The 72,089-nt window shown below is 33.7% G+C and overlaps 1 protein-coding gene across 1 annotated transcript; it reads right to left on the bottom strand.

The window, feature by feature from the left end:
• Positions 1–13,543: 13,543 nt before the first annotated feature.
• On the bottom strand, positions 13,544–42,178 carry LOC128233040 (equilibrative nucleobase transporter 1-like). The gene is made up of 9 exons (XM_052946907.1): positions 42,077–42,178; positions 17,978–18,024; positions 17,482–17,651; positions 16,926–17,112; positions 16,107–16,265; positions 15,824–15,919; positions 15,458–15,644; positions 15,077–15,203; positions 13,544–14,530 (listed from the first exon to the last, which is right to left on the bottom strand). The coding sequence occupies exons 1-9, from the start codon at positions 42,169–42,171 to the stop codon at positions 14,285–14,287; spliced, it is 1,314 nt and encodes a 437-aa protein (XP_052802867.1). The 5' UTR covers positions 42,172–42,178; the 3' UTR covers positions 13,544–14,284.
• Positions 42,179–72,089: the final 29,911 nt, after the last annotated feature.

Consider the following 72,089-nt stretch of genomic DNA (forward strand, 5'->3'; position numbering starts at 1 on the left):
AACGAAACATCTAAACGATTTTACCTCGGAAAGCCTTATGGGTGAATAATAGAAGCTTGATAAATGTTATGGTTGTAGAAAACGATAAACCATGACACAAAATTGCATTTACTCCTACACAATACTTATGGCAGCCTCATACAGATATTGAATAAGGAATGCTACGTAAGAGTTAAATATATATAAAGTGTATCAAACGAGGCTAGGCAACAAAAACATCAGCCTAAGCAATTGCTTAGCACGATAAACTATTCTGAATTCACTAATTACAAAGTATTTAATTCATCCTAGTATCCGATTTCTTTTCAAAAGGATAAAGCAAAATCTTTCAACTTATTAAACCATTTAAGAGCGTTGATTAAAAGTTATTTTAAGACCATGCATAACTAAGCACGTATACGAGAACAAGTTCTGAAAATCTTCAATTCGTCAATGTTGAATTCTTCAACAGCAGTGGGTATTTTTCTCGGGTATTAATGATCGGTTTCATATCATTAATTCAAAATCCATTTAGACAATACTCAACTAAATTGAATACGCTGAGCACCCCGTCATTATTTTCTTAACGGCATAAAACACGAGTTAGATACAACAAGTTCAGGCATATGGCTACGTCCTTTTGAGGAAGCTCAACATTTGCACTTTTGCGTTTTTTGTGTAATAGATAAAGATTAGTTTTATGATGATTTTTGTTGATTCTAAGGACGACTAGAAGCAGTGTAGCATCGTGAAGATCGTTAACAAAATGTGAATGGTTTGGGGTTGATTATTTGACTGTAAACAAGTTGGTATTTCAAAACCTCATACCTGTGTAACCTCTACTGTCAAATTGAAAGCAAAATAATTTTGCTAAAAAAACAAAAACGATTTTGCAGTACGGCGTTTTGAAAGGAAGAAGTACTGAAACACAATGTTGATAATTCTTTTATTGCTGAAAGCTTCAATCTCACAAATTGATCTTTTTGACAACTTTTTCTGTCTCGGAACGAGCAATTATTTTGCGAAAATGCATAAAAACCAGTAATATAAGACTGCTGATAAAACATGAGATCGCAGGTTTTATATTTATGTTCAAAAATTGATGTTTTATCGAATATTCAGCCATACAGAATTTCTTTCCAAACGGGGATATGGAAATCTGCGATTAATTGTTTATCTTTTGTCAGCAGTCTTATATCACTGGCTGCTAGACGTAAACAAAAACATTGGCCAATTCAACCTAAAACAATAAAACATTTGTCAAACGCTAAACCCTGTGAGATTGCAGCTTCAAGATTTTTTTTTTTCAAATAAGACCATGTATTGCATGTTTTGAAAACTAAATTTAATGTCGCACAAATGAGGCTAGAGCGATCGTTTATATTGAAAATGAATGCAGAAATAACGCATCATAGATAAAGTTTTTGATCCTTAGACGAAACAGTGGACTTTTAGCAATCGGGACACTCAAAACAGACAATATAATTGCAGTCAAAATAAGTCGGGATGAAACCGCTGTGGCTTTGGAAAATGAGTGAAGAGATTGTCATCAATATTCAAGAAAATGATTAGCCACTAAATCAAATCTTCTTAAGGAAATAAAATTGGAAGAAATAAAAACATATTGAAAACATTATTTAAGCAATATTTTATTTCCGATGATTTCATTGAAATAATTATGACGAAAGGTCCTAAAAATCACGATGCGGTAAAATAGTTTCATTTATTATTGATTATTTAGTGGGTTTTCTATCACGAGCAAATGAAACGGATACAGGCGGCAGACAATCAATAACTTCGAGCCACATTCTTCATTCTATTAACATAAAAATAATCGAGCAAAAATCATGTGCTCGTTTAATTTGGTAATGTTTTCTCTTTCGGGAGTTTATTTGTTTAATTATGAAATACGTGTTAATGTAATGTTGCATTGAATATCGTCTCAACCAATTTGAGGGCATTCCCCATACGCCGATATTACCAAACGCAATATTTATCACCATTAATTCACACCACAACGACAAAACAAAACAGAAATCTTACCCACAGGAAATATGTTTGAGAAATCGTCTACGCTCGTACACGCGTCATCTCAAATTGTCAAATCAAACTGTTTACTCTTTACTCATTGTTAAATTTCAGGCAAGAACATACGTCTTGTATTCAGTACTGTATAACTAATTATTAGAGTCTGATAAATACAATGGCTGAGTGATTGTAACCATTTAAAACGACAAATGGTTTGAAATCCTAAGCGGACAGTAATGACCATATACTTTCTTCAGTCCGTAATTAGACAGTGGTAAGTTAACATAATTATATTAATAATGTGCATTTCCATTTACAGCATCATTATACATGACATCGTTTTTTTAAGCTTAGTGTCATTTGTATGCGATATTTCTGAGAAATAAATGACGCTGTCTTGATCATTCAGTACGAATGACAATAACGATGTAAACAAATGGCCTTTGGACGGATAATCAATTCATTTCATCAGCCCAAGTGAATGAAAAAGATTACTGCGTGTTTCGTCGCACAGCGTGGTTTCATGTCACTTTTATCCAATTAGTGACCGGCCCTGAATTCAGTAAATGCAAGATAAAGGTGCGATTTGGTTCCCCGCTTGCAGAGAACTGAAAATAATTGAAGATAACCTGTGCACCCTAAAATATATTAGGATCGTGTAGACAAATCGGTATAAGATCAAATAAATGAACAATGAAACGTGCAACTCGGTCCTTTTTATGTTCATTTCGTTTTTACTATTATACACATTACTATTTCCGAACTGCTACGTGTAACTTACTTTCCAACCACTACCTATCATCTGACGACGCTGTTTACCGATAAGCTCGTTTTTATGACGTTTGACTGTTCTGCGTCAAACGAGTTTTTATCTGTCCAATGTATGCTCTTTCGGAGCTATGTTTTGTGAGCATAAAGCCTTTATACAAAAACAAAAAAAGGTTGCTTCTTTCATATCAAGTATGTAATTTAATCTTAAAAATAGCTTTTATAAAAACCTAATCAAATTCTCACACACTTAACGAAAAACTAGGTTTTTATTGAAATGCCGGTCATACGGGTAACGAAATTTAAAGAAGGGATTTTTGAGGAAAAACACCGCCTCAGCTGTGACAGCGGTGCACCATTACTGTCAATAAATATTCTCAATAAAATAACAGATTTCCGTTGTCTTATATAAGTGTTGATGTATGATGTGTTGACACTCACGGTAGATATATTTCTTTTTCTACAGCTGTCGTTGCATACTAGATGGGGGCTTAAAATGTCACCGTTTGAAGTGATTCATTGTCTTACCGTTCACGAGTAAGTGCTTCTTAAAAATAAAACCTACATTAGCCGGTTATTGCGTTGAGAACTTGTCACTGTACGTGTGTATGTTGATTATGTAGTTTGTGATTCCGAGTGATCACTCTTCCATAATGTAGATGTTAGCTGAAATGAAAACAATATAAAAGCAGAATGGCAAGTGCATTTCCCAATGCGCAACTTATTTTTTTCTAAGACATTGGGGTTAATGAAAAAAATAACTTAGGTTTTTACGCTTAAATCGTCTAGATATCAGATTGTTTCAAAATCGCCAAATACAATATTTCCTGATAACAAACCTAGAATTGTCATTGTGAGCTAGTAGGAGGCCGATAATACATCACTTGACATGATAAAAATAATACGCGTAACATATTATGTCGCTGTCCTAGCTGAGTTTCCCCTTTTAAAAAATATCGCGTTACGGAATTTTACGTGGTAGACAAATCCAGTAAATTTCGAATTAGAAAAATGCGCACAAACTGGGAAAGATGCTCTTGTCCTAAGCGATGTGATACATCAAAAGTAACATTCAATGCGTAATACATTACGATATCAATCTTATGTTTACGTGTTTGACTATTGTCTAATTTTTATTTCCAACTGTATCATCGGGTGTCTAGTCTTTCAAAACTTTCAAGAACTTGTGCCTGGAGTTAAAACACAATAGTATCTTATGGGCCTGTCAAACAACATGAAACCTTGACAAACGGCAGACAACAGACAAATTAAATAAGATGAAGAACATAATATACCTGAAAAATTCGTGTCGAAGCTACAAAACATATATTAAAAATAGTAATTCATTACTCTGTTCACTGTTTTCTGGGTAAAATTGCAGCACAAGAGACAAGAGAGCCTACACACTGCAAAACATGCCAAATTTTAGCATTTTACGAGTATTAAAAATGTTGTGGGGTCTTATCATTAAAATTAATAATTCATGTTTTTTTCGCATTTATGTTAAACAAATTTTAGTGTGTATCAACCAGTAGCGTGGAAAGTATTGCCTAAACTCACTAATACGTCGGAATCCAACAAACAATAGTTGAAATGTAATTTGTCCGTACGACCCACCAACCAAAAAGAAATATCGGGAGTTGAACCATTATATCTTTTGTAGAGGTTACCCACTTTTACAAGTACCAACGTTTTAAGCGGACTCCTGATTTTGCATTGCACTTATCAAATCACCAGTAAGCAATAGCACAAACTGTGGTAACCATTTATGGAATAAAGACGTATCACACTTGTATCAAGGCAAAATGAAGAGTTTCACAGTAATGATAACTCCGGAAATAATTTTGAACAGATGTACGTCGCTTTTCATCGCTTAGTGAAACACTTAGAGGTAACGGATTACCGGTTTTTGAAGGATCTTGTCCATTGGGTATCAACGAAACTCGGAAACCGATGCCTTGTGTTTGGTTGTATATGTTTGAATTAAGTATATGATGTGTTCAAAGAATTTAAGCGGGCCTCGAAATATGTCTTTTGCAACCAGGGTAAGTCGACACATGAACAACAACGCATCATGTCGAAAAAGCTCTTAATAATTTATGCTACGCGTTTAAACGTAAGGTGACTGAGAAGGACACTTCATGTGTATATTTCGAGAGGGTATTTAAACTATTTATTAAAAACTTTTAAACGGGAACGTTTATCTGGTACTAAATGCCACTGAATTCAAATTACTGCGCTATCATAAGCTTTGACTTCAGTAAAAAGCTAAGCATTGCGTTTATTATTGAAATTGGCAAACACAACATTTACTACGTCATTATTTATTCTAAAAATAAAACTTTTCACATGCAGGAAAGCGTTTCATTCAAATGCCACGTACATACGGGCGGATATAATAAATGCACGCTGTGAATACTTCGATAACTTTCACTGCAAGATACTTGAAGTCAACGTCAGTATGTTATCAAAAGTTGACATTTTTTAAAAGTACAAGTATTACAAGCCCAACTAAACCTTAAAATTGAAGTCGTCGACATAAATCTGCTTTACTAACGCGATTAATAGATGTGTAATACATTGTATATTGTGTTTGTGTTTTGCTTGTGATTTCGATATATGAAAATGCAATTTGTTTGCTTATGTCGCCATTTTGTACCATATTTGGTGACAGGGGTCAATGTCCTGCTGGTCAATTAATGTTCTGTTCCGCGAAGGTGTGGCTGAAATCGTCGTTAATACTATTTTACACTCACGCGTGACTTTATTGCACATGCTCGCGCTAAATTTGGAACCTGATCATCGATCAATGCTCAAATGCTAAAAACACTCTGAAGTAGAAAGAAAAAAGGGTTTATCACTTAAGATGTTGATTTAAAAAATATGATTTAAAAGTCAATTTATACTGATGCTTTTTTGCAACTGTTTATTATTTGAACTGAACAACATGTGCAATAGCCGATGTTCTTTGTGAAACAGAATATCGTGAAACCGACACCGACTAGTTCCAATTTAAATGCAGTAAGGCAATTCAATGAGAAAATGTCGATAAATTTAAATTTATATACCAAGACAAATTATACGTTGTAAAGTGTATACTCTCAAGTCATACGGTCGACCATTAACACACTTGGAACTATGTATTTATTTTACTAATTTATATCTATTATGATTAATGAAAGGTACATATATCACATGTTATCGCAAATAAACATACGTCGTACAATCACACTCTAGCTAGAACTGCATAACATACTAATATGCGTATTGCTAGACGCTCGTATACACGGATGCGAAACATTGGCTCCAGCTCTTTTATGATTTGTATTTAAATAAGATTCAATGACACTTCCGAGCTAAAGCAAAAGAGCGGACATCATTATTTAAAGAAAGTATGACCCCTTTTTTACCTAATATCACGATTATGAGGGGGTTATTTGAGAAATAGGGGAATGCAGTGCCATTTTAATATGTTTAATATGCACATATGTTTGGGTTGTTTTATTTTAAACATACTGTTTATGGAGTATAAAGAACGATTCCCCCATCAAATATGCCTGTTTTAGAAACACATTGACGTTAGGTTTAAACTACATTTATTTTACAACGATTGTGAAAGAAGTTATAAACATTTGTGATAAGTCACCCTCTTTGGCCCGACGCGTCGCGAGACTGTGGTCCTGTTCCTTGTGGGAAACCAGAGTACCCCGTGGAAAACCCACATGCCAGGATTGGAGACCGCAGACAAAACTCACAGACACCTGCTCCGGGAATCGAATCCGGGCGCACTGGTGATGAGCGAGTGCGAACACCACTGCCCTAATATGAGAAAGATGTACATTTGAATGCCACAAATCGTTTTGAACAAATGGTTTTTATTTAATCCTTTATACAACCGCTCATCTCACAGAAACTCCTTTACTTTAGAACATATACAAAATGATACATGTTAAGTATACTTTACACTGGGCGAACCTCACAATTACAGTTTTGAAAGTATACTCAATCTGACCTTTCAGTTACCAGTTGCTTTGTGCAGATCCGAAAACATTCTAAACAGCTCTTTGTGCTGCTTATAACAATTATGTTTTCGTCTCTGTATAATGTCATTATAGTATTTCAGTCATTAATCTCAACGTGTGTAACACGTTTGCTATTAACCTTTGTCCTAGCAGGCTCCATTCGCTTTCTCTCTCTCTCTCTTTAAAATGAAGGCAACGGAACATTGCCTTTTGAATAATTATTTGTATCCTTTTTTTATTGAAAGCTAAAAATTTGTTAAAAGCTCTTGAGACATCTTAAAATATTTATGATGTTATCTGTGCGTGCAATGTGATTTGTCTTTGTGATGTGGTAATTTAGGAGACTTATATCAATTTTCCAATTTTAATAACATTTACGCACAAACGCTTCAATACACTTTTGTACATGATAAAAATGATATAAAATGACAGTTTATTGTATTGTTTTAGAAAGGCGCTTATGTGTATGCGAACTGTTTTAAACAGAAAAATACACTTTTCCACTGACACATATCTATGGATCACCGGGTAACAAATAATAAAGATTATTTATTGGCACAACATAATAGTTTTATCTGCTTCCTTACTTCTCATTTAGAGATTTTAATATCTTCTCTTATCATGCACTATTGGCATTTTCGTTCAAAATAACAGTGTTTATAAACCCAAGTGATGTAAATCATAAGATTCATTTTTTTATAGGAATAACAATCTATATATATAATTTAATAGATGTTTTAAGATCCGAAATCAAGGGAAATTGTTATATAGATAATCTAATTTCACATATCAGTAATTAAAGAATGTAATATAAAAACGAAGAAAGTCCCAAGAGGGTTCTGGAAACAGTTTGAATCGGGGAAATTAAGAAGTGCTTGTGTTAGTATTTTTAGTTGCATTTGATTCATTAGATGTACCTATTTCAAATGATGCAGTTGGTCAGGAAGTTAGGTTAAAATAAGGCATCATCCATACAGTCATATTGAATATACTTCCTGACCAATTGCATCATTTGAAAAAGGTACATCTAATGAATCAAATGCAACAATATTATTGAACTCTAAATTGTTTCCCTTGTCCTGTCATTCTGGGTAAGTAGTCATATTGATAACAAAGGAAAGCAATCAGATCCTTACTATTACAACGGGATCACACTTACAAGCAATTCAGCAAATTTATTTACAAATCTAATTTTACAAAAATGGGCTGAAGAAAATGCAGTCTACCAGATGCTCAGTTTGGATTCCAAAAACAGATAAGGTACTGAAGATGCTCTTCTTAATGTCCATTCAAATATAAAAGCGGCTTGAGAGAAAAATAAATTGTAGTGATTAAAAATAAATTCATTAATAAAGGCAGATTTGGTATAAATGCATTCAATAAGGAATCGACAGTAACTCAATAAACCTCAAAGGCTATATTTTGAGGCACATTTAAAGCTAAAACTTAAAAGACAGTGTTATGAAAATTAAAATTTGAGTGCAAATTTCGGATAGAAAGTTCTTTCATAGCAATTCTGAAAATTTCAATCCAGTAGTATTTAAGAAAATCTTGCTGATTTAGGACAGAGGCAAAGCTTACATGTAGCTTACATGTATATCTTACTAATGTATAAGTTTGGCGAAGACGCTATTGTGTTCACTAGCTCAAATATACCAATTTTGCAAAAAGGGCCTTAATCCAGTTATGCTTGGTCGAATCTGGCTAGTTTTAGAAGGGACCGAGCTATCATAGATATTTTACTACTGTATAAATTGGTAAAGATTTTAAGTGAAGGATAGCATGTGTTCATAAGCTGAATTATTGCAGTTGTGACTATTTCAAGGGCCATGATCCAGTCATGGAACATATAGAACTGCATTAAGAAAGCAATCAAGAACTCAAAGATATCTAATCAGTGTAGAAGTTTGGTTAACATCGGATAATAAATGAAGGCATGAGTGTGTTCAATTAAAGCTGTTTTGCCAGTTTTAAATTTAATAACCACAGTCCGGTCATGCGTGGATGGATGCGGTTGTTTAGTAAGCATCGGATAATAAATGTAAGCGCTATTATGTTCAAAAGTTCAATTATAACATTTTTACCGATTTCGCAGGGCATAATCAAGTCAGGTATGGACTGGGTCTCGAAAGGAACTGTGCTCTCATTGGTATGTTTCTACTTTATATGTTTGGTAAACATCGTTTTTATAGAAGGCTAGAAGGGCTATAATCAAGTCATGCATTGAACGATCTGGCTAGTTTTCGACAGGAACCAAGCTCTTATGGTTATCCAGCTACTATATTAATTTGGTAAATATAATATTATCATAGAAAATGATAATAAATGAGAACTTTATCGTGTTTACAATAACAAAAAAAAAACATCACAAACAAGCAACATGGGTCAACAGCACAAAACTCCACAAACAACAGAGTACATATATACCATATAAAAAAACAGGTAAGTTTTTCAAGGGCAATTATTGAAATTTTGAAAATTCAGTGGCCATAGTCCCGTCATGCATTGCCGGATCTGGCTGGTTTTCGACAGGAACCGAGCTCTTATAGTTATCTTGTTACTAAGGAAGTTGAACGTCGGATAATTAAAAAGACTATATATCGTTGACAATCAATAGTAAAAGATAAATGTGTATTTAAGCATTGACATTTAAATAACTGGCATTGTGCAAATGGCGTTTATATTAGATCAAGACAATAGAATACGCATTTTATCTCATAAAACTATACAAAAGTATTAAGTGTGTGAACGATTTGCCATGGAAAAGATGATTAGTTTCTATTCACGGTGTTCTCAAGGAAGTAGGTCAATTATTTAGACCAAGATATACTCGAAGTAAAGCCATAGAGCTTAGCACATTGGCCGTGACACACTTAAACAAGATATCCTAACGGGGAAAAGAAGGAATGTCCGTGAGTTTTCCAAGCATTAAATCTGTTCGCAAGTATTTCATCTCAACAGTTCTGATAGCCACTAAGCTGACCTTGTCTGTTCAGCACCCGCATTCATCTTTTAAGATTAAAAGTGAAAACCTGATATTGAACATTTTGACGACATTGAGTTAACCTGACCAAGAATTGTCCATTGTATGCGAAATAAATCCGATAAAACCAGCAGTTATATATACATATTATTAAAATATGTCCTTTAAGTCTTCCGGCTTCTCATACCAAAGGGGGATTTAAGCCGACCTATAAACTCATGGTCGTCGGGTTTCTTCTAAACTAACAAGCACTACTTAACTTATTATGAAATTGTAAAATAAAATTGACTAGTTATACCTGAAGAGTACCTGATTAATAGTTCACGGTTCTGTCAGGACATCGATGTGCGTTTAAAACCCTCTGTATTGAGAAAAAAAGAATCGCAGATATTTCTCAGTTGTATTATGTTTTAGAAGTAAGGTGAAGTGAAACGCATTGTTTGGTAATGTAAAACATTCTTGTAAAAACACCTGTTTAAGTCTAAAAAATCATTTTGTCTCTTCTGTACATTTGGATCAAACAAAATCTTGATTTTATTTACATTTTCGGCCAACATCATGTGGCAGCTGATTTACACAAATGAACACCACTGGAAGAAAACTGACTAGAGTGAATTGTGTTCTTTCTATGTTTTAATTGTTCACATATCGTAAGAATTGCTTTGGTTCCGATTTAGATTTCTGCAAACATATACGTCTGTAAAATTATCAAAGGAAATAATACTAATTATGATATCATAAATTCAGTTTTCAAATGGAAAAGCCTTGTAAACAACATTTTTACGATAACGATATACCAGTTGGTCGTTGAAATGGCGTGAGGCAGATGCTAGTTTGACACCTTGGACTCCTCGAACAACACATAGAAACGGAAGAAGGGTTGCCGGCACTGACAAAGTTCGTGTACAATGTTGTTACCAAAAAACGGGCTTGATAAACGACAGCAGTGTGAAAAAGTCAGCATGCTGTATTTTTACCTTTAGATATGGAAAAGGAAATGATATCGATAAGAATATATGTTTTACATATTTACATTAACATATTTCAATCAGTCTTACAAAGATCATGCAATGTCATTGCACTCACATTCATTTTAGTTTCTTCGATTGTATTGGACAATATTCCATGCGGTTTAACTACAGTACTCTGAAATATAACACATGCTCTGCTTGATAGTAACAGCGTTTTAGGCTTTAAAATATTGGAATAAACTTAACGCCTGTTATCCGTGTGCGTTTAAAGAAGCTAATCTGTTTATCTTAATACCCTGATTGCGGGCCTTCCTTGTACTTTCCATATATAAGTTATATCCATTGCCAATGTCGAAGGAATTCTCAAGGGTCTATTGGAATAGTAATTGCCAAAAGATATTACGTGTTAAACAAATTAGCTGGCGGCTTTCCTTATTTAGCGTAATTTGCAGATAACCACATGAAATGTGGCATTACAGCCACGTAATTTTTAGAAAATACACTAGTAATTTGACATTTTCCCACATTTTCTATGATATTGTAATATTCAAGACGTCTTAAATCTTGCTTTGTACAATTATTCAATCATTATCAGACTATATGATTACTTAGTTTTAAACTTTTTTCAGACAAACTTTGGTAGATGGCTGCCTTTGATTAATTGTATCGTGCAGTCGAGGATTCGTATCTGGTCCTTGCGTTTTTTCACTTATTGATATTATTTTTGTGTTTGATAGCTTATTACGGTTACGTTCATGCTGGCTTCGATGAGCCGTACATGTTTAGTATTTTACGTATTAATACATTTTGGAAAAGTGAAAGGCTTAGGGCTTGTGTCCCAAACAAAGCCCCTAAGGAGCACAATGCAATGGCCCAAATGACAATGAACTAGATACACGAACTAATCGAAACTATTTCTATTTGGAAATTAGGGACGCTGACAAATGACGACACAACGATTTCCACAAATTTGCTACCGGCCTAGGTCGCAATGTTTCATTAGATCAGAGTGTACTGGCAATACCGTTATTACAACCAACTGATTATTTGACTTAAGGGCTTGTTCCTGTTAGATTTGACTGTTTTTGAAAATATAAACAGGAATTCATAGCATCATCTTCAGTACTTACATTGTGCAATGGCTATACAAAGAAAGGACAATAAACAGAAAGTGCGCGTCTACTAAAGTTAACTATCAAATTTGATATTTAAAGCATTGTTCGATAAAAAAGTTTACACATACGTTAATTTTATATTCCAATAAATGTTGTTCGTGCAGAGATTCTTTACAAAACATCATGTTGACACAAAGCCGTAATACACTGTGTTCTTTTGCATACAGATAGATGCAGAAGGTAATAATAAAAAAAAACATACATAAGTGGTCAATTTGAGTGTTTGCCAGGAATTGCGATATATCTAAGATAAACAGTCCAGAGACAATTATTTGGTTATATTTACTTCAACATATGTAAAACCAATTAAAAATCAATGCCATACTTAATAAGTTTGAATATATTTTCGTGAAAATGCATTTTCGGCTTACAGGTTGGAAACGTTTTAGGTCCATACGATGATTCCAATAAACATTTTGCCAAAACATAATTATAACAAAACTTCTTGTAATAATGCACTCAAGCCCTGGCTTATGTTATAGCTTGTCGGCATAAATGTACACATCGCAACCTTTAAAGCATAAATGGGACTGCCAAATGTTCACTTCATATCATCATAATTGCTGTATTTAAAATACTGTAATCACAACCATTATTCATATTCTTACACATAAAGTTTATTTCGTACTGTTATGACAGTAAGTACTGCCCTTTTTCTGGATATCATGATAGTTGCTTTATATAGAATAAGCGCACGATGATTTTCTTTTCACAAAACTATATATCAAAATAACCCTTAAACAGGTCTTGTTGGTAGATGAGTAGTGAATATTATATTCAATCCAACTTTCCAGTAGTGTATATAGAAGGAAACTTAATCTGTTAATAACATTGTATGACTTACCGCATTGTCATTTTACAATTTAACGCTGAATGTGCTGCCAGTCACAACCGTTCATATTTTTACACATAAAGTTCATTTCGTACTTTTATGACGGTCAGTACTGCCCTTTTTCTCGAGGCCGCTGATGTTTTAACCAGTTGCAAATGGCAAATATTTAAGAGGGATTGAGAACTTATTTCAAACATCAAGACAATCAATGGTATATTTACTTTTTATTTCAATTTTATTTAAACAACGATGGTACGATTAACATTTCAAGCTACTTAGACAGTCGCAATAACATTGACAAAATAAAGATAATATAACTACGGATTTAATTTTTTATTCATTTATCATATCTACACTTAAACTTTGGATGATGTCTATAAGCATTGTCACTACAAGATATGTATATTAGAAACGCACAGCTACATGAAAACAGGTACTATTAAACTTCGTTTTTAAATAAAATGTATATCGGTAAGCACTTCTAGCGGCTTGGATAGTCTCTTTTCTATGCGAAGGAATACTATTTGAACATCAAGCCAAACGTTTAAAACATGGATGACATTCAGTTTAAGCGATTTCATTTGCACGTCAATATGTACAACATTTTTCAGTCGCAGTATAGAGATACACAAGGTACCCTAATACCTTTCAGCACAATTGATAATAATTGTCAAAATAGGGTGGTCGATGTTGGTGAAGCAGGGTATATCGACAAATAAGGACAAATAAGGACTAAAATTGTAATAGAAATGTTGACAATTTTAACAAGTAAAATGATATTGTTGTGGCTAAGTTTACGGTTAACAATTATCTTATATGTTTTACGTACAGGTTTGAATAAAATCAGTTGTTTGTTTTTTTAAATACCAATCTAAAGAAAAATGTTTTTAAAACCAAAAAATGGTATGACACAATTGTATATGGTAAATATAAATACACAGGCAATTCAGAAATAAAGAAAGGTTTCAAAGCATAAATTAAACTTTAAAAAGATATAAAAAAATGAGTTTTTCCATCGATTGGTAATCAATGTTATGTTTTTGATGAATGCAATACAAACACTTACAGATTATCCATTAACAGGTCTTTATGGGAATGACAATATTCATATCGCAGAAACGACCATCACATCACATGCATCTTTAATTGATTTTATCTCCCACATTATTCCTAGATAAACGCTCTGATCAAGTACGTTCTGCCTAGCTTATATAATAGCCATAACAAACAATATTTCGTTTTTTACTTACTATAATGGAGTATTTGAAAACATATTCCAAATATTCTGATAAACTACTTCAACAATGTCTGATTCTCTGTTTCCTTTCCTACACTTGATAAAAAGTGGAATACGTTTAGTTTTGGCTTGACACTTTGTATGTGAGGCAATGTTATCTACGAAGCAATATGTTTCCGTATCAAAATTTTACCTTTTCAATCCGTGTAACATCACCCGAGATATTGACAGAATTTGAAAAATCGCCGACACATTTTATTTCAAAAATGATAGACTAACAAGGACATGTTCAAAGGTCTGTAATTTGAAGACATTTGGGCTTAGCGGAATCACTTTCTGCTCCAGACGTTGCTACAGCGTTCATATTAGTGGCCTGCTCCTCACTATCTCCCTTGTCTATCATTACCATGTTAACCGCCTTGTCATTTTCGTTATACTCGGTTTGGTTGTGGATTTGACCGGTTCTGATGTGATACCAGACAGAGACGGGGTGACATCCAGATATTAGAATCAGGACTAACAGGATTATCTTCGTCTGAAAAATGTATGTGTCTTATTAAATGTAACACGAGACACTTGGCGGAATGAGGTCTAGAGTCCTTTGTCGTCTACAAGTTTGCCAAATAAGTATTCATGAACGAAACGTGATATCATAAATATGTGGAACTCTTTAACATCGAAAATGAAGGTTTTGTTTGAAAATTGTAAGTGTGTATATTTTTAAAGCATTTGAATTCAGAAACACTACGTTATACTTCATGTTATTTGAATAGGTTTGGTGTAATTGTCATTTATTTGTTTGTTAATAATTACACAGTACCTTTAAGTGAATCAAGTACTCTTATGAAGGCATAGATAACTATTAACTATTAGTGTACCTCTCTGTGTCTGCATAATTATGAATTTATTATTACCAATTCTTTTTTTCATTCTTTTTTGCATAAAATCTGTATATTGTGTTATTGTTGCTTTTGTCGCCAATGTATATGTTCATGTTTTGCCCGATTGGTCTATGACTTTCATGGAAATAACATATCTGTTCTGATCTGTTCTTTTCATAAACTATATCTTTAACACTTACATAAAACATATTTGTTGATAGACCGCTGTTCACCAATATCCTCAAAGGATACTGAAAAACGAGTACCACACCGGAGACTGATATTGCAACCCCAGTCAACTTTCCAAAATGTTCGGCAGGAAAGTGCCTGAAAATGATAAATCATATTAGTAAAGCCTGCAATCAATATACAATTTTAAAATAAATATGCCTTGTAACCTTAGTATTTCTGCTTAAATATTACAAAAGCCGGCTCACACCATATAAGTAAAGCAAGGTAACTAAGCAAATGTTATTTGTTGTTTTTTCTTGTTGTTGCTTTTATTTTTGAAAACAATAACCTGACAGAAAAACTATAAAGTTGATATTATTTTAACAAATAATTGAGAAAAAAAAACTTACACGTGTGTTAAAAACGCAAACAGCGTTGCATACAATGTGACTTTTTCCGCAGCTACTAAAATGTATGCTATCGTCTGTAACCCAAAGCTCGGAAAAAGGGAAGTGACACTGCTGGCAAGTGATATGATGTAATTCACACATATTGCGTTTAGAATGTTTCGCATTTGCTGTACGTGGTTTTGTTGTACTGAAATGTAAATCAATGAAAAAACCTTAACTCATCTTAATGTCAGATAGTTTTGTTATGTAGCTCTTGTGTTATAAAATATCTCGTTGAAGACAAGTAAGCCGATTTAACACGTGGGTAAAAGCTCATAGCATCCTTACTTAGAATAAAATATTTTAGATAGTCCATGAAAAACTCACCTCTATTACTATGACAATCCATGAGAATGCCAATCATAAATGACAATGGAAGACAGAGTAACATGCACATTGCAAACATGCTTAAGTATTGTTCCGCTGCAACGTAAGAAATCATGATTATCAACATTATCATTTTCTTCTTTTATAACAAGTTCTTTATCATTTAAATGAAAGAATTTATCTATTATATCAAGTTTCTTAATATAGGGAAACTGAAACTCTTAATTTCATGACATATCAAAAGACACAATAATTGAAGTAGACACATAGAAATAAAACTTACTTTCGACAATACCAAGTTTCTCCAAATGGACATCGATGTTAAGGTCAAAAGCAAGCGATTTAAAGCTCAACAAAGATAGCCAGATAATCATGAACAGAAACAGCTTCGTGCGAATAAAGGGCAATATGTCAGTTATATCTCCTTTCCTCTTGGCGCCAACTGCAACAATAGTAAAACATATTTGTAATTACTGTTCGAGACAAGCAATTTATGTTAGGGAGCAAGTGTCATTACCAATGGGCCAGTTTTAAGTAACTTTACTTATGTAAGTAAACTCATTGAACACTCTTTCCTTTAAATGTCTACTGCAAAAATATGATAGCAGATTCGGCATTGCTTTACTTCACCTACGATTACACAACTAATTATTTCAACCTTTTAAACAAAGTAAGGCGTATAAGTGGCTTTGAATATGATAATTTGGTTTTTAAGAATACACCAAAGATCAAAGAAGAAATGTAGCCTATTTTATTCAAGCGATTTAGGGTAAACGTGATGCACCTGACGCGGTTAGCTGAAACTAAATGGATAAGCCAAATGGCAAAACAATGACAAATGGATCAACTACCAAACAGACAGACAAGCAAGAACCACAGCAAAAACCGCACTCATTAAGTACTAGAGTTAACCATTGGGTTAACCAATTTCAACTTTCGCGGATGTTTAAAACTTCGCCCACTGCCATTCATCCGATACACAACCTCGACGTCATATTTTGCGTTGACAATGTGTCAGCAATGAGGTACGCTCACTCCGCTCTTTTTAAATCCATGTCATCTAAGTATTATTTCACATTTCAAGGCGTCAAGTTTCACACACCAGATATCCTCCTTCTCCAGGCCTTCGGGTCTGATTCCATCCCCTTGCTTTTGCCGTAGTTTGCTGGTAGTGGCCAGGGTATTCGCGACCGAGGTAGCATGGCAATTGTAGAAATTAGAACCGGAACGAAACCGATACTTATGAACATGAATGAGGTTTGCAACGTAACATCCGTCTCACGAGTGAGCTGCAAAGATGACAATATAATGTTATAATGTTTAGAATTTTTGTCAGGACAAATGTCGAGCAAAATATTCATTTCGATGTTTTATAAATATGAAATTGTATTCAATATTCATTCAGCTAGTATCCGGTTAATGGTTATGGTAGTTTACCATAAAGATAAATGTATATCGCATGCAAATTTTACCGAGAAATAGTTTCAAAATGAACGTGCGTGCTTTCTTTATATCCCATACAAGGAACGTTAGTCGAAAACGAAAATGTTGTTGACTTATTAAAAAGCCTATGGACATTTTGGTAAAACATAAAGAAAATATTTCATGGCGGTATTTAAGGCACGGCAATATATATCTAAAAGGCACTCAACACGTACCTTCATAAACAATATCACAAGTCCTCCAGATTGTGAAGAACCAACTAAAATGGACATAACGGTCAAACGACGGGCACCAAACAGGTTGGCGACCTGGAGGTCTGTGATGAGAACAATCATTCCAGAAACGCCAATCATTAACAGAGCGGGAAATATCAACCATGGATGCACTGAAAACAGTGAATGCTAGAAAGGTTAAAACAAAGGGCAGAACATAGCAAATTCTATGAATGCACTTAAAACAATGTGTGTCAATAGACGATTAACACACAACTTGAGACTCTTTGTATAATGTGTGTAACATGCTGTTATGTATTAATCAGGATTGTGGTTGCAATTTAAAATAATAAGTCTAATACGGGCGTCACAGGTTATCAACACCAACCTGTAGCTAGGGGGTAATTAAGTATTTTAAAAGTGATTATTGTTATCGCGTTGAGATAAACTGCATATTAGAAGAACATTAAACGTTATTACTTGGACTTTGTGTACTTACCGTTACTTGAAAATAACATCGTCAGAGACCCTAGCGCGATCAGACACCTGCAAGTAGAAATAAACGTACGTTTATTGCGTGATGCCTTTATTCTATTGATTTGTCCAGTGTTGCTGCCATATAACTCCTATACTTCGACATAAATCCTGCGCTAATTATGTCGATATAATTTATAAAAGTGGTAATCCATCATAAAGTCGAACGGACAAAAATGCAATTGAGACTAACACAACGTCTGTTAAGAAAGCTCGTCGGCATTCCGTACACTATAATACGGTGTGATATTGTGGAAATTGTAATAGTCAATGTTGTTGTTATTACCGCTACCGGATTATCACATCGATTCCCAACTTGAACAATTTAAGAAACCGTTGTATATATTTCTAGATATCATAGGACATTACACATTATACAAGCACATATTCCTCTTTTACAGCATCGCACGTTGAAAGCTGTATATCCGATATATTTCGATAACAATGTACGATCAATATTGGAAGCATATATATTTATTATTGAGGACAGTAAGTCTTGAGATGACGAACATTTAATCCTTAAAACGGTCTGACGTCTATAAAGATCTTATCGTTCTGTCGTTCTATTCTTTTTGTGAGAAACACTAATTATATTAAGTGTTTTTATTTATTAGTAATTCATGATTTTATGATTTTTGGTAGTTCATAAAAAATATTAAAGGTATCACATTAATGTCTCTGTAAAATACTTTTTCAATGTTTCTGACATTTTAGCCGGTGTTAACTTGAGAAACGAGCGTCCAGGACCACAGTGCTGGGAAGAAAAAAAGACATTATTCCCGGTATGACGTTTTTGGCTTACACTTTGCGAAATTGCCATTTAGAGCTGAAATAAATATCAGTTTTTATTTATTATAAGGATTAAAAGGAGTAAAATGTTGGATTCGATGTAAGATACAATATATTAATGAACAACAATTATACTAAATATTATAAAAACACTTGTCCGTTTAGTTTCATTTCTAGTATATCATTGTAGATGGTCAGGATTATTATTCGATTTTTCTTTCATTTCAACATATCAGTCAGCTGTCATCGAATTCTGCTCGGAAACTATTTGTGTGTGCTTTCTAATTAAGTATTCAAACAATCAAGCAATATTCCTTATCACCTTTACCTATCCGTTTAGACGTTGCTACCTTAATTTGTTTGTTCTTCAGAAAAAAGAGAAACGAGAATAATGCAAATACTTTATGCATCGAGTGTTGAGGCGCATTTGGTTATTGGACAAAAAGTATACTACCTTATCTTATGTGAGCTTAAATGCAAATTAGCTGGCTATCGGGCGTGTTCCTGAAGTATTATTTGTATATTAAATCGCGGTTTTATAATTTCCTTGGTTTTGAATGATTGCTTTTCGTCTGATACGATTCCGATGTGTTAAGCTGATGAACAAGTCCTAGTATTGATGTTAAATGTAGTGGTCGCCCTAAATCAACCTTTTGTGTCCTCATCTTTAGCTTCCATCATACAATTCTAAGGTTGGTTATATCCTTATAACGTTCTTGCTTCAGCAATACATTTGTATCAAAGCAGTCGTTGAAAACTGATCAATGCAACATTTTACTCAGTAATGGAGTCATTTTATCGGATATTAGAATTATTTTCATGTCAGAGATCGACTGTCCGTATAAAACAAACAACATGGGTGTCCCTGGAAGGAACCATTGACTTCCGCGACTTTCACGACTTCTGCAGTCTTACTGGGTAGCTTCTTTACACGCGATGCCGAAATGGAGCTCGAACTTTGGTTTTAATTTCCGTCAATTGATGTATATCAATCCACCCATCTTGGATTTAGATAACGCATCCCGATTTCAGAGACACCACTGTTTCTTTTGTATGCATTATACCAATGGTATAAAAATACCTTAGTTTTTTACAATTAAAGTAGTATCTTAGTATATCCCTTTTCTATTTTACTCATTAAAGTTGTAGATCCGAAGTGCGAATGTCGTTTCTACGCGCTATCGTTTCCATGGAATTTGGCCTGTGCTCTACCCATTCTATGTTTGCTAGATAGATAACCCACATCTTAAATGATTGGAAACAGTTGTACCGCCCTTTGTTAGGAGTGCGCATGCCCATCAAATACAAAAATGCATCGTTTTATAAACTACAATGCATTGTTTAAATGTCGAGAAACGTTTGATATTTCTATATCGTCAACATATTCATATACGAATAAACACCTACACACTTTAGGAGGTCGGTTTGAATGATGATCAGAGTTGTCTTACTGTCTGTGTCCATGCGCTAATTTTGCACGTGTTACTTACCTTTACTTACCTTCGGGGATGGAAAAAGAAAGGTCTTGATTACAATTCTATCACAAACCAATCGACCACGGATTTGCTCTTAATACAAATACTTAAGTAAGAAATACTAACTATTCACAACTGATGCCATTTAAAAAAAAATGCAAAGCCCCCTTTTCTTCACTTCGGAAACTTCATTAGCTCTGCACGTCTTTGTGAGAGTAGAGAAGGTCGCGTGTGTACTGAAAATATTCTCCGGAAAATTATCATTGCAACGTATATCTAAATTGGCGCAAATAGTACTAGATGCCCCCATCCGGCTCTGCTTTATTTTTAGTTATATCTCTGAGAACATTTAGCCACCGATTAATTGTGCTCGGGTATACTAAGGAATAGGCAAATCATGTTTACCTTTCGTAAGCCAATTAATTACTATTAACACATAGTACACATCAACAGTGTGTTATGTCATTGGATTATACTGATTATTTAATTTAACAAAGAATGACGGTTAAATTGCCTGTTTTACTTATGAGCTACAGCCAAAAGATACACGATTAAAATACAAAAACACCGCTACTACTATAACTCACGGTCTATCGTTATATATACCAACAGTTCCCAAGCCATATTATTCAACATGAAATTAAACTTAAACAGCATTACCATTTTCCCAAATGATTCTAATCGATCGAAATTGTACTGCATGGTTATAATGAACTTGCACGCCATTAATAATATCAGATTTCAATGATGAAAATTTACTACAATTGCTTTGGTCTTCAGTATTGGCCATAGTTTGATCCAATACTTATGTGAAAAACTACAGAAACAAACTCAGTAGCTAAAAGTTTCTACATAAACCCCGTTTGATGACACAGGGTACACGCCAAAGACACTGAACACAAAAACATCACAAACAAGAAACATGAAACAACAGCACAAAACTCCACAAACGACACCGTGAATATGTACTATTAAAAATACTAGGTATGTTAATCAAGGATGTTGAGGTACCGCCTTGGAACGATCAGTAAAATGTAAATTTACGGCGGGTTTAAACCAGTTTGCGTGCACAAACCACACTCTTATCCAAACAATCCTGAATAAAGAACAAACGTAAAAGGTAAATCATATCAAAGGATGCATTCACTTGAGAAAATTAAATAATAGAACAAATAATAATAAACTAATCCCAAGTACTAATGATAAGGTATCACAACTCTATCTGCAGACTAAGGAATACAATTCAGTGAGCCTAATGCAAAAACTTTTCAAAGATTCGATGCAGTTATTGTATGAAATTATGAGCATCACACACAGCCTGCCTTAGAAAGTAAAAGGTTTAAGACTGTGGTAATAGAGTTTTATAATAAAAAGCATCATTGTACTAAAACTGGGAATAAATATAGAAAACATTATTAAAAGCAAAAGCGACATATATAAGCTTTTCTTTTCTTCCTAGCTTTAAAAATGGAAACATATTTCTAAATTAACAGGGCAAATATATTGTTTCAAACTATACTTTTGATTGTAATTTAGAAGATTAATAAAAATCCTAGTAATGATTACTACGGTTAAACGCTGTAATATGCTTTTCGAATAAAATAATAGAATATTACTTTAAGGAGTTGGTCAGCTCACAGAAATACGTTAACATGTTCAAAATAATAATAATGTTTTGTTTCGATTGATTTTTTTGTGACTTTTATTTTCGTTTTGGGAGTTCTTGAACGTTTCATTCATCATTACTGTTGCCGTTGTGTTATTTTGACCTAATAGCATTGTGATTTTGACATTTAGAAAGACATTTTTCAAGCGGGAATGTCCCTTAAGCTCAATTTGAGCATTTGAGCGCAATTTAAATTCAAAGTAGTTCAATATCATGCAATTTAGACACATTATATTTGTTGAAAACAGATCATTTATTGTACCCAAATCGTTTTCTAGGAATAATTCTCGGACATGTTATCAACTTCTCAAGAGAAATTGCATTAATTGTGTTTTCCCAGAAGATTGTGTTGTCAGTTCTTATGTCAAGTGCATGTGTTTGTCCAGTTAATTACTACCAAGAAGAATGCGCTGTTCCCAAATTAGTTGAGCATGCAGAACAAGACAGCATTCAAAAAGGTTTGTTTAATTAGTTTAGGACAAAGTGATCAAAACCCAGTGCTAAACAGGCGTTCTATAAGAGACGTTCCCGACGATACACAGATATAACATAAATATTGATATACCGTCAAACTGATGAAATAAGAGATACCGTCAGCTACTTATGTCAGTAAGACAAACATTTGGTATTTCTGTATAGAAAAATGTTTCCTCTATTATTTGTTAATATATTCGTACCTTTTTAGACTAAATGATTTATTAGCCGCTAAACATACACTAAATGACCAGTTTCTGTATTTAGAGAGGTCTTTATACATATTTTTATAATAATTTATCAGTAGTGGAACATTGTTGGTGTCGTTTCAAAATTTGCATTTTTGACTTAAACCAAATCTCTTGAGAAAGGCTCTTGAGATGAAATGTTATTGATGTTGAGAGCGCGTGCAACGCGAGGTGCAAAACATCGTTTCCAATTGTCACTCACATGAGCATTAGTTTGAACTTCTCTGAGAGATTCCAGTAAAGTAATATCTTTGTTAATCAAGTGTCTTAAATATTCCCGAATGAAATCTTAAGAAAAAAAGATGATGAGTTCAATATTTCTTTAAACATCGCTCAATGTTTGATTTTTGTTTTGTATGATAGCACATTCTTGAACTTGGAAGTTACTGCGTTATGTGTAAATGCAATTTGTGTTTTCGAAATATCCACACACACACGAATTTATAAAAGCTCCTAGACCTCTTTTGTCTAAAGTATATGAGCGAAAAGTTAACCGCTACATTAACAACATGTAACGAAAGTAATAATGCAAGTCGCATTAGACATCGGTTTATTCAAAGATCAATCAGTTGCAATATTTGGTGTCAGCTTCAGGCGAGACACAATAAATGAATTTAACAACATACACTGGCCTAGAGAAATCACTGTTATAGGTAAACAACAATACAAGCGATACAAGATACATAAATCTTTATTTGAAGTCTTGAATATGATATCAAGAAACATTAGCTCAATGAGGTTGTTTTTCCGACATGATTAATAAAAATATTTAATACATCAAAACATAACATTTAACTGGTGCCTTGGAAATAAAAAGCATCTGGTTTTAAAAAGGTAATATATTGGAAACAGTTTTTACAAATGCGGTTTTTAATTAAGTTCATGCAGACAATTACAAAACGTATAATGGATTCGAGCATTGTATACAATGATAACATCAAGTAGTTTTCCCGGTTGCACGGCCAATCAACACGCGCACGGTATAATCAAACGAATGAAACAGTATACGATTTTAAAATACTTAGGAAACCATAATGGTGGATATTTCAAGCTTGATAAATGTATGGAATGGTTGTAGAAGACGCTAAACCATGAGAAAAACTCGGCTCTCTCGCCATTCTTTGCTTGACGTCATAGAGCACGAGGTAAGATACAACAAGGTCTGGAAAATAGCTACGTCTTTGTCAGCAAACTCAACATTAGCAGTTTTTCGATTTTCTGTTTAAAGAATTGAAATAAGATTTATGATGTTTGTATAAAGTTGTAAACGTTATTTGATTTATTATTTAATTTGTGTTCTGTGGAAATAAGGACGACTAGAATATAATGTGATTGTAAACAAGTTAGGATGTTCAAAACCTCATTCCTGTGTAACCTCTACTGTCAAATTGAAAGCAAAACAATTTTGCTTAAATAAAGAAAACTTTTCCGAGTTTATAGTACGGCGTTTTGTAAGGAAACAGTACCGAAACATTAACGATGGTATCTTTAGATATTGCTAAGATAAGTGTTAATAAGACTTGTATTGTCTGTTTTGTAAACATGATTTGACGTCGCACACATGAGTTAAGAACAAACATGTTTATTTAAATAGGCCTCAGAACAAAACGTTTCAATAATCCAACCAGCTTATTATTTCAAATTTTGATACTATGACGGAACATATATGACTTTTGGCAATCGGACCCTCTAAAAAGATATTATAAATGCAGTCGAAATAAGTCGAGAAGAAAGCCGTAGTTGCTTTGGAAATTAAGCAAAGTGATTGTCATAAATTCTCAAGAAAATGCTGAGCCACTTAAAATCCTTTTAAAGAAATATTACTGGAAATAAAACACGCTGAAAAAAAATATCACAATAAGGCTGAAAGCTTTAACGGATACAGACGGTAGATATTGAATACCCTTAAAGCTATATTCTTTATTCTGTTCACATCAATAATATAGAGCAAAAAATGTGCTCGTTAAGTTTGATATTGCTTCCACTTCGGGAATATAAAGTGATGCATAATTGTGAAATTATGAAACACTTGTAAATGTTATCCTGCATTGATTATCGTCTTAACCAGTTTGAAAGCATTCCCCATACGCCAATATTACCAAACGCAATATATATCACCATTAAATCACACCGCAAAGACGAAACAAAAAGAAATCTAATCCACAGGAAATGTTTGTGAGAAATCGTCTACGCTCGTATACGCGTCATCTCAAATTGTCAAATGAAAGTGTTTACCCTTGACTATTTGTTTTAGTTCAGGCAAGTACAAACGTTTGAAATTAAGTACCTTAGAACTTATTATTACTGTTATATGAGTGAAACGTGTATTACCTTGAAGACAATTATTGAAATGATGTTACGTTTTTTTTCATATTGGAAAAAAATACTGAGATTTTCTTTGTCTTGTCAAACTAGTGAATTCAATGGCCATATGATGGAAAAAGAAATGTCATAAGTATGCTGAACGACAACAAAAAATCAAGTATTTAATAAAAGTGCGATGTCGAGACAAATATTGAAATAGAGATTATTTCTCAAAATATGTTTTTCGGCACTTAAGTTAATAAACATATTTTTGCCAATCACACTGCACACACTATTAACATCATAAATATTTCATTATGTCACACGAGCTTTTAACAAAACTTTAAGCTTTCAATTAAAATTGCAAATTTTCAAACGACACGGACAATGTTCCATTATCATCAGAGACCATAATGACCCTATAGAGAGACGACCAAATGATTGTTATAAGCAGCCCAAAAACCAGTTTAAAATGTTTTCGGATCTGCACAAAGTATCTGCGAACTAAATGGTCCAAAGACATATACTTTGGAAAATGTAAAGGTACGCCAAGCAAAACGCAAACTTAACATGTATCCTTATATCCTTAAACATAAATATGTATGTTATTACCGTTTTGTTGTTTTGCTTAAAAAGACTTCTGGCAGTTAAAAGAAATAGTTCTCATGTCAGCGCAGTTATAAGCGCACTCGCGATCAGAATCCCGAGTTTGGCCTGTTATCTGACACGACGGTTTTCCCTGGGTTACTTTGTTTTCCCAACAAAACAAGACCCCACTTTAGCGCAGCATCGTGCCAAAGAGAGTGGCATATCAAATAAATGTATACGCATTGTATTGTATTGTTGTCAAAACTAAGTCATCCATGAACTCACATTATACGCGTTTGGCAATGCGCCAAATATGTCATGCAGTACTTACAGCTGAAGTTTGAAAATACGACGTGTGTTACGAAATGCCACAAGCAGTTTCCAGTGTGTGTTCATGGCCAAGCATATTGCTCTATACCCAAGTCTGTACACTATATTATACTGAATACTATTTTTAAAACGGAGAAACTTAGCAACACAATTGTTGCGTTGATTTTATTTTAATCATGTAAAATGATGTATTATCGGCCTCATACTAGCTCGCATTTAGACTTCTAGGTTTGTTTTTAGGAAATATTGTATTTGCCGATTTTGGGACAATCTGGTGTAAAGTCCCTTTAAGCGTAAGAAGGTTAAGTAATTTATTTCATTAAGCCCATTTTCTAACTTAATCTTAGCGTAAATAAAAACAATTTACTTATTGGTGATTATTGTTAAGATCAAGTTCAAAAGTAAAGTACAAAAGCTTTTAAAAACGAAAATATAAAATAAACAAAACCTTAAGTAAAAAGTAATGAGCGTACATTTATCCTGTTGTTAGGGACTTCAGATACCTTGAAACAGTGGGTTGCGGGATGTTTTAGTTTAAATGGTTAATAAGTTCCGATTTCCGAAATACACTTTCCATTCTGATTTCATCGTATATAAAAAGGCTATGATATATACATTGTAACTAGCATAAACATTATGGAAGAGTGATTCCTCGGAATCACAAACAACATCAACAACATGAACAGGTATAGCAGTTATTTTTAAGAAACACTGTCTTGAACGGCAACACAATAAATCACTTGAAGCAGTGACTTTTTTTTCGCCTCCACCTAGCATGTAACGACAGCTGTAGAAAAAGGTATATTTAAGGAATGAATTGCGGGGTTGTTCGGACACCACACACTTTGACCAGCCCAATTGCGTTGATATCCCCGATAATGACATCAAACCGACAATTCTTTACTTATATTTACACCAATAGTTCATTATTTCATTTAAGAATTGTTAAAACAATACTTCATTTCAGTTAAGAAACCTCTCAGAAATCCTTTCTTACACATTCTGTAAATGGAACGACCCGACTTTAACCGGAAGCATTTAATCAAATGACGTCACAATACGCGGGAAAAGATCAATCACTTGAAATCACTATTAAACTAAAAATTGAAACACTTATGACAACAATACATTTAATTTATCATAAATTAACACTTTTTAAAATGTTGATTTATATTTAACGAGACTTGCTGAGACATTAAATACAATAACAAGATGAACAATGTTCATGTATATTTTTATGCGATAAATTGCGATCCGAGCATATCCGAAGATGTTGCGTTCATCGGATGATAACCGCAATCGCCGAAAGGCAGTTCATTTAAGATATGGAAGTTGAGGTGTAAATATATATGTTTTAAGTTTAGTTTTAGATTTAGGACCAATACCGTTTAAGCCAGAAATGCCGGGCTGTGACATTTTTGCACAATTAGTGTCAATACAAAGTCTCAATAAAGAAACAGATTTCCGTTGTCCTATATAAGTGTTGATGTATGTTGTGTTGACACTACCAGTAGATATATACCTGTTCTACAGCTGTCGTGACATGCTAGATGGTGGTGAAAGAAATTTCACCGCTTCAAGTGATTTACTGTCTTGTTGATCAAAAGTAAGTGTTTCTTAAAAATAAAACCTTCATTAGCCGGTAATTGTTGCGTTTAGAACTTCACAATATACGTGTGTATGTTGTTGATGGAGTTTGTGATTCCGAGGGATCACTCTTCTATAATGTTTATGTTAGTTAAAATGAACACATGACTGCCTTTGGCATATTCGATTAAACAGAATGGACAGTTCATTTTCCAAGGCGGAACTCATTTATGTTCTTTTATGTTTTCACATCGATTAGCCATTTACACTAAAACATGCCCCCACCACACTTTTTTTGATCTTAAGTCCATAACAGGATTTAGGTACGCTCATTACTTTTTCTTATTTTTTTATATTTACACTTTTAAAATCTTTTAGACTTTACTTTTGAAATTGATCTTTACGATAATCAATATACACTAACTTTTACCTGTTAGACAACCAAAGTAAATTCTTAATTGGAAAAATGCGCAAAAATGCGAAAGATGCACGTCCCCTACGCGATGTGATACACCAGTAAGTAAGATTCAGTGCGTTGTTCATATCAATTTTATGTTAGTTTTCGACATTGTTTTATTTATTTTCTTGCAATTATACCTGAAAACCTTCGAGAAACATGGGTCTGGAGTTAAATATTATGGTAACTTTTGGGCCTGTCAAACAACATAAAACCTTGATAAATGGCAGACGACGACACAGACAGAACAAATAAAATGGAGAACATAGTATATGTTTAAATTGTAAAAATTGCTCTGTAAACTGTTGGTTTCTAGGTAAAATTGCCGCATGGACTATTATATTTGAGACAAGACAGCCTACACATTACATAATATGTCTATTGTGAACATTCTTAGAGTGTGTTTTTTAAATATGTTTTCATAACAATTGACAAATCAATTCTTTTCCATAGTGTTAATGGAGCACCTAAGCTTTGAGTGGGCTCCTGATTTTGCATAGCACTAATCAATTCACCAGTGAGTACAACAGTGGTAACCATTTTATGGAATAAACACCTATCGCAATTGAATTTAGTCAATAATACAGCAAAGATGAACACTCCCGGGAAGGTTCTTAAATGATCATATCCATTGGGTACCAACGAAAATCGGTCAACCGATGTCTGAGTTTCAGCTGTATATGCTTGAATTTAGTAAATGATGTGTTCAAAGAATCCTTAAACTGTGTTATGAGTATTAATATAAGCATTTCCCTGTTTAGAGAGCAGATAAGATTTTGATTTCGACCTATAGTCTCTATTTTATGAAATGTATACCGAAATTAGCTCAAATATGGTTAAATATAGAATAAGTTGCCGTTATAAGTAAAGCCGACGGATATTCGACGTTTTTAAATATATTCTAAACATTCCCAAACGTTTATGTGAATAACAACAAGTTTTGGCATGAATGTGATTCGTAACATAATGCTCTCCTACGCAATTTTGAGATATGCCAATATTTGTCGTGAACTAGCTTTATATCGTATTGTTTACCAATAAAACAAGAGTAACATTTTAAGATCGTTATTCCTTAAACGTTATTCCTTAAACGTTATTCTTGGAAGGGTAAACGCTGGTACATTCAGTGTTTACACCCGCATGTTGCGTATGGTATCGGGCCTGTCATCTCCAACCGGGCGAAAATCACGAAAATACTTAAGTCAAAACTCAATTTCACTTTCAACTCATTTTACCTGACATAGCATCAAATTTATTAAAAACTCATATGTTTTACACCTGTTAAAAAGCACATTCTATCATGGAATATGTTGAATAATGCCTTTGGTGAAGATTCCAAGGGAAAAACATTATACAGCTAAAAATGTATTTGAGAATCACAGGTTTTTAACAATAACTCAAGTATATTTTACACCCTGGAATAAGTTTTCTTTGAAACATTGAAAACGAATTTTTATCAACACATTCTATGAAAAATACTTTTTCAGCAAGTATAAAAACATGCATGATTTTGAATCATTCCATGCCTTTGTGTGGTTAATTGAGTTGAGATTGAGATTTGACTTGAGTATTTTTGTGATATTAGGGCCAAGGTAAGATAACAAATGTTAACGGATGTACTTAGATTTTAATTTCAATAACAATATTTGAGATTTTACTGTTTTTCAGCTTTTAATAACTTAACAATAGAGGTATACCTTTGAGCGTGTTGTAATACTCTTATACAGCATACAGCGGTTAGAAGCAATGTTTGAAGCTGGACAAAATACAAGTATAATAAACCAACCTAAACCTTAAATTTGAAGTCTTCGACATAAAACTGCGTTACTATAGAGTTTATGTGTCCTTGTATATTCCGCGAAGGTGCTGCTAAAACATTGTAAATCCTATTTACAACTCTTATGTGGCAAAATTGCAGATGTTCTAGCTTAATTTGGACGTAATTTCCGATCAATGCAGGAATGCAAAGAACACCATTATTCAATAATAGAATAGTTTTAACACTTAAAATGTTGTTTTGATAGATATAAGCAACTGTTTTTTTAGTTTAACTGAACAACATGATCAATTGGCGCTGCTCTGTGTGCTACGGGATATCTTGCAATCGACAAAGAATAGTTACAACTAGGATGCACACACTCGGATTGTTATGTGTTTTTTTTTCTAATTAGATGCATAGAGCAATATGTTTGGCCATGAGCACACACTGGAAAGCTTGTGGCATTTCGTAAAGATGCACTCTTACTCCCAAATAAGAATTACCACATTTAATACTATTGTTTTAATATTCCAAGAAGGATGAAAAATGTCGAAAACAATGGTTCTTATAAAGGGAACCGAGTTTAATTTGAATCAAATGAGCATAAAACACGGTATTTCAACCTTATGATACTATAGTAAACCACAGTAGATCTTTTAGCATTCACCAATCATTTAATACTTTTGCGCTTTCTGCTATTAACGCGACTATGAACGAATTTTCGAGTTAATGTCTGGAAAATGGTATACGAATAGAAGAGCATATGTCCAGTTAGGGACAGTTTTTACTTTTTCAATATTCGGAACAGTTTTGAATCTACGAGTCTTCAAAACATGCCACTAACGTCAGTTTTGAGACGTCATATTTTTGCGTTCCAGCTACAATAACCGATATTTTCATCAATTATTCGTTTACAGCTATGCAATTTCAACCTCAAGTGCGTGTAGCGAAAACGTTCACGCACATATATTTTCTTTCTCTTGTTTTACGTTTTTATTTTAAATTAGCTATAACGTCATTTTTCGCGGGAAAAACGGCATCGTGTTTCACTGAAAAAAAATCCTCGTTTAATTTTTGATTTTTTTACAACATGTATTCAATGTTTTATTATAAATCGCCTGATATCAAGAAAAGTGTACCTTACCGACTTTGTTTTTGCGCAGTATCAAATAATCTAACCCCTATACCTGTTTCTTTTTCAATACGTATTGTAATAAAACGTTAAGCATGACGTAACTCGAACTATTGTTACAATCTTGTTATCAGTAATTAATATTTTCCATAAATGTATTATTTATTAAGTAGTTAAAGGTTTATTAGTCAAAATTGATGTTTGTTACCCATGTTTATGTACTGATTTTGAATAAGAATGTCACTTTAACATACGTCGTAATTTTACTCTTAGGCTATTAGTAATTCTTCATATAATTGGCGCTGAGCTAAACGCGTATAACGTGAGTTAACGGAATGCGTAGTCCCTACCATAATACAATACGGCGCATATACATGCATATGATATGTCACTCTCCTTGGCACGATGCTGCCCAAAAGTGTGGTCTTGTTTCGTCGGGAAATATGGAGTAACCCAGGGGAAAACCTTTATATCAGACTTAGAGAACACAGGCAAAACTTTGGAATATGATCTGGGGCACACTGGTAAGTGCACTTACCACTGCGCTGACATAAGACAGATTCCATTTGAAAGCCAGAAATCTTTTTGAACCCAAAATAACAAAATGCTATTAACATACATATGATTAAGGATATATGTTAAGCATGCGTTTTACTCAGCGTACCTCTAAATCACACAGATCCGAAAACATTTTGGAAAGTTCTTTGTGCTGCTTATAACAATCATTTGTTCGTCTCTTTATAGTGTCATTATAGTCTCACAGTCATAAACCTGAACGTGTGCAACATGCGTGCTATTAACCCTTGTCCTTGCAGGAACCATACGCTCTTTGAAATGATGATAATGGAACATTGTCCGTGACTTTTGAATATTTGTATTTCTAATTGAAGGATGAAAGTTTTGTTAAAAGCTCTTGAGACAGCTTAACATATTTATGATGTTAAGATCGCAGTGCGTGCAATGCGATTTACAAAAAAAATGTTTATTAATTTTAAGTGCCGACAGACATATTTTGAGGAATAATCCCTATTTCAATATTTGTCTCGACATCGCACTAAATACTTGATTTTTGTTGTCGCTCACCATATTCGACCATATTCGAGAAAATGACGTTTCGGTGAAATGTATAAATGAATTTAAGGAGAAACAACAAAAAATTGTTTTACGTCTTTCCTGAAGCAGGATTTTTGGATGAAAACGGGGTTTCTTCCAATACATGAACTGCATAATACTCAGAAGATAAGCAATGTTTCTTTTAAAGAATAATCAAATGAAAGCCAGACGTTCTACAGAATTCACAGTCGGTATCACATTAGAAATGCACACTACTTATTATGTAAAAATCTAAACATGGACTAATATAGTCTCTTTAATAGACCGTTTGAAGGTGACCACTGTTGCGTTCACATTATTTAATCAAAATTTCACATCGAAAATCAAAACTTATATGAGTATATATTTATGGTTTACATTTAAATAATCACTTCCACAGTCAAAGCACTGGGCAGATATCAATTTGCTTCAACGCGAGCAGACAGTATCGCAATGCTTGGTTTTAATCGAAAATACTCGATTATTTTTCTGTTGACCGATGACGTAAACTTGGAACTCCACTTGTAATGTATACACACTATGTATGTTTCATGTCTTTGAATATATATATGATTGTAACGGCAGTCAACAATTTGGGGTTATTCTGCATTATCTGAGTAACTTCTACTATCAATTATTAAGCATTCACCATGCTTAGCTATTATAAAACAACATTCATCAACATTCAGTACTTAAGATCAAACAGTTGATACATTATATTCATTCTTATGACTTTATTGAGAACTATGCACTGAGTTAATATTTTCTCCGAATGTACTTCAATGACAACCGTTTTACAACTGGCAAAACAATTCAATAACGTTGTTTGGAAATACTTTATTAGTTGTAAGCAGTTGACACCTAAGAGCATAGTTTTAAATGTGAATGCACAAAAGCAAGATAGACAAGAAACCATTAAGAAACCATCAATATATTTGCCTTAATTATTGGTGAAAAGTACAGATAACAATAAACCAACATTTCCTGTACATTATCTGTACAAAATCCAAATATGGCGAAGCTTTGGACCACTTAATATAAGTATAATTAAATATATCTTTGTCAGAAAAGATTCTGTCGACCATTTGTGACAACGAAATAAAAATGAATGTAGTGCTTTCTCCATCGATCGTAAATCGAAATCAGAAAAGAACAGACAATAAAAAGGAAGTCCACGATCATTATTGACCATCACAAAAATGCAAAAAAATCAATGTTGGTTAGTGTTGAGCCCGTCACAAAGAATTTCGTTCAACATAAAATAATATTTCAATTGAATTAGTTTACATTTTATCATAGTTTATGTGCCCGCCAGTTAACCTGTTATTATGCTTATATTAAGGGTTGTCAATCAACCGCAGCTTAAGTTTTGGCATGCCTCTTTAACCTGTTGTTTTTGTGTATACTTAATCAATTGCTTGAGATTAATTTGCTCTACTTGGACTGAAGCAAGTGATTCGCTAAATTGTTATGGAATCGAGAATTGGCCGTCACTTCTAATTAGACACAAATACATACTACTTAAACATCAGTATGGTATTGCACAGGAGATATCAATTACCATATTAAAACATCAAGATTAAATCAGCCTTCAATAAGTACCACGCTTAATCGTTAAGGTTTGAAGTTTTACAATTAAGAAGGCATGACGAAATAATTCGATTCCATGGTTACACTTTAAGACATGTAGAACCATTTTAAGGTAAAATCTAAATGACAAAGAAGAATCGTTCCCTTCTCTGGGACCCTCCCTTCTAAATCTAGTAATATGTTCTTACTATTACACAATTGATATTTGTCTTTATTTGCGGTGCGCTCAACGAACATTCACTTTCCTTTAATGGAAACAACACCCAATGTGCCCAACTTGAAATGTTATCCTGGTTTTTTTATGTATTCATTTTAAAATGTTCTCAATTTCTAGCAAAATTAAATCCTGCTTTAGAGCAACGTTCTTGGTAATGAAACATTGCCGTATTCATTTGCAATTTTAAATTGAAGAGTAATTATTGATAGAATAGCTTGCGCTCACCATGCGTCCTTTTGCAAGCAAGCAATGAAAGAAATATTCTTAAATGATACCTTAGGCGTAAACAAATTATTTGTTTTAGGTTTCATGCCCAAGGATAATGATAGGGAATGTAGTTATGAGATGAAGATGATAAAGATGATGAAGATGACTGTTTCATGTCTAGATACTCCTCCCGTGGTAGTTGTTACTCCTAGTGTGGCCATTGTTACACCTCCCATGGCCGTTGTCAATCCTCCTGAGGCCATTGATACCCCTCACATGGCCGTTGTTTCTCCTCAAATGACCGTTGTTTCTCCTCAAATGGCCGTTGTTTCTCCTCACATGGCCGTTGTTTCTCCTCAAATGACCGTTGTTTCTCCTCAAATGGCCGTTGATACCCTCACATGGCCGTTGTTTCTCCTAAAATGGCCGTTGTTTCTCCTCACATGGCCGTTGATACCCTCACATGGCCGTTGTTTCTCCTCAAATGGCCGTTGTTTCTCCTCACGTGGCCGTTTTTCTCCTCAAATGGCCGTTTTTTCTCCTCACGTGGCCGTTGTTTCTCCTCACGTGGCCGTTGATACCCTCACATGGCCGTTGTTTCTCCTCACGTGGCCGTTGTTTCTCCTCACGTGGCCGTTAATACCCTCACATGGCCGTTGTTTCTCCTCACGTGGCCGTTGTTTCTCCTCAAATGGCCGTTGTTTCTCCTCACATGGCCGTTGATACCCTCACGTGGCCGTTGTTTCTCCTCACGTGGCCGTTGATACCCTCACATGGCCGTTGTTTCTCCTCAAATGACCGTTGTTTCTCCTCACGTGGCCGTTGTTTCTCCTCACATGGCCGTTTCTTTCTCCTCACATGGCCGTTGATACCCTCACGTGGCCGTTGTTTCTCCTCAAATGGCCGTTGATACCCTCATATGGCCGTTGTTTCTCCTCACATGGCCGTTGTTTCTCCTCACATGGCCGTTGTTTGTCCCCACATGGCCGTTGTTTCTCCTCACGTGGCCGTTGTTTCTCCTCAAATGGCCGTTGTTTCTCCTCACGTGGCCGTTGATACCCTCACATGGTCGTTGTTTTCCTCAAATGGCCGTCGTTTCTCCTCACGTGGCCGTTGATACCCTCATATGGCCGTTGTTTCTCCTCACATGGCCGTTGTTTCTCCTCACATGGCCATTGTTTCTCCTCAAGTGGCCGTTGATACCCTCACATGGCCGTTGTTTCTTCTCAAATGGCCGTTGTTTCTCCTCACATGGCCGTTGTTTCTCCTCACATGGTTGTTGTTTCTCCTCACGTGGCCGCTGTTTCTCCTCACGTGGACGCTGTTACAACTACCGTCACCGTTGCTTCCGCATTCGTCATCATTCAGTGCTGCCCGTCTTGTCGCTATTTTTTTTTAAATTACGGGCAAACATTGTACATGGTTTTTAGATGTCGTTAAGTGTAAATACATTCATTCGAATAACATATGTTTTGCATATTGTACTTTTCAAATATTTCAGTTCAATTTAAAACATGAATAAGGTCGATAGCTCTCTCATCCGAAAACCGTAGATTTGAACGAAAGTATTGGACAGTTAACGTTAAACTCGTATTATATATAATATACAACGGTACAGGAGGGGTATACACTGTTGTAAGATCGTTGAGATGCAATGAAATGTGCTGAAATAAGCTCCTTGCTTTAATACCTACACGGTAGCATCGTCAACGAACGCGATCATTACCATAAACAGACGAGGTGCTAGGGAATTGACATGTTTTATTTACTGCACTTGACCAATACCGTGATCGATTTAACGTCATTTTTTGTATAAACAGTTGTTATGGTTTTACGCTTACAAGGGAATTAGGGTAAAAAAACAAATCCTAAAAAGAAAGCTTGACGGTAAAAATATAACCTGAGGCATTCAAAAAAACCTAGGGTCGAGAATAAATTTTTAGTATAGGTCATGAAGCCATACATATCTCGGCTTTGCCTTTTTTAATAACAAGATATAGTACCTTGAAAACAAATCATTGCAATGGACCGGCTCAACAACGCTTAGTATCTTCTCTACATTTTCTTCCCATTTGAAAAACAAATACAGAGTGTTCCTCATCATACTGATATAAAGTTGTTTTTAGCTTAAATATTAATGCTCCTATGAATTTTAAAGAACTCTATTAAACATATGTCAGTTGAAATAAATTGACAACTTTCTTTTCCTTTAACCCCATCAATATCCATGTCATCGGTTCCTTACGTAAAGTGCCAGTTGTATGTGATATGTATGAGCTATTTAAAACGCTGACTCGATAAGGCAGTGCGAGTGACAGGAAAGATGTTAAAGAAATGGCCCGTGGACAGGTAATCAATTCATATCAACGAAGCAAAATGAACATGAGGGATTGCCGTAGTATGTTCTGAGCTCCGTGTCATTCAATCCCTGACCAAGTTCATCGATATTATTCCAGTACATTTAACATTCCACAGGCTGCACCGACTTTCCGGTTTCTTACAAAAGTAACATTTTCCTCATTCGGATCTCCTCTGCCATTTTTATCGAAAACAACCTCGGATGTATTTGGACCTTTTACATACTCAAAAAGAGATACGTACAACCTCGGATGTATTTGGACGGTTTACATACTCAAAAAGAGGTACGTTTAAGTCCGCTACAAGTAGATCGCGTAGTGATATTATTTAGCGGTTAAACTTTATGACTTTACTCTTGAAAATCTTAATTATGTTTGCAAAAATATGCTTCACTGGCAATCAATTTAAACTTAGATCAATAAATACAATTCTAAAACACTACATTTCATAAATGATATAATTAAAAAAATACGAACTACTTCAACTGATGTACCGGCATACATCCAAGGTTGTTTTCGATAAAAATGGCCGAGGAGCTCCGAATGACATTTTCCTATGACGTATATGTTAGGTAACTAGAGTAGTACTTAATTGCTCGTTCCTCGTTATCTACCGGACGGGACTATTTTTCTAGCCAGTTGGGTAGATTGTTCAAATGGAGCCGGGCGGCAAACATATAATCAATTGGGTACATTTAACTAATTGCTTATAAATTTCAGTAAAAATACGCAAATTATAGGTTTATGGAAAAAAGCATTATTTTAATCCATAATCAAAGAAAAGCATATAATTTAGGTACAGGAAACAACTATTAGCCTTTATAAATGGCTGCGTGGCCACAACTTCCCAAGTCAAAAATGCGTCAAAATATCGCTAAAAATATCTGCACTAAGATCATATGCATTTATTGTTTCGATTATTAAGTCAATCGAGTTAAACATGCCAATGCATTACAATTAAAACAGATAATATTTTTGCATCCAACTATTTTTTGTGCCTTTAATGTGGCTAAACATATTTTTTTACAAAACATGCGTTCATAAAGCAAACATATAATTATGAGGGTCTAGTGTGCAAAAAGGCTTATATAAGGCGATCTTACGCCGTGTGTTGTTAACCATGCGCTTTGATGGTAGATTTCCTGAATTCGGCCGGATTTGCCATTCAACTGCATGACGCAGAATTTCAAACATTGTTAATCGTATATTGTTTGCACAGTGATGATGATGCTGATGGTGATGTTGGTGATGATGGTGGTGGTAGTGGTGGTGACGACGACGAAGACGTAGACGACGACGACGACGATGATGATGATGATGATGATGATGATGATGATGATGATGATGATGATGATGATGATGATGATGATATAAAAACTGATAAAAGTAACTTTGCTGGCAATGATAAATGTTATGCATGTATTTCGAAGGAAGTATCATTGGTCAGATCTGAAAAGGTTCGCGTAGCATCATCCTAAGGTTCATCGTCGGATAACCTCGATACAACGCTATGCTTCGTTATGTACCGTGGGCGATTTGGCGAGGAAAAACTCGTATTCATCAAGATGCAGATGGTTTCGCAAGGTACCAGATGGTTCCCCGTAGCAAATAATTGGCAAAAGCCGGAATTCAATCGCGTCTGACTTTCAATACAATATTTTTGACAAGAGTCAAGACCAATGGGCATGCAGGCTACTTGGCACTAATGGGATTTTGAAGAATATCTATTGTAACATGCGAATTCATTGGACGGAAAATTGCCTCCCCTGCCTTATGCATATTCATGAAAATGTGATTTTTGTCATTCAATTGTCCCACGGGATTTATTTAGTGAAGCGAAATCAAGTACAGTGGTTGCCGACGTAAGGACATACAAAAAGATTATGTGTTTTGAGTCAGGTTTGTCAAATTTTAACAGAAATAGAATAAAATATGTTAACAAAACACTTCTCCTTCAGTTTTCTTATACATGTGCTGATGGTTATGTGTATGTCGACCAGTTGAATATGGCATGCGTCTTTCAATATACTGTCTGTTGCATATTGCTGAAAATTTCCAAGATAAATATTCAAGTTTACGTCTGAATTCTTTTGCAGATATATAAGATGAACAGTTGTCCTTCCCTCTTACCGAGTATGAGTGTATGTAAAATGAAAATCTGCATGGCGCCAGAAAGTGCCGACAAACATGTAAATCGTTTCAGTAAATTGTTGCAACAGACTCAACACAAAATCTTCCCTTCTCTTTTACTCGAGCTTTAAAATGTTTCACTCATAATATGTGTTTAATACCCAAAACAATGCAGTATTATCTGGAAAAATCAAGTCTCTGAAGGTGTTTTTATCATTAAAATTATTGTATGGTTATTGGTAATAAAACATTGAACAAGTTAAGTGCAACGTAAAACATTGTAATGAAGAAGGTTTACGACCCTATGGGAAGTTCCGCATCGGTTTAAGTGTTTTCTCGTTTGAAAAAATAATTATATTATAAGTTTGTGGCTAGACTTTGTCATTATGTAGCCGATAACCGAGTTTAGTATCGAAATATATTGAAAACAGTCATAAGGCAACGGCAAAAGGTAGTTATAAATGTTTGCTTGACTGTAATATTTACGAAAGTCATAACTATAGCATGATACGTGTACTTAAATATTGTTCATTTAGTTTTAAAATAGATAACAATTAATACGTACTCAATACGGTTATGAATGTAATCATGTCTTTCATTTGCATTTGTCTTCCTGTCACGTTTGTAAACATAAGGTACAGATATGATCCTTTATTTGAAATACCGTTCTTCCCTGACGGCCCTTTTTCCCAAACCCTTATTTCGTACCCGTGTAAGCCTGGCCAGAATTCAGTTACCGCTAACGGTCGCTAGCGAACAGTTTCGTTTGTTTACCTGCTGCGTCGCAGTGCAAACGTTGACAGCGGGAACAGAATCGCAAATGGTAGCCGCAAACACCTAGCCCCACTATCACGAAAATACTTCAAAATGATTCAAAATCTTGCATGTTTTTATACTTTTTGAAAACATACTTTTTCAAGGAATGCATTGATAAAAATTGTTCTTGTTGTCAAAGAAAAGGGAAATCCTAGAGCAAACAATATACTTGAGTAATTGTTAGAAAAATATGATATGTACTCGTATGCTTTTTTTAGCTATTGACTTTTTTTCAATTGGAATCTAGACCGAAGGTTTTAATCAACACATTCTATCATATAATGCGCTCTTATATGGTGTAAAAATATATATGAATTCTAATATCTTTTAATGGTATATGGGAGATTGAGATTGGAATTAGACTTAAAGCCTTAACTGAAACCAGGACAGGTGTGTGTCACATGCAACAATTAATCGTTTTGGATTCACACGCAATCGCAAAATGTATACCTTGCCATAACACGTAATGATAAAGCACGTGACAAGAACTTCTCAGTATATACTTACATGTTTGTTCTCTAAGTAATTTGATTTGTTATTGTTCAAATACGGACTTGTACGGAAAAGTACTTTAATGCATTGTTATATAAAACTGACATGGATAGTAAACTATGTTTTGTTAACACTACTGCTGTGAGTGAAGAGAGGTTAACATGGGGGAAGGTGTATATGCCAACATTCGTTGCAATTCTTTGTAGATGATATAGAGTTTAATCTAATTCCCATGTATTCGTCAACAAATAAGGTGCGAAACGGAGGTTCATATGTCTGGACACGTACCATTCTCGTACACCAGAGCGAGGATGCTATGCATTCAACGTAAGATTTATCATTGTCATGGTGATGAATGAGAATGGAACATACACGGTGTGTCACATTCCATAACTTTTCAGGGAACATACACGGTGTGTCACATTCCATAACTCTACAGGGAACAAACACGGTGTGTCACATTCCATAACTCTTCAGGGAACATACACGGTGTGTCACATTCCATAACTCTTCAGGGAACATACACGGTGTGTCACATTCCATAACTCTCCAGGGAACATACATGGTGTGTCACATTCCATAACTCTTCAGGGAACATACACGGTGTGTCACATTCTATAACTCTTCAGGGAACATACACGGTGTGTCACATTCCATAACTCTACAGTGAACATACACGGTGTGTCACATTCCATAACTCTTCAGGGATAACAATGGAACATACACGGTGTGTCACATTCCATAACTCTTCAGGGATAACAATCGTAGCATGATTTATTCTGTCTGCAATACTAAAGTTTGTTGTGTATACTGGCACCGTGTGAGTAATGCGGCACAAATATATTTTGTGAAATTTCACAAAATATCGGAACTTAACCATTAACAGACATCCGGTCAGTCAGCAGGTACATCCGGTAAATGTTGGTTATGGCTTTTATACTTTTACATCAGATATATTCATGACATGTTGTGTTTAAAAAGGTCGGCTCGCAACATCAGTAATGGAAATATAATAATCTTATCTCAATACACCTTAACGTACTGTTTAAGAGATTGTTCTGGATAAAAGTAATTCCCGTAAGTCGCTCATATTTCATGTTAATAAAGCTTCTGGAATATGACTGCGTAGTTATCAATCAGTGCATAAGGGCCAATCTGTTAGCCGGAATGTAAAAGGCCCATGCGGTTTATATTGTATTAATATGGCCATAATGAAACGTATTTGCAGAAAACAAATCAGTAGAAGACACTCTTAAAAGGCGGTCATATTAGTGTCTAATAAAGCTTCGCACAGACGATTTATGGCCAAACGCATAACCCCTTTTTACTTTCTTTTTCATAACATTCATCAGTCGATAATTACCGTATACGATATTTCGATATGAGCACCGTTTCCATACAGGGAAGTGCACAAAGCTTAAAAACACAATTCGAATATAGAAGATACAAGCTACAAGAAAATGTTGTCGTTAAGGTTGGTTTTGTTTGAGAGTGCATACGCCGCATTCAAAGTCAATGTATGACTGAGATATAAATTATGCACACCACTAGCGGGTATCTCCTTTATACGTAAACTTGATTAATATTTTATCACTAGGCTACCAAAAACAAGAAATAGGATATTTTGGATGTTTAAAAAACATACACCCGAATTGAATACAAATGCAAGCAACCCGTTTGTAGTGATGAAATCAAGTATTATGAATGAAAAATACCGTTTCCGAGCCTAAAATAAGGTGAAAAAAATCATAATTTTGTGACTTTGAATTAAGTACAAATTGAAATAATGCAACGCTCGCTTTTTTATTTTGTTGTCTGGACTATCTTTGGTGCCGTTTATTAGACATAGTTTGATCAGTTCCATTGCAGCAACAAGTTAACTGCACGATATTTTCATGAGTAACAATAACTACGAAGGTAAGAATTCATTTTACGTTGAATTATGTTGGATGTTGTTATGTTTCTTTTAAATAAAACTATAGATACTTGCATTCGCATTACAGTGTGGTTGCTTTAAAAAACATTTCTTGTCAGTTTGGCCAATTGGTGTCATACCTTATATATAATTTTAACAAATGTGCTGTGTTTTGGTATATGAAATGATGATTAAATTTGAATACGGTATTTGCTCGACTTATACTTCCTTGTTGCCATCAACTGAATCAAATACTTGCATTTGTAATATGACTGCGAAACTGCTAGAGTTCAATAGTATGTACAATTTTTTTGCTTCATTAATATTTTATGAAAACGGTACCAAGACCCCAGACGTTAGATAAAGGATCCATACATGTTCTATGTTATTTTGATCGAAATATTCGAGAAAGAAATAGACTGGTGACATCAATACTTACATTGATATTAGCCTTGTCCTGCTTGTGCCATAGCGGTCCAAAAACACCCCAAGGGGAAACATCAAAATGTTCCTTATTATAACAATGAGTGACATCACAAACTCCAGGGCGTCTTGTTGTTCATTGCAAGACAACTTCGTCCCGCTCAATTTCGTTGCATTTCCTGGCAGACCCTCCACCGCAGTATGGTCTTCAGTAGGTATTGAAGGATGGGTTGATTGCATGTATTTGTCATATTCTGAAATTGTCATAATTTTGATGACCCTCTTGTAGAAACATTTCCATTTTACACCATGTTGTATGTGCACAAACGGATTATCGAGGCCTTCCTTAATGTCAGCGGTTTCCGCATGTTCCAAATGTCGCTTTTCTAGCAGTTCGGAAGGAAACAAACTAGCATTGCATTTATCAAAATAGTATCCTTCTTCAGTAAGAATTTGTTGTAATGTTATCCAGCCATTCAAAATTCCAGTAAAAAACAAACACTCCAAGATGCACCATATCAAAGTGATTGGTGTTTTTCCGCATGGAAGAGCCATTTTCCACAACCGAAACGAAGTAGTATTATATTGTACCTAGACGCAAATAACTGCAATAGTGTATGATTATGACATCGGACACCGCTGTTCCCAAGCTACTGCAACAATATTACATGACTGCTCCAGAGGGCTAGCGTAACTGTGCCTCGTGAACATTCGTAAGATCCAATTTATAGCAGCATCACATCTCTATTGATATCTATTGGATACTTTGCATGGTATTACAAAGTCTAATCTTATATATCACTGTCTATACAGTAGACGATTTGTTTTCTCCAAAGACTAAAGCAGTGGAACTAGATGACTCTAGTGACCGTTGTTTAATGATTGAACTTGGCTTCAGTTAATGAAAGGTGATTTTTCCAATAGCACATTACAAAATACGCTGGTTGAATGTTTGAATTCCTTTACTGCAGAACGTTTCAATTTCCTTTATTCCAATGATGTTATGCGTATTCTTTTCCGACCGAGTTTTAGGTTTTTCACAACAGTCACTTAAAGTAATATTTATGCGAAAAGCTACAGAAACAAGCCTAGTAGCAAAAGGTTTAAACATAAACCCGGTTTAATGGCACTGCGTAAACGCCAAAGACATATAACATAAAATCACAAACAAGAAACATCAAAGAACAGCACAAAACTCCACAAGCAGCACAGTGCATACATACTATATATAAGAAACTAGGTATGTTAATCGAAACCTAAGAAGTCATTTAGCCATTACAGTTCGCAAGACACGGTACATGTCTTGTGATATGATATCGTTTCCAATATTTACTCACCAACATGTATCATGACAAGCTGTTTATTATGTTATATCATCCAAATTCTGGAGAAACAAGGTAGGGATGAGAGAGAAAAACGACCATAAAGCTATGCTGTATGTTTTGTATACATGTATACAAGTGAGTATTTTACACTGACAAAAACATTCTATTTAATGTCAAACTTAATACTAAATCAGATTCTTTTTTTAACTGACTAAGAAACGTATCATTAAAGGATACCAAAAATAATCAAACTACATAACAATAAATATTCAGTTTTAGGCAGTCTGACATATTGATAACATTATATCGTATTGGTTACCTAACATACTAAAAATCATTGATCATTATCATTTTATATTATATAATTATTCAACAAAAAAACTACACTCGAAAATTTAGTTTTAACTATATTTATTTTACAATCAATGATCAAGACAAAATATGTTTTTTCTCACGTTTTTTTTCATTCATAAATTCATTTAGCGATTTGTGCTACGACAGTCTAAGCGAAAAACTTACCTCAAACAGAATAACAGTTGCAAAAAGTGCCACTTTTGCAAAAAGCTAAATGATGAATCGGCTCTTAAGTTAAAACTTATATAATTTATCATGCATATAACATTCAACCACCCATTATTATTGAAGGAACTATTGCTGGGTGCCATTAAAACGTCTAGTATTAAAAAGATTTGTTAGGTAGCAACTTTGTCGATAATTTCAAGATAATGTGCTATAAAAATGATCAATCGTAGTTTAAGTATGAGTATTAATATAACTTACAGCGCGAGCAAATGTTCTTAATGCACTTAACAGAAACATTAGGGGTGAATGACTACTATCGTTTCCCGTAATTCATTACGTTTGCAGTGAAGGACAAACGTCAATTAATTAAACACTCGAGTAATAATTGAAGGGACTGAAATTAATTGACCAAAGTTTTTTTAAATCGTACTTTTCTTTTATAATATATCATCTACAATATATGTTTTATAAGACCGTTAAAAAGGTGTCTGAATTTCTTTCTAAATATGACAATATATGAAGATAAATAGTGGTGGTAAATTGAAAATGCCGCCGTAGACTGTTAGGCTGTTCGTTTAGATTTAAGCTCAGGTTAATATCGGATTATTCGCTATGGATATTATTTCCGTTTGAAGTATTTTCGCTTTCGAAAGTTATCATAAAGTAGAAATGTATGCGGTTAGAGACACAAATTACTTTTAAACATAGCACATTTAAATTATGTTCGATGTATACGTATCTTAAAACTTTTTCAAACGAGAGTTTTTATTTAGATATTTTATTCAAGATAAAACCGTCCCCATTAAGATATCAACGATCAACGTTCCAAATTGACTTGGTGGGGTTTAAAATTTAATTTCTTTTATGTAAAGTTTGGAGTTATTTAAGTTGTTTTATGTGCTCTCTTATTCACGAACTTTAACCGACTGAGGGTTAGCCCCTTCCGAATCGCATCGGTTTAGAATAAACCTGTGCGCCTGTCAAAGACCTGTCAATCACTTACGACCTAAAGATCGCGTAAGATATTGTGACGTCATTTAAATCACCGTTGAGACTGAAAATGCGCCTTTGTACATGCAAACAGTCGGCATGGCTATATGCGCATGCACATTTATAGCAATTTTCTTAATCATGAAGAGTCATCTGCAAGATATTAGTAGCGATTCTTCAAAAATTAGAAACTTTTAAATTTTTAAAATTATAGCGCCCCTGATAGGTTAAATATGTAGGGCAAACACTAAAAAACCGGTTTGAAAGATGCCATTCGCTTTTCATAATTGTTTTAGAGCTTATCTAGGAGAACTCAATTAAAGGCAATTTATGTCCGGGAATTATGATAGGCTGCAACTGATTGCACTAGAGGAAAAGAAATATCAGCGGAAACTTTGGTGTGCCTGAATGATTTGACATGATTAATCCAATCAACACGGCTCTTATTATTGCTGCATGGTGTACGTTGAACCTAGTTAACCTAGTAATAACCCTTGTTATGTCCTGTCAAACAATGACATGCCATACGATTCGTACTTTGAAGAGGTTAAAAAGGCTTTTAGTAAATTACAGCATATATTTATTCTAAAGACATGTGAAGTGTTACCTGAATGTGTACTGTACGTGTAAACAATGAAAACATAACTAATTCTGTGCACTTTGAATGATCGTCTGTTTCATATGATTCAAAGAAAGTGAAGCACATTAGACCTACTTGCGTTGTACCTAGTGGGACAGGTCAAGAGTTGCAAATACCAGTCTCAGGAATAGAAGAGACATGCCCCATCACAGATTGGACCTACCACATCATTAGTTTGTCCTTTATGCTAATTATAGGTACTTAGATATTTAGGATGTTTGGTAAATATTCTTATCAAACTCAATGCGATACCGTATTTTAAAACCAGTGAGGATGCATGTTTGACTGCTGAGCTTGTCCCTGTAGTTTTCGTTGTATTTTATAAATGGTTTCGTCATGTATGCCACTTTAAGGTTACATTAAGTTGAACGTTCTTTGAAGAGTTATCATATCCAGACACTTGCAACACCTCAGATTAAAGTTATTGGAGCTGACGAGACAACAAGAAGCTTCTGGAACAAGAGTGGCAGCGGGAGAATCATCAAAAACTGAGAGAATTAATGTGTCTGCTTAACCTCGGGTTAAATAAAGAAAATTGTTTTGTATCCAAAATTAAATTCAACCAGCGACCCTCGAGCGGTTTTCTCTTTTTGACTACTAAATTTGCCACTTAATAGAAGTGTTTACATGCAGTTGTTTTACCACAGTAACTTAACATTTTTCTTTCTAACATTTTTCTATAAGTGACTCACTTATCTATATACTTTAGATGGCACTGACTGTTTTATGCATTAGTCAATTGTAACCGCGCCACCGGGTCCGGGGAATAGCGGAGACTTTAACTTTCGGTCCAGCCAATCCTAGGTAAAATCCCCGACCTGCGGGGACAAACTGTTGGTAAAATCCCGCTCGCCGCATCCCGAGGACATAGGTAAGGCCCTTTCCCCGTATTTTTGGCGCGAATACAAGAAAAACAGTATTCACTCGTCACTGGAATGTAAAACACGACCCATTTCCCCCGCTATTCATGGTTTACCCCCCGGCCCTGCCGGGGCGGGGGGGAGAGGCTGAAGTTACAATTGACTGGTGTATGAAACTTTCTTTTGAATAGAATTTGAGTTATTCAGACAAAATTATGTTAATTTCCAATATTGTAATTAATTAGTTAAGGTAAAACATTATTTGCTGTCATTTTTTCGATAATGTTTATCAAAAAGGTCTAATTGGAATTTTCGAAGACGTTTTTGTCGTTGTAGCAAGAATTTTGTGTACATTTAACACGAAAATATGTTTATTGTTTTAGTTAATTTCATTGGCATCGCTGACTGAAATGATTCCAGAGGAAATATTTATCACAAGGGAACAGATATGATAATATTGATGGCATTTTATTTTTACTGGTAAAGATATTTCCTTATTTTAAAACAAAATGCTGAGCTGTGTTGAACTATATACTTTTCCGCTTATTTCCAAATAATAATGGGTGTTACTATTTCTTTACAAGTATACTTTAATGTGTAATACAAACAATAACCTTACCAACACTTATGTGTAAAACTACAGAAATAAGCTCAGTAGCCAAAAGTTTAAACATAAACCCGGTTTAATGGCACTGGGTAAACGCCAAAAACATTGAACAGTACTACAAAAAATCACTTTAGACTCCATTCAGCCTTAAATACTTTCGTTTATTAGTTCTAAAACATTTATAATACCATTTGACCACCAAGAGTTGTTATTAACTAGACTACAATGAGTTTTATACACAAAATGATGGGCATGTTTGAGTGAATATCAAATTTATTTTATATCTATTATTATGCAATTTCTTACTTTTGGGTACATTGATTCATGTTTGTCTTTGTGTGTAGTATGTATGTCACTGACAATAATCAATAATGCATGGTTTGTATTTAATACTTGCATGCCACTTTTCATTATTATATAAATAAACAATAGCTCCAGTAAACACTATTCGGATACAATTGAGTAGAGTGACAATTAATTGTGTCGAAGCCTATAATATTTCCTTTTTCTACTGACCATGAACACTCCCGAGAAACGCAATATAATTGGTTGTGACTTATCCGACCCTTCACTGTTTCCATCCAACAATGAAATCTAGTACGTTTATTCGACCAATCAATAACATTGTTAATGCGTCTCAGTATGTAGTCTTGTGGGATTTTGTTGCCTGTCAGTGCCGGCGGGGTTTGGCCATCATTCTTGAACAGATATATTGTTTCCGAATCAATTACGTTCAAACACCTTTCATAAAAGCCAATTGTCGCTTTGACATCGTCTTTTCTCGAGATGCAGGCTTTCACCAGAATGAAACACTGTAGAAAAATATCTCACACGATGAAATGCTGTAGTTTAGTGCATAATGCTCTTATGCAAGAGCTGATTTCAAGAAGGCTTACAATAAATGTGTTTGTAATAAAACCTGTGCTAATTAACGTTTTGAATGCATTGCAACAAAATATTATTAAAATTAAATTAAAAACATGCATACAAATATATGTAATGTGAAGGAAAAAGAAACGTTGAAATATCTAAGTCATTCTAAACCAGCAGAGTTCTTGAAATAGTAATGAACCGGTATACACAACGTCCTCATACTAACAAATATGCCATTGTCTTAGAGCTGTACAATTATTTTAAAATATCATCTTATACAAATAATACCATAAGGACTCTGACCTTAGGGGAAATAACAATGAAAAATAACTCGACAAAGAAATATGAGAATGTACAGAGTTAGATGATGCAGTTTTTTTCCCGTAACTAAAGTAGATGACCACAATTTAAGAGCAGAAATTTATAAATAAAAAAACACTTTTACACAAATAATCATTTCCTTTTGAAATTATACGGCCATATATTCACTTCGAGGGATTACCAAAAATCATTTATTAGAAAAAAAAGAATTATTGTTATATATTAAGCCTTGGTTTTTAAAGACCCAAAAACCTATAGAAAAAAACAACATTTCTGTCATGCTTTTCGATGAACTATGGAGTTTTATCAGTGAAATAACAACAGTAAAAATATCAACAATTAGAACTACTTTTTAAAATCCATTGTAGTTACTTCCCATGGATCAAAACAGAAAACTTCACTTTCGGTAGCAGAAAATGTTGGCAAATATAATATTTAAAATTTAAAGAAATGTTACATAAGTTTAAATAAAGATATATTTGAAAATTAACAACTTACATTGCACTAGAGAAAAATGTTTATGGTTAATATTTTCAAACGTTTTCTTGGTATTGAAGCTGAATGTAAGAACATTTGCTTTCACACCAAATGAATTACAGACGAAAGCAACTGTTCGAACATAAATGAAATATGTTTTTCGAAATGTTTGTCGTTGTAGTACGAACTTCTCGGAAAATTCACATAACAATTTACAGATTTACTGATTTTTTAACCCCACAAACGCCTCAAATTTGTCAACAAACTAACGTGGTCCTCATCATTACCTGGAAATCGACCTGTCTTCAAGCAAAACAGACTGGTCTCTGACAGTAAGATGACTGTATCATTAAACACACTCTAAAACTAGGAAAAATATTTTATATCTAATAATTATCCGCTATGTATATATACAATTTGTGTGAGGGGCATCCCACGAGTAGCGGCGTAATAACACCCTTTTAAAAAATGTTGGTAATGATGAAAATAAATTGAAATACTAATAAAACTCCGAAAATAAGCGTAAAATAAACAGAAAATTTATTTCTTTCAGTGTAAGATCAATTTTATTTCACGAGTGTCATAGACAGGCATAGCTACTCGTGAAAAGAAGACATAAAACATAAAATCAAAAAATCACAAACAAGAAACATGGAAGAACAGTACAAAACTCCACAAACAGCACAGTTCATACATACTTTATATAAAAATCTAGTTTTGTTTATTAATGATTGTTAGATACCACCTTAGAACGGTTAGTGAAATGTGAGTTTTCTGGGGGTTTAAAACAGTTTGTGTGCACAATCTCACTCTTATCCAAACAATCATAAATAAAGTAAAAAGGTAAATTGTAAATCTTATCAACGTATGCATTAACCTGAGGAAACATTTACCCCGTTCAATGGCACAGGGTAAAAGCCAAAGAAATAGAACACAAAAACAATCACAAAACAGAAACATGGAACAAGAGCACAAAACTCCACAAACAACTCTGTACATATATACTAACAATAAAAAAAAACGCAAGGTGTGTTTATCAAGGATTGTTAGGAACCGCCTTGGAACGGTCAGTAAAATGTAAATTTACTTGGGGTTTAAACCAGTTAACGTGCACAATCCTCGCTCTAATCCCAACAATCCTTAATAAGGAAAACAACGTAAAAGGTAAATCTTATCAAAGTATGCATTAACTTTAGGAAACTTATTAATAAAACAAATAATAATAAACTTATAGGTAAACCCCAAGTACTTCAACGATAAGAGATCCAAACTCTATCTGCAGACGGAGGAATACAATTCTGATTAAACAACCATTTGCCGTTTAGAAAAAGAAGTTGATAATGAACTGTTTAAACCATTCTACATTCAGTTTTTGCTTAAACACTTTCTCTTAAAATGAAATTATATTGTTGTTTCATAGTTTATGAACTTGTTTCGATTCCAGCCAATGCATTTTGAAGTAATGTGTAAGATGAACATCAACTTTTAATCCCTTTTTATATAGATAGAACACGATAATGGACAGTGTAACATTTAGTAAAATATATCAAAGCATATATCAAATAAAAGCATAATATGTTTAAACAATTCAAGAGAACCAAGTTTAGGAAGCAGCTAATGTTCGGATTTAAATGAAAATTAATTTTAGTTTATTAAGTTAAATTTCAATTTTACAAATATCCGTAATAACATAGACGGTATCTGCGGTATAAACGAACCCTAATTATCTTTACTGACGCAGCTAATTTTCGGTATATGATGTATCGGACAAACTGAGGCTCAAGGGAGTGAAATAGATAGATTAAGTAAAAACAGGAAAAACTGAAGTAATGCTTTCTGAGAGCGGGGAAAAAATCAATGATAGCTTTTCCTTGAATAATGCAATTCTAAAAATAGTTGAATCCTTTGAATTTGGAAAAAAAAACATTTACCACGTATGGTAACTGGAATAAAGCTCAAAATCACGTGGTAAATGCCTTGCACAATTTGTTTATTGTTTATAACCTCTTAAAACTAGTCAGTAAATAGCTGACTATAGAGAAAAGTTAGAGGTATTGCTCAGAGTAATATAATCTATGCAAACTCATTTTATTCCGTGAATCGGTGATTTTTATAGCTTGAATAAAGTATTAAATGTAATTGTTGTTGTTTTTTGTCCATGTTGGTTCATCAAGCCAGTCGAACGTTATCTTACGGGCATCGGATAGGCATTCTTGGATAACCTAGATAATTTTCATGAACATGACTAAACCTTATGATAGACGTCAGTATATGATTCAATTATGTAAAAGTCAGCATGTTTTACCGATTCATCGCGAGTATCATGCATATGAATGTCTGACCTCTCCAAAATGAGAATAATGCTCAAATTATACCATAAAAAAATTGTGAGCTTAGCTTGACGCGCTTGTGAGACTTTCAGATTATTCGACAAATAAGGGTCAGGCTTAATCTAATACAAACTTGAAACTTATATAAACGTTTAAGAAACAAAACAACATTACATATCAAGTGTATTCAATATATACTAAACGTAACAACAATGAAAATAAGGCAACAAAAATACAATAATAATTTCCTTTTTTCTCTTTTATTCGGTGCGTCGTCTTTTGATTTCACGTAAACAAACAAATGATGATTTGTCGTCTTTTTTGTTTGATATTAGGTTTCAGTCGCGCGTATGACAATAAATTACCGTTGCCCCGGGGAGACAGTATTGGTGCACCAATGGTATATAAATATTTAAATATTCTGTCAACAAAATGATGTGAAATAAGTATATGAGATTCATTTCGATAAGCAACATGTCATTAGGTTTCGTTCAAACAGTAACCACAATGATTTATTTGTCTCAACTGGAAATCGGTGAACTGATATCATATGTCTGATTTGATTAGTCCCGTAAGCAACATCTGAATGAATGGGATTGCAACTCTTGAACACAACTCAAATAAAAGAAGGGATATAGTGACAGTGCACACAATGACCACATTAGAATGGTCCTTTATGATAATTATAGATCCTTTGTTGGTAAATATTATTACGAAATATAATTTAAAAAAAAAACACAAAGGCAACCCAAAAAATTGTAAAGCCGCCAGGTTTCAAAAGTAAGGAAGATTACCCTATCTCTCCTAACAAGATTTATATTCGAAACATTGACCTCTAGGTTTCGTTGTATTGTACAAAGGGTTTCTTCATGTATACTACTTTAAGGATACATTAAGTTGTACGTACTTTAAAGAGAGATCATATCGAGACAATTGCAACACCTCAGATTAAAATCATTGGAGCCGACGAGACAACAAGAAGCTATTGGAACAGAGTGGCACCTAGAGAATCATCAAAAAACTGAGAGAATTAATGTGTCTGCTTAACCTCGGGTTAAATAAAGAAAGTTGTTTTGTATCCAAAATTAATTTCAACCAGCGACCCACGAGCGGTTTTCTCTTTTTGACTACTAAATTTGCCACTTAATAGAAGTGTTTACATGCAGTTGTTTTACCACAGTATTGCTACTAAATGCATCACTTCATAGAAGCGTCAGACAGTTTTACACAGTAACTAGTATTGTTTTCGTTTCTATAGACTTACTAACATACTTTATATGGCATAGACTTGTATCAAACTTTGTTATAATTTGAAATGTTTAAGTTTTTGATATAAACAAACACAAAAAGCAACTTGCATTTAATCATTTAAATAGAATTATAAATTCAGGCAAAGACCATACTAAATTCAATAATTTACTAATACTTTTCGGCAAATTACAGCATTTTCAGTCATTTCTTAAAATAATGTTTAACAGAAAAGCTCTAATTTAAAGTTTCGATGTGGCTTTATCATTATAGCAAGAATTGTGTGTACATTCAACACAAAATTATTATATTATAGAAACTTGAACGAGTCTCTTTAAGTTCTAGTTAATATCATTGGCATCGCTGACTAAAATGATTATAAAGGAAATACGTTCCACCAACAGTTATGCTAATAATAATGGAATTTTATTCTTATTGATAAAGACATTTCCTTGTTGTAACAGTAAACACTGTGCTGCGTTAAACTTTTTACATTACATGTTCGCTTATTTTCAAATAATAATGCCTTATAATTTATGTATGTCTTTACAACCTATATTTTGAATTGGTAACAAAACCAATAACATTTCCATGCCATAAAGTGAACAGGTATTACGTCTGTAGAAACGGAGCCAGGTTAAAGCCACTATAAAGTGTGCGTGAGTTCCTGAGCTCTGGACTCCATTTAACCGCAAAGAATTAAATTTATTAGTTCTAAAGACATTTATGCATTTACCACTGTCATTATATTATCTGTGTTTTTTTTCGGATTTATTCCTTGATTTACAATTCACACCCAGAATAATCTGTGTACACCATCCTTCATTCAGTTATAAGTAATTGCATTGACAATTTTTTTTAAAATTAAAACTTATTTGTGTTTCATACATTATGAGCTTGTTTGGATTTCATCTCATTAACAATTTAAAAGTGTCTGTTAAGCAAACCACAGCAAGCAATGTACCGTTCGTTGAAGTCATGAGTAGGATAAAAGTCATATACCTTCTTATATAGATAAATCATAATAATGAACAGTGTAATACCAAATAAGAATAATAATTTATTTAAACATATTATGTCATTTATATAAATAAATGTGTACAAACAATTCAAGTAAACAATGATTAAGAGGCAACTATAGTTCGGAGTTAAATTTTAAAAATATAGTTTAAGTTAAATATCAAGTTATTTATATCAGTCATAATATAAATGGTATTTGCAGTATAAACGATATAATGACGCAGCTATTTTTTGCCAAGACACCTCCCGTATAACAATCAATGCTTAATAATCAACAGGCATACTGCGGCCTATGGGATTTAAAAGTTAATACAGCAACAACTAAAATGATGCTTTCTGAGAGCGGTAGAAACCCAAACTATAGCTTTACCTTAACAAATCTAAAACAATGTGGGATCAATTGAATATTTGGAAACAAACAACACTTTTCAAGCATGGTAACTGAACTAAAACTCAAAAACACCTGGCAAAAGTGAAAACGCCTTGCATATCTTGTTAATAACCAGTTGAAATTTGTCAGTGAAAAGCTAACTTTAGAAACAAGTCAGCGGTATTAATTAGAGTAATAGTCAATGCAAACTCACTGTTGTCGTGAAGTTGTGATTTTCAAAGATTGAAACAAATATAAAAACAAAGCAAATGTTTTTGTTTTTTGGTCAATTTTGTTCGTCTAAATCGAACCAATCGAACGTATTCTTACGGGCATACACCTTCTTAGATAATCGGGATAATTACAATGTACATGATTGTTCTACGACTTATGGTAGTCGTCAGCATAAAAAACAAATAAATGTGACCATGTTCTCCCGATTAATCGCGAGTATCATAAACATGAATTAACTGAAGTCTCCAATATGCGAGAAATTGTACGAATTATACCATAACAAAAATGGTGGGTATAACATTTCAGACTATTCGAGAAAAAAGGGTCAGGCTAAATCTAATACATACTTGAAACTAATATGAATGTTTGTGAAACAAAACAAAGATGACCTTTCACACGAAAAGGTACAGGTTCTTGTTTCATATATAAATAAATACTATAGGTAACCGCAATGTTAAAATTAAGAAAATGAAGTACTATTCCATAATAACTCTAATATTCGGAATGTTCTGCGATAGGAATGGACTTATAACCGCGAGCAGGATTTATTTTGGAAAGTACCTGGTTGCAATGTAAGAAGCCGGTTTCCGCACAATACAACGTTCAATTTTACAAAACGGCGATAAAAATATAAGAATAGTTTTCGAATAAATTTTATGTATCAGTATTTCGTATTTTGATTTTGATCTAAACAGCAAATGAACATTTTTTTCGTATTTTTTGTTTGATATCTAACCTTCAGGCGCGTACGAGTATCGTTGTCCAGGCAATATGGTTGTAACGATGGCGCCTTTATTTAAATAGTCAGTCAATGCTGTGATGTAGAACAAATTTAACTTCATCAATTTTATTTTGAAAAGTAATTTGTCAGTAGGTTTCGTTCAGACAGTTTACACATTGATTTATTTGCATCGGCTTAGAATTGATGAACTCGCATCTAAATTATGTCTTCATCAGTGCCGTAAGTAACAACTGGGATCGCGACATTTAAACAAAGAAGGACTTTAGTGAAAAAGCATTCTTGGGATAATCGAACAAAGAGTTTTGATAATTGATTCAGAAAAATTGATGCAGTAACATTCTACAGTCTTAATTAAACGGATGTGCGAAATTACCAATTTATGGAACAGTGGGTTCTATTTCAGTCGTAACATTCTGAACAGTGACAATTAATAACAGATATTGAAAAAAGCCAACTACACATCTTCTTAAAAAGCAAAAGATAATTTCATGTGATAACTAATTGTTGACTATTTTACGGTTCTAGATTGACATCGAGACAACAACTCTATTGTATAAACGACATTGACAAGCAAGAATCCATAACCAGCTATGTGACAATGTACTGAGACCTTCATTTGAAGAGGAGTAATAGTGTTTTCTGATTTATATCATTGTCATCTCTTAGTGGTGGTATTTGTATATAAAAGTAAAACGTCTTGTCAAGATGTTGAATTTCTTTGTGGAAAAAACTCTCCGTCCTATTATTTGTCTGACAAACATATGTATCGGCATCTCCGGTAACAGGAATTATTAAATTCTTTGGCATCAGACAAGTATGTCAGCGAAGGTAGGAGATACCTCTGCAAAATAATGTATTTTCTCTCCATAACCTTTATCGTAAAAGCAAGTTATATAAATCATAACAAAATAATTTGCTATAAAGAAAATAATTTAAATATGACATATCCTGTCTTATTCGATGTTCAACGTATCCATGTAAGAATAGAACAGTAAATATGCACAAAATGATCTTTTAAAAATCTTTGAAGCAGCACTGTCAATGATTGACCGTTTTAACAAGTTGCTATTTTTGTCGTATAATGAGCCAATTTTGGCAAAGATGTCTAAAAACAAGTGATATAAGTATGTTCGCAACATATGAGATCAGCAGCATTTTACGTTACAAATTCATGTGTTATGGCTAAAAGCGTTACTTACACTTTAATAGAAAATTAAATTTCCGGCAGTTTTCAATTTAAGTTAGATCTGTTCTATTCTAAGCCATCTTAGAAGGAGACGATGCAAAAATCTTCTGATCCAGAGAAAAAACAAAATTTCAAAGCTGTCGACCTGTGAAAGTGCAGATTATAAATCACAGTTGACAACGATCCGATTGTAGTAGTGTAACGTACGTGCACACCCATGCGTACTTATATAACTATCACATACAAAACAATTCATCGGGCACCTCTTATTAACTTGCCGTACGTAGACGTTCGTAAAATTGGACATTGTTATTGGATTACTGGACATGAAACGCTTCCAGAATTGTGTTAAATTCACTTAGAATGGAATACTCCCAGGACAAAATGATAGAACAAATAATAAATGGGGGCTCAAAGTATCACAAGATTTAAAATTGATGTCTGCCGTTCACTGTCTTTAGGACGCTCGCCTTGTATCTCTTAACAAGGGTTTTGCTTTCTTATTACTGCGCTTGTTGTCTTGTATCAAAGGTTTTTCATATATAGCGTCTGACAAATCTAGGAATTGTAATGGACATTAGAAATTCAATTTACTTTTGTATACAGGTCATTCGTTCTTTAGCTGTAATGGTTTCCCGTTAGATGAAGGAATTCATTTTTTATTTTGAATTGATATTACGTCAGCCAAGATGTAAATGATGGATGAAAATACTTGCAAGATAACACTTTTACAGTTGCATTAAAATGTTCGACGAAATTATAATAAGATATAGTCGGAAGGTGGTATATGAAAATAAAGACTGAAATGAAATTGTTATGAATATCCATATTTAACCGAAAAGCATGAAAGAAAACAATTTGTTTGTTCCATTTTTAAATCAGATTTTAATTCAAATTGTTGTATTTGAGGTTTTTTAAGACTTGGCATTTTGTATATAAATATAGTATGAGTAAAGACTTGACTTGAGAGACAAGTCAGTGGTAATTTTCAGAGGACTGACTTTAGAGAGAAGTAAGTGGTAATGTTAAGAGTGCTGACTTAAGAAAGAAGTAAGTGGTAATGTACAGATAACTGACTTTAGAGACAAGAAAGTGGTAATGTTCAGAGAGCTGACTTTAGAGATATGTCAGTGGTAAAGTCCAGAAGGCTGTATTTAGAGAGAAGTAAGTGGTCATGTTCAGAGAGCTGACTTTAGAGACAAGTCAGTGGTAATGTTCAGAGGACTGACTTAAGAAAGAAGTAAGTGGTAATGTTCAGAGAACTGACTTTAGAGATAAGTCAATGGTAACGTTCAGAGGACTGACTTTAGAGACAAGCAAGTGGTAACGTTCAGAGAACTGACTTTAGAGATAAGTCAGTGGTAAAGTTCAGAAGACTGTATTTAGAGAGAAGTAAGTGGTAATGTTCAGAGGGCTGACTTTAGAGACAAGTCAATATATTTATCACAAAAAAGCTTATTGTATATTTAATTGGTATGTCTGTATATCCATAATCCTGTGTCAGGGGCTGGGACCGGAAGCCTATACCACAGTTTACATTTGTCTTGTAATGTCAAAGCCATTTGCATTCTTGTAAAGATTTATCAGAAGTGTTCTCAGCTGAGACAATGTTCAGCGTACTCATTCTCAGCTTTCTTTACATATGATAACATGTTACTGGATATATACCTGCTGTTGATTGTCATAGGTGATGTTTATGTATCAAAAATAAACAGGCTGTCCCTTTAATATATGTCACGGTAAAATAGCTACGCGTAGTACCTAGACGACACATCGTGCTAACATGATACGGGATCAGAAAACAACAGTATGGTGATACGGATTTTTCAATAAGTAGCTGTATTTTTGCTGTTGAATATGGAAAAGGACATTAATATGTGCATACTAAATGTAAATATATATGGCCAGTATCTGTATGGTCATAAAAGTTGAGAATAAAATTGTTTCAATTTATACATTGTTAGTTATGATTCAGATAATAAATTACTACACTACCACTGTGAATTAATTTTTTTTCAAAATAATAAATAAATCTTCTATTGCGTTTTTTACGTATACGTGGTACAGGAGTGCTGATCATATAGACTACAAAAGCAATAACAATATAGTTTGTCCATTCTTTAGCATGTGTTACAACCTATAAGCAAGTGTTTGTATTGTATAAATACGAGAAGCAAGGGCAACACAGTATTACAGTATACATGCATATCAAACTTTCCAGGGACAAATAGATTGATTGAAACGTACTGAATTGCAATTAAGGGCAGTATCTTGAAGAGCTAAGAAACACTCGGATCCAAGGTGCGTCATCGCATATGTCTATTCTACAGTCTCAATTAGAAATGAAATCCCGTAAGTGCTAATTGCAAGATATACGATTTTAAGATAACAATTATCTCAGGAATTTGCGAAATAAGGAATAATACTTTTTCCTATTCCCATCTATCAACAGTCTGACACTTTGACATAAGAACTAAATGAAAACCCATAAATAGCATTTCCGCTTAATTAGATTTGAAAATAAAAATCTGACATAAGAGGACCGAATCGCGACGAACCATAACAAACTGCGCAGCGAATTGTACTTTATTAGTAGTGTATGTCAATTATGGTTTTTCATATAAGTGAATGGCGTAATGGGGATTTCAATATGAAATACTTTTTTATCACTTCCTATTAAAATAATCATGAATGGTTTTTGTTATACCGCAGCTGGTCAACTGATCCGATTATTTTGTGGGTAAAACAGTTCCAGTGTATTTCAGTTTCTTTCATTTACTATATTTAGAAGCACATTTATCGTAAAAAACTAAACAAAAAATAATTTGGTTTAATAACAAGTATGAACGGAAATAAAGAGATATCAGTACTTCTATAGATCGAATTCGAACTGCACTTCAAAGTTACGCCGCTCGTTCTTTATTTTATGAGGCAGGCCGAAATTTCTAAACACTTGTGGCAAAACCTTTTTGTATATATAAATGCTGAAATATTTGTATTCGAATGTGTTAATGTAAACTAGTTTATATGCAATCAAATATGATTCAATTTATTTATTAAATAGATGTTTAGTGACATTTTGTACATACTTGCGAATGGAGTATTACATTTAAAATTGTATTTATTTTATCGCAATGGTAATAGTCTAGTTTTGGTTCAAAAATTGGTTTAAGCCTCCAAGTTGACATTTGACAGTTCCGATAAGGCACTCTTATATTTATTGATAGGCGGCATGTTAGATTAATAATAACTCTAGCTTATTGTTAAACATGCGTGTTCGTGGTGATTTAAGAAATGGTCATTTAACCGTATATATAGACAGTTAGCTGAGAATGTGTCCACCAATTAAATGCATGAAAATAAACTAATGCAACGTTTTGACGTGTCGCTTTTTTTACTTTCTTGTCATAAATGTATCCTCAATAATTCATTTTAATCCGAATATGTACGTACTTAACTATCACATCATACATATCTATAGTTATTTTTCTTTTATTCAGAGTGTACGAAACGCATCTTGCATGTGTGAATTTAGCCTTTGAGTGTAACTTTATCAATAAGTGTGTGCGTTGCAGAAGTCAAAAACGTGTTGTCATTATTCTGGATGTATTCACAATATATGAACTTAGTCATATAGGTACGAGTAGTCATGAGCAATGTGAACGGTATTGATGTCTAAAATCACGAGGAACGCCTTTTCTGCGAAAGTCATCCAACCTTATCTGTCAACCTACCCGCGAACGTAGAAAGAGGATTTTCGAGTGTGATTTTAAGACCAAGTGCAAATTCCACATGAACGAGTTGCTAAGCATACAATTGCATTAGCAATCGTGTGTTGAAACTTCTCTTACGTTTCAAGAAAACGCGTTATAATGATACTGATATTATCCGAAGTCATCAGAAAGTAAAGTATCACTTTTGAAGGTAAACTTGCATAGTCATTAAGAGGCGCAAAGCATTTAACATTCAAAGGTGTGTAATAAAGGTCATAATGTAAATGCTATCTTATCAAAAGTTATATGATGCATTTGAATCATTTTTAAATATCGTTCTATTATTAAACGCATTTTGACATAAGAGGTCTTGAGTATACTTGAATCACTATTTATGAGTGCATTACGTTTTAAATGAATGGCAATATTTTGTGTTTAAAAATACTTTTTTGGTAGTAATATTTTTTCAAAACAATGTGCTGTACTTGGGATAAATTGTTTCATAATATCACACTGTATTGGAATGCATGCGACTACCGTACCGTTTATTCTCAATACATACAATACAGGGCAAATGACGACAGCTGCTTGTTGTTATTCATTACATTTGCACTAATGTAAATACATTTGATTAATTGTCTCATCTTTATGCGAACGACATCGGAGTTTAATATTGTAAATAAAAGGCAAATGAATGAATATGTCCAATATTTGCATTCCAGATGCATTTCAGGGTTCTGATTTAGGAAGAATTATGCAATAAGTATAATTCATGAATTTTAAACGTGTTACTTGTTACTATTTGCTATTAGTTAAATAGCCAATACCTTTTGCGGTAATATGTCAAACGAATTCAGGCGAACATAATTCTTGACGAAGTAGATGTCCAGGCTAACGTCTATCACTAATGGCATTCCAAAAACGGAATCCGAAAAGGGTTTTCTTAATACCGGATACTTGGGAACTGATAGATCCAATCAAAAACGCTGTTATCATTGATTGATAGAAGGCGTCGACTTTCAAATACCATTTAATGTCTCTTCGACTTCGACCATATAGAACCGGATAACTCCCTGTTCTTGGTCGCTCTCTATACATAGCTGTATTCATTGAAGTTAATATTTATGCAAAAAGCTACAGAAACTTGCAAAAAGTTTAAACATAAACCCGGTTTAGTGGCAATGGGCATACGCCAAAGACATAGAACACAAAATCACAAACAAGAAACATAGAACAGCACAAAACTCTACAAACAGCATATTGCATAAATACTATATATGTATAACAATAATAGGTATGTTTATCAAGAATTATTAGGTTCCGCCTTGGAACGGTCAGTAAAATGTAAATTTACTGGGGGTTTAAACCAGTTTATGTGCACAAACCTCACTCTTATCCCAACAATCCTTAATAAAGATAAAACGCAAAAGGTAAATCTTATCAAAGTATGCATTAACTTGAGGAAACTTATCAATAAAACAAATAATAATAAAAAACGAAAAGGTAAACCCAAAGTACTTCTTTGATTAGAGATCTCAACTCTATATGCAGACGGAGGGAAACAATTCAGAGCACCTAATGCAAATACTTTTCAAAGATACGATGCAGTCATCGTTAGAAATCAAAAACATCACACACAGTCTGCCTTATAAAATAAAATAAAGGCGACTTGTATAATTATGCTATTCTCTCCTTCCAAATGATTTGAAAACGATAAACATTTGAAGAAAATTAAGTCACCGCCAAAACACTCGGAGTCAGTCAACACGTGTTGGCCAAAAAAGGTTTTAAAGATAACATGAATTAGCAAATTCTTCCTAAAATTCAAAGCAATGAAAGTTTACTTATGAAAGGATGCTATATTCAACCCAATATTTTGTTTCAGGTATTCATCTTCAAAACAAGAAGGCAAGTGCTCTTCAAGGTACCAAAGAACCAAATAACACCCCAGTCGTTCGTGAAAATGTTTGATTTGATTCGTTCATTGCGCCAGGTTACGAAATTGACACAATAAGAAAATAAAGCTCATGGAACCAAACGATAAAATATTAGCTTTGAACGAAGCTCATTGTTGCCCTCTTTATAACGTAATTAGGCGTAACGAAATAAAACGTTAGTTTCCGGTTTCCCGATCAAATTGATTGCTTCTGATTCTAATGTGTATGTTGGCAACGGAAAAGGTTATTTTTTCTCCATGTTGGATAATGTACGGTAGTTGTTTACGCAGGTTATGCGCATCAATGTACTCTGACCAAATCAGGGTGTTTTACAGTTAGAACATGATATTCATAGACAACTTTACAAAAATATAAATGTATCTATTTACAAAAATGTATATTACCCCTAACAACGTAAAAAGTGTACGCCACATGTATAAACGTGCCTCTCATAAACTTGAATGTAATATAAAACAATGAACTGATGAAATGCTAATACGTGGGGAAAATAACGTATAGTGAATGTTTTAAAAAGCTTGCCTGCTTGCTGCAAATGACAAACTAAATAAAATCTACTAAGAGAAACAATATTCACATAGAAACAGAAATCAACTTATGAGCCAACTTCAGAAACAAAGTGGAACGCCAGCGTTTACACTTCTTTCTCTGAAAATGCCACTTTCCCAAAGCTTTATCTGACATGTGTTATGCCACAACACCTAGCCATGCAGGATCGAGTTTCCGAATTTGATTTAGAAATGTGCACGATATTTTCTTTCAATCAGGAATAAGTTGTATAAAGAATAAAGAGAAGAGTATACTGGTAAGACGTGTTTATGTGTTATGAATGAAAACTGAATATATACGTCCTAACCTCATAATTTATTAAACGACTTACGAAAACTGTAGATTTCAAATAACGCAAAAATTATAATTAGTTTCATTGAGTATTAACGGTGACGACTAGAAAACCAATGACGTAAGCAACGTTCGGAGTTAAATCAAAATTGATCTTAGTTTAACTTAAATTTCAATGTTATTTAAATAAGTTAGAATATAGACAGTATTTGCAGAAAAAAAAACGATTAAAAACATATAATATGATGGATCAGGTTTTCGCCGCGATATCTTACGTACAGCAGTCAATGCTTAATGATCAACACACATATGAGATTTAAAGGTAAATACAGCATCGACTTAAATAACGTTTTTCCGAGAGCGGGAGAAAAAAACAATTAAAGCTTTACCATTAATATCTGAACAAATCTAAATAATGTTGAATTCTTTATTTTTTTGGTAAAAGACACTGACGATGTATGGTAACTTGGAGAAAAACACACTCAAAAACACCTTGCAAGTCGCTTCGCACAAAGTGTATATGAACAGTTGTTTTTGTTTTCGGTCAATTTTCGTTAATCAACCAATCGAACGTAACTTTACGGGCATCGGATATTCATTTTTGGATATTCGGGATAATTTCAACGGGCGTGTTCTACGACTTATGGTAGTCGTCATGATAAGTTTAAAACATATAACTGATACCATGCTCTCCCGATTCATCGCTATAATCATGTTAATTGTTAACCCTTATTTAAATCAATCTCGATTGAAACGAGGATAAAGCTTACTAAAGATGGAATTATTCACATTAACAACACATCTTTTAAAGAAAAAGTTGTACTATCAAAACAATCAAACAATTTCATTTACTTAAACGTTTATATAACAAAACAAAGGTGACCTTACACACAAAAAGGCACACGTTAGTGTTTCATATAACATAAATACTGTACGTAACCGCAATATTAAATGGAAAATGAAGTGCTATTCCACAATCACTCTAATATTTGTAATGTTCTGCGCTAGAAGTCGAGTGATAACTCGATATTTTCGCAAGTACCCGTTTGCAATTTTAGAACCCGGCATTCGACCAATACACTGTTGAATTATATAAAAAGGCGATAAGAAATATAAGAATGTGTTCGCATAAATTTCATGTATTGGCATTTCGTATTTTGATTTTGATTTTACCAACAAATAAACATTCTTTCGAATTTTTTGTTTGAAATTTAGACAGTATGTGATAAAACTCTACCGTATAAACATTGACAAACAAAAATCCTTTGCTAGCTATGTGACAGTGTACTGAGAATATTTTCTAGAATTGTGTTTGACGAGGAGTGTTTTCTTATTTATATCATTGTCATTTCTTAGCGAGAGTATGTGTACTCAAAAGTAATACGTCTAGATGCTGAATTTGTTTGTAAAGAAATCTCTTCGTTCCATTATTTGTGTGACATACCCAGGTCTCGGCATCTTCAGTAACATAATTATTAAATGCAATCATTCTCTGGCAGCAGACAAGTAATTGATACTATGTTAGTGAAAAAAGGAAATACCTAATACACTTATATCGTTTCTCTTGATGACGTCTACCGTATTAACAAGTTTTATAAATCTTTCAAAGCAATTGATGCAAAGAAAATAAATAAAATTTGACATATCTTACATATATAGACGATATTCACCCTGTGTATGAAAGTGAATAGAGTAGCAAAGTAAATATACAAAACATAATAATTTAAAAATCTTTAATGCAGAACTGCCACAGATTGACCATTTAACAAGTTGTGATCTGTGTCGTGTAATGAGCCATTTCTTGCATGTCTTGAACCAGTGATGTAAGTATGCTGAAAACATATTAGATCAGCAGTATTATAACGTTTAAAAAATCGTTTATGGGCTAAAAGCGTTAATTACACTTTAATAGAAAATGAAATGTTCGGCAGTTTTCAAATTAAGTTAGATCTGTTCTATGTCAATGCTGTTAACCTGTGGGAGTGCACACTCGTGAGTACTTATATAACTATCACTAATCACATATAAAACAATTCATCGGGCACCTTTTATTAACTTGCCGCCCGAGACATCTATAAACGGTTCTATTGCTGGGGATACTTTGACAAACCTGTTTCAAAATAATGTTTTGACAATGCTCCGTCAGACGGCCTTATTGTGAAAAGGTTATTCGAATCGTTTTGGTAAATTTAACTCTCAAAATCTGATAATAGACCAAAAGCGGGGTCCATCAGCGCCGTTGACTGCGCTATGTTTCATTAAAATGGTGAAGAAATGGTGAAGTTACCTTTGTTTAAAGTTTTCAATGGAAGCAAAAGTATTGCCTTCCGACGTAGCATTTGCGACACAATTTATCACGTGGTATACACACACTGTATATAGCGTCTGGCTAATCTAGGAGTTTTAATGGAAATTTGAAAATTCAATTTACTTTGGTATTTAAGTTATTTGGGTTTTTTTAGCTGCGATGGTTTCCTTTAATGAGGTCATTCAATTTTTATTTCGTATTGATATTACATAAGCCAAGATGTACCTGATGGATGATAATACCTTGAAAGATAACAATTATAACATCAGAATATTCGACGAAATTGTTATACGATATAGTCAGAAGGAGGTTTAAGAATATAAGAATGTAAGACTGAAATAAAATTCTTATAAATCTCCATATTTAACCAAAAATCATAAAAGAAAACATTTGTTCCATTTTTAGATCAGGTTTCAATTTAAATTGTTGTATTTTGGTTTTGTAAGACTTGGCATTTGGTTTATGAAAAAAGTATAAGTAATGGCCTGACTTTAGTGACAAGTCAGTGGTAATGTTCAGAGCACTGACTTTAGAGATAAGTCAATGGTAATGTTCAGATGACTGACTTTAGAGACGAGTCAGTGGATATTTTCAGAGGACTGACTTTAGAGAGAAGTTAGTGGTATTATGTTCAGAGAGCTGACTTTAAAGATAAGAAAGTGGTAATGTTTAGAGGACTGACTTTAGAGACAAGTCAGTGGATATATTCAGATGACTGACTTTAGAGAGAAGTAAGTGGTAATGTTCAGAGAGCTAACTTTAGAGACAAGTAAGTGGTAATGTTCAGAGAGCTTACCTTAGAGACAAGTAAGTAGTAATGTTCAGAGGGCTGACAATTCAATATATTTAATTGTTTAGATTGATCAGGAGTGTTCTCAACTGAGACAATGTTCTTCGTACTCATCCTTATGTTTCTTTGCATATCATGTTACTCGATATTTATCTGCTTCTGGTTACCGTAGGTGATGCAATGTGTCAAAAGTGGACAAGTCCCTTTTAAACTTGTGACGGTATATAAGCGACGCGAAAGTATTTCCTTGACGAAACATCGTGCTAACATGATACGGGATCAGAAAACAACAGTATGGTGATACGAATTTTTCAATACATAATTTCATTTTTGAAGTTGAATATGGAAAGGAAATTTAATATGTGTATAATAAATGTAAATATATATGGCCAGCAACTGCATGGTCATGGTGAGAATAAAGTTGTTTTAATTTTTTACATGGTTAGTTATGATTTAGAAAATGAATTACTACACAACCACTGTCAACTGTTTTCTTTCAAAATGATAGATAAATGTATTATTGCGTATTTTACGTATATATGTGGTACAATAATGCTTCTCATATCGACTACAAAAGCAATAACAATATATTTTGTCCATTATTTTAGCATGTGTGGCAATGTATAAGCAAGTGTTTGAATAAAATAAATACGAGAAGCAATGTTAACACAATATACATGCATATTAAACATTCCAAGAACAAATAGATTGATTGAAACGTACTGGAATGCAATTAAGGGCAGTATCTTGAAGAGCTAAGAAACACTCGGATCCATGGTGCATCATCTTGAGTGTCTATTCTACAGTCTCAATTAGAAATGAAATCCCCTGCTAATTGCAAGATGTCCGATTTTTAGATACCAATTATCTCACGAATTTGCGAAATAAGGAATAATATTTTTTCTATTTCCATTTGAACTTTGACATAAGAACTAAATGAAAACCCATAAAAGGTATTTTCGCTTAATTAGACTTGGAAATAAAAACCTGACATAAGAGGACGGAATCGCGACGAACCATAATAAACTGCGCTGTGGATTGTACTTTACATGTAGTGTATGTCGAGTATGGTTTTGCATACAAGTAAATGACGTACGAGGGATTTCAATACGAAATACCCTCTTTTATCATTTCCTATTAAAATCATCAGTATGAATTATTTTTTTGTAATACGACCGCAGCTGTTCAACAGTTCCGAATTATCTTGTTGGTAATATATTTCCGGTATATCAATGTTCTTTCATTAAGTAAACTTAGAAGCACATTGTCGTAGAAAATTAGATAAAAATTAACTTGGTTTAATAACAAGTATGAACGGAAATAAAAATATCAGTACTACTATAGATCGAATTCGAAATGTACTTCAAATTTACACCGTTCTTTAATTATTTTATGAGGAAGGCCGATTTCTTGATTTCTAAACACGTGCCCAAACCTTTTTTGTATATTAAAATGCTAAACTATTTCCATTCGAATGTGTTAATGTAAACTAGTTTATATGCAATAAAATATGATTCTATTTATTTATCAAATAGATGTTTAGTGTCATTTAGTACAGAATTGCGAATGGAGTATAAAAAAATTAAATTGAATTTATTTTAGCGCAATGGTAATGGCCTAGTTTTGGTTCGAAAAATTGGATTTAGCCTCCAAGATTAACATTTGACAGTTCCGACTCTTATATTAATTAATAGGCATCATGTTAAAAATACTAAGTATAGCTGATTGTTAAACAATGTGTTCGTGGTGGTTTTAGAAATGTTCATTTAATCGCATATGTAGACAGTTAGTTAATACATTATTTGTTTCTTACGAACTACATTTGAATTGGATTTAGCCACCCATATGACCGTCCTACCTTTCCGGTTGAAGCGTCTGGCCCCAATTTCTCGAAACTTCTTAAGCGTAACAGGCTTAAGTCGCTTATTTCAATTAGCCAAAATACATACTGAAAATGGATTTTGATAAATGAAAAATGGTTTATTCTGATAATCATACAGATTATTCCTACGTAATTTCTAAACGTTCTTGAAGAAGTAAATATAACACATTTTATAGAACAACAAAAATAGTCAGATTAGCTTAATCCTGTTATAATGGACTTAAGAAGTTTCGAGAAATTGGGGCCTGGGTAATAAAACTACGGCTTTACGCTAAAAACTCTAGAACTTTCACTTTCGGTATTTCTCCATATGTATCCACCATTAAAATGCATGAAACTAAACTAATGCAACGATTTGACGTGTCGATTTCTTACTTTTTTGTCATAAATGTAACCCCAATTATTCACTAAAATTCGAATATGTACGTACTTAACTATCACATCAAACATATCCAAGTTATTTTTCTCATATTCAGAGTTTACAAAACGCATCTTGTATGTGAATCAAGGTATGTGTGCGTTGCAGAAGTCAAAAACGTGTTGTCATTATTCTGGATGTATTCCGATGTACGAACATAGTCATATATGTATGAGTAGGCATGAGCAATGTGAACGGTATTGATTTCTAAAATCACGAGGAACGCCTTTTCTGCGAAAATCGATCAAACTTCTCTAATGTTTCATTAGTTTAAATCGTTTTTTTATCAAACGCAATTTGACACGAGAGGTCTTGAGAAAACTTCAATCACCGTTGATGAGTGGATGACCATTTTACAAATATGGCACAAGGATTGCAACATTTTGTGTTTCAAATTGTTTCTTTGGTAGCAATATCTTTTAAATGATGTTTTATAAAAGGGGTGATTTGTTTGATAATACCACACCGTACTGGAATGCCATGCGACTATAATATACCGTACGTCAATGCAAACACATACAGGGCAAATGTCGACATATGTGTGTTGTAATTCATAACATTATAATGATGAACTAACATTTGAGTAATGGTCTCATCTTCATCCGATTGAAATCGGAGTTTAATATTGCAAAATCAATGGCCACGAATGAATAAGTCCAATATTTATGCGAAAAGCTACAGAAACAAGCCCAGAAGCAGAAAGTTTAAACATAAACCAGGTTTAAAGGCACTGGGCAAACGCCAAAGATATAGAACATAAAAACACAAATTCACAAACAAGAAACACGGAAGAAAAGCACAAAACACCACAAATAGCACAGTCCTTATATACTTTTTAAAACACTAGGTATGTTTATCAAGGATTGTTAGGTACCTCCTTGGAACGGTCAGTAAAATGTAAATTTACTGGACATTCCAGATGCATTTCAGAGTTGTAAAGTTTGCATGAATTTTGCAATAACTATGATTATTTGGGTATGATATTATTTTATTTGGAAATCATTAGTTGCGACCGTGATGCTAGTTGCTTGTTCCTTTCCTTTCCTTCCAAACGAATTTAGGCGTATGTAATACTTGACGAAGTAGTTGTCCAGATATAGAGGCTAGACCTAATGGCACTTGACAAACGGAATCTCAAAGGAGGTTTAATTTAAGACCGAATACTAGGAAACGGAAACTGATAGATCAAAAAAACAATGCTATTATCATTGATGGATTGAGTGCGTCAATCGGGAAATACCATTTAAAATATTGTCGAAATCGAGGAAGTATAAATGTACACATTTTATTCGTAATCGCAGAGATTTTGCAGATATTTTTATATTTATGATGAACAAACCTTATACCATCGGGTAACCACCGGTTCTTTATAACTCTCTATACACATATATGTTAAATTAAATTTAAACCGTAGGTACCGAAAACATAATAACATTCTAGTAGTTCGTAAAAATGTTTGATTTTATACGTTCAATGCGCCAGGTTATGAAATTGACACAATATGAAAATAAAGCTCATTGAACCAAACGACAAATACCAGCTTTGAACGAAGCTCATTGTCGCTCTCTCTATATAACCCAATTAGGCGAAACGATATAATACGTTTGTTTCCGGTTTCCCAATCTACGTTTGTTTCCGGTTTCCCAATCTACCCCAATTATTTGCTCTTGACACTAATTTGCTTATAGGCAGCAGACAAGGTTATTTATTTTTCCATGTCTGTAACTGTTCGGTATATGTTTGCGCAGGAAGGGCTCAAATATGTACCCAGACCAATTTGCGACGGTGTTCAGTAAGAACATGCTTTTCAGAGACAACTTTACAAAAAAGATGAATATATATATGTATATACACACAAAATGTGTATTATTCCGACCTTACTGTCTGGCAATGAAATTAGAAGCAGACATACATAGTTGTACGCCTGAAGTATTTTTTGTAACTTTTTATTGTATATAACCTACTTCTAATAAACTTGAATATAATATGAAATAGGAAACTGATGACATATTAATACGTGTGGATAATAACGTATAAACAGTGTTTTCAAATGCCTTCCTGCATGTTAGCTGTAAAGGACCTAAATAAAACCTACTAAGAAAAATAATATCCAAATAGAAGAGACAAGAAGAAGCCATTCAAATACGAATTTCTCTGGGAGATTTCTTAGCTGAAATAATGATATACTTATGAGCCAACTTTTGAAATAAGTGGAATTCAAGCGTTGTGATTTCTTTCGCTGAAAATGCCACTTCCCCATAACTTTATATGACAATTGTTATGCCACATTAACTAACTGGCTATAGTTCCTCAATTTTATTTATAAATGTGCACGAAAAAAATCCATAGGGGAATAATCGTATAAAGAATGGAATTGAAGTCATATTGGTAAGACGTGTCTATGTGTTATGAATGGAAACTTAATATATAAAACAAACTTCCGGATATTTCAAATTGTTTTTATATTAGAGGGAATAAAAACCCATTTCTGCTTGTCGTAATTCAGATGACTTAATCGACATGATTAGAACAACTAACTCGGATAGCCTTTTTCCCTAATCCAATAAGCAAAATTTACCTATTACACCCATTTTATTATTGACGACGAAAATTCAAACAAGCGTTGTAAATCAAATTATTTGCAACTAATCCGATCCCGTGGGCAGCATCGAGCTGTATTAGCTTCGTCATTTTAACAAATTCAGGTATCAGGTAACATACATTGCAGCGTATTCGGCAGCCTAAAACAATAACACAGTTATGTTGATTCGATCTATCAAATAAAAACGTTTTGCATCTCTATCCAAGGTTCTGTATGGTATCTTCGCCTGCAGTGCCATCTCGTTGTCTTCTATTCATGGTCAGATATATGATGTTCACATCTCAATTATTTTCTAAAACAATGCCTTAAAGCTAATGACCGCTTTTACATTGATCTTTCTCGAGAATTGAAAATAACAATATATGTGTCGTTGTTCGAAATCGATTTTTTTTAATAAATTAATAATATACACTATTTAACCAGAAAGCCCAAGAACAATATGAGTATAAATAATCTTAAATACCTACCCAAACGATGCAATCGTACAGTTTTAACCCGATGTTTGAAAACATTTTGCGTACATTCAACACCACATTATTTTTATCGATGTCTGGCCTTAAATCGTGATCGTTTCACTTTAAGTTTTTGATAATATCATTAGCATTGCTCACTAAAGGGTTAATAGAGGAAACCAGGGAACAGTTATAACAATTTTAATGATAATGGATTTTCTTATTAATAAAGACATTTCCTTGTTCTACTGGTAACACTGAGCTGTGTTGAACTTTATACATGTCAGCTTATTTCCAAATAATAATGCCTTATGCTTTACCATTTCTTTACAGCCCATACATTGAATGGTTAACACTTAACAATAACCTTTCCAAGCCATTATTTCAGCTTTGTTGATTTTGATGAAAAGAAGTCTTGTTAAATCCACTTTAAGTTGCGCTTGGGTTATTGGCCTCTTGACTTCATTCAGCCATTAATACTTACATTTATTAGTTCTAAAAGCATTTATAACGTGACTGCATTCACCAATGTCATTGTATGATTATTTTATTTAGATTTACTATTTGACTACCAAGAGCCATTACTAAACTTTCATACACAAAATGATGGGAACGTATGGCAAAATTTCTTATTTTTAACAAATTGCAAAAGGTATTAAGTCTACATAATATCGAACAGCAATAGTGTGTTTGTGGGTTCATTGTTGGGTAGCTTTTGTTTCATTATCTTTTAAGTGACACTATCTTAAAGACAATATGGAGATAAAGGATTCATGAAACAAATCGTGTGTTCAAGAAGTTGTATGATGATGGTACAAATTTTACTTGGCATTATATTGCTATGTATACATGTTTGAGTAAATATCAAATTTATTGTTTAGCTAGTATTATGCGTGTCCAAAATGTGTGTGTATTAAATCATGTTTGTATGGCTAAATGTTTACTATGTATGTCACTGAAAACAATAAATAATGAATGGTTTGAAGAACCATGCATGGAATGCAAGTTTATGTTTACACTTTTGGCTACTGAGCTTGTTTATGTAGTTATTTACATAAATATCATAATCAAAATCAAATTAACGTAATTTGACTACTAACTAAAATAAATATCTAAAACAAACTTTCGGGTGAAAATCAGCAGACAATAGTGCAGTGGATTTGTCCTTCATCTTCAAGGTACTGGTTAAAGTTTAGGTTTCTGTGTTATTCCTGTACTTTCCATTGATTTATTGATATATATACGAGCTGCCGCCTTGGACTGATCTGTGAAACAAGACTTTACGGGGGACTTACACTGATTGATGAGTACTCAACCACACAGT

The sequence above is a fragment of the Mya arenaria genome, chromosome 4 (genome assembly GCF_026914265.1).
Source record: "Mya arenaria isolate MELC-2E11 chromosome 4, ASM2691426v1".
Classification (NCBI taxonomy): Eukaryota; Metazoa; Mollusca; class Bivalvia; order Myida; family Myidae; genus Mya; species Mya arenaria.

Excerpts from the sequence above, each read along its gene's own strand:
- LOC128233040 (XM_052946907.1), bottom strand. The coding sequence starts at position 42,171 with ATGTCACTCATTGTTATAATAAGGAACATTTTGATGTTTCCCCTTGGG. Across the intron at positions 15,920-16,106 it reads GAAACTTGGTATTGTCGAAA|CGGAACAATACTTAAGCATG; the intron begins GTAAGTTTTATT and ends CTTACGTTGCAG. Across the intron at positions 15,204-15,457 it reads TTTGCGTTTTTAACACACGT|GCACTTTCCTGCCGAACATT; the intron begins GTAAGTTTTTTT and ends TATCATTTTCAG.